The sequence below is a fragment of the Ovis canadensis genome, chromosome 11 (genome assembly GCF_042477335.2).
Source record: "Ovis canadensis isolate MfBH-ARS-UI-01 breed Bighorn chromosome 11, ARS-UI_OviCan_v2, whole genome shotgun sequence".
Classification (NCBI taxonomy): Eukaryota; Metazoa; Chordata; class Mammalia; order Artiodactyla; family Bovidae; genus Ovis; species Ovis canadensis.
This window is the reverse complement of record NC_091255.1, coordinates 50181733-50250621: the sequence shown is the minus strand read 5'-3', so window position 1 is coordinate 50250621 and position 68889 is coordinate 50181733. Positions and strand designations below refer to the sequence as shown.

The 68889-nt window shown below is 52.5% G+C and overlaps 3 protein-coding genes, 1 non-coding gene and 1 pseudogene across 4 annotated transcripts in view; all 5 read left to right on the top strand.

Moving 5' to 3' along the window:
- Nucleotides 1-415: 415 nt before the first annotated feature.
- LOC138415517 (U6 spliceosomal RNA) lies at nt 416-519 on the top strand. The gene has a single exon (XR_011247275.1). It is a non-coding gene; the product is annotated as a U6 spliceosomal RNA (small nuclear RNA).
- A 10433-nt stretch (nt 520-10952) lies between these two features.
- On the top strand, nt 10953-18235 carry LOC138414744 (keratin, type I cytoskeletal 42). The gene is made up of 8 exons (XM_069542530.1): nt 10953-11417; nt 13724-13806; nt 13932-14088; nt 15230-15391; nt 15971-16096; nt 16344-16564; nt 17751-17800; nt 17925-18235. Exons 1-8 carry the CDS (start codon nt 10953-10955, stop codon nt 18020-18022), a joined length of 1362 nt encoding a protein of 453 aa, XP_069398631.1. The 3' UTR covers nt 18023-18235.
- Nucleotides 18236-19847: 1612 nt separating this feature from the next.
- On the top strand, nt 19848-25678 carry LOC138415212 (keratin, type I cytoskeletal 17). The gene is made up of 8 exons (XM_069543472.1): nt 19848-20648; nt 21707-21789; nt 22381-22537; nt 23331-23492; nt 24112-24237; nt 24332-24552; nt 24643-24668; nt 25454-25678. Exons 1-8 carry the CDS (start codon nt 20193-20195, stop codon nt 25546-25548), a joined length of 1326 nt encoding a protein of 441 aa, XP_069399573.1. The 5' UTR covers nt 19848-20192; the 3' UTR covers nt 25549-25678.
- A 4546-nt stretch (nt 25679-30224) lies between these two features.
- Nucleotides 30225-35207, top strand: LOC138415213 (keratin, type I cytoskeletal 16-like; annotated as a pseudogene).
- Nucleotides 35208-65064: 29857 nt separating this feature from the next.
- Nucleotides 65065-68889, top strand: part of LOC138414743 (keratin, type I cytoskeletal 14) — a 4242-nt gene continuing 417 nt past the window's right edge. The window contains exons 1-7 of the mRNA XM_069542529.1: nt 65065-65634; nt 66872-66954; nt 67477-67633; nt 67784-67945; nt 68029-68154; nt 68254-68474; nt 68566-68612. Of these exons, the coding sequence (XP_069398630.1) occupies nt 65092-65634; nt 66872-66954; nt 67477-67633; nt 67784-67945; nt 68029-68154; nt 68254-68474; nt 68566-68612 (1339 nt within the window). The 5' untranslated portion in view covers nt 65065-65091. The remainder of the gene's footprint in view (nt 65635-66871; nt 66955-67476; nt 67634-67783; nt 67946-68028; nt 68155-68253; nt 68475-68565; nt 68613-68889) is intronic.

Genomic DNA, 68889 nt, shown 5'->3' with positions numbered 1-68889 from the left:
GTCATCTCCATGCCTCCCTGACTCAGCCCTATCTCCCTTTCAGCCACTGTGTCCCATCCTGCCCTCATCATCTCTCTCCCAGGACATCCTTTCAGCCTGGGGGCCGGCCTTTGGCCCCCTTCCAGCTTTCGCATCACCACCAAATTGAGCCCTTCTTCAAAATCCCTGATGCTCAGACTCATACGAGAAAAATTTTAGCAAATGTGACCTAAGGGAAATCATCTGTTTGGGGAAAAAACACTGTAAACAAGGTTGGAAGAACAATGGTCAACTGAGAAAAGACATTTGTAACTCATGTAGGAAAGGCCTTCTTCCCACATTGACCAAAGCTCACACCAGTCAGCAAGGACAAGATCCCACAGCGAGGAAAAAGGTAAAGAGCAGGAACACGTGGCTCATAAAAAACAGGAAGGGAGCTCTCTTTGGCAGTGCATATACTAAAACTGGAATAATATGGAGAAGATCAGCATGGCTCCTGTGCAAGGATGCATGCAAATCCGTGAAGTGTTACATATTTTTTAAAAAAATTATACAAATGAACTTTTTAGAAAACAGACTCACAAACTTTGAAAAGAAACTTACAGTTGCCAAAGGGAAAATATGGTAATAGGGGGAGTAAAATAGGAATGTGGGATGAACGTATACCCACTACTATGTACATGATAGATGGCCCACAAGGACCTGCTGTATAGGACTAGAAACTCTACTCAGTATTCTGTAACAACCTATATGGGAAAAGAATCTGAAAAAGAATGGATATGTGTATATGGATAAATGGATCACTCTGCTGTATGCCTGAACCTAACACAACATTGTAAATCAACTGTAGTCCAATATAAAATAAAAATTAAACAAAAAAACAAGAAAGAATGAAAAAATTTAGGGAAGGATGGTCAGTCTCACTCAAGATGAAAGAAATGGAAACTGAAGCAACAGAGAGGACTTTTTCAACCACTGAAAGGACAAAACTTGAAAAATAGCAACAGACAAACTTCAAAGTTCGATGAGACCTAGTGCCGATGGGCGTGTTGAGGGAAATATTCGGATTCATGGTTGGTGGAAGTGAAAATGTGTAGGACTTTTTAGGAAGACTTGGAGGTGAAGATCCATGATGTACAGAGCACTGGGCCTGCCTGGGGCCTTTTTTTAAAAAAAAAATTGCAAATTCAAATTTCAATTTCAAATATACATGAAAGTAGAGAAGATGGCAGAACAAACTCCCATATGCCCATCAGTTCAGTTCAGTTGCTCAGTCGTGTCTGACTCTTTGCGACCATGGACTACAGCACACGAGGCTTCCCTGTCCATCACCAACTCCCTGAGCTTGTTCAAACATCGAGTCGGTGATGCCATCCAACCATCTCATCCTCTGTCGTCCCCTTTTCCTCCCACCTTCAATCGTTCCCAGCATCAGGGTCTTTTCCAATGAGTCAGTTCTTCCATCAGGTGACCAAAGTATTGGAGCTTTCAGCTTAAGCATCAGTCCTTCCAGTGAATTTTAAGGAGTGAATATTCATATTCATAATATGCCCATCACTCAGCTTCAGTAATTGTCAACTTGCTGCCATTCCTTTTTTCTTTTTTCAATATTTAAAAATTGAAATATAATTGATTTATAATGTTGTGTTCATTTTTGCTGTATAGCAAAGGATTCAGTTATACGTGTATATACATTCTTTTTAAAATACTCTTTTCCATTATGGTTTATCATAGGATTTTTTTTTTTTTGGCTGAGCTGGGTCTTCCTTGCGGTTCATGGGCTTCTGTAACTGCAGCACCCAGGCTTAGTCGCCCTGTGACATGTGGAATGTTGGTTTCCCGATCAGGGACTGAACCCATGATCCCTACGTTGGAAGGGAGATTCTTAACCACTGGCCTGCCAGAGAAGTCCCTATCATAGGGTATTGAATATAGTTCTCTCTGTTATACAGTAGGACTTTGTTTATCCGATCCGTATATAAAAGCTTACATCTGTGAACCCCAGCCTCCTTCTTCATCCCTCCCCTAACCCACTCCTGCTTGGCAACCACCAGTCTATTTTCTGTGTCCACGAACATGCTGCCCTTCTTGTTCCTTCTCTCTCCTCCACCACCCTTTATTGGGGAGATTGGGGTATTTTAAAGCAAAGATATAATTTCATTCACCTTGAATAAAAATTTTGCAATAGCCATCAAAAGAAAAACATGGATTTATCCTTTCATCCAGTAATCCCACTGTCAAAATTCCCTTAAGGATATATTGGTAAAAGTTCACCAGGCTAGATGTTCAGGCAGGTTTATTATATCATTGTTCGTGAGAAGGAAAAAAATTCCTGGATGCCTGAGCGGAGGTTGGGAGGGACAGGAGTGAATGAATTATAGCTCACGGTCATGATGGATTAAAGAGAGTGAGGTGGCTCTCCAGGAGGTATTATTAACTGAAAGATTGTGGTATTATTAACTGGGAAATGGAGGCATTGAAGAGATTGATCATATCCCTTTGTATGATTAAAATCTCAATAAATAGACAAAAACAAAATGAAACATCATAGCAATGCTTGGATGACTCTCTTGCTGCAGAATCAAGTCCAAACTCTTCAGCACACCCTTCATGGTGGTCTCTCTTTCCAACCTTCGTTCTAGCCATTTCTCCCTCTAATAAGCCCTATGAGTTGGTCCACAGATTCCCATAATGGGTTCCAAGGAGCCCTACCTTCACCTGCTCCTCCTGGAAGGGGCTTCATGGGTGATTAAGTTTGGGGAATGCTATCTTCTCCTTGGAGAGTCACAGCACACATTAGCTTGTTGAAGGCTCTGGGAAGTTCACAGTCAAACAAACAAAAACTGCTTGACCAGGATGTACATGCCTTGCTCTGGTCCCCCCAGACTCTGGAGCACAGTTCTCAGTCCTGGCTTTCATCAGGGCTTCCTGGTGGCTCAGCTGGTAAAAGAATCTGCCTGCAATGCGGGAGACCTGGGTTTGATCCCTGGGTTGGGAAGATCCCCTGGAGAAGGGAACGGCTACCCAGTCCAGTATTCTGGCCTGGAGATTTCCATGGACAGAGGAGCCTGGAGGGCTACAGTCCTTGGGGTTGCAAAGAGTCAGACATGACTGAGCAATTTCACTTCACTTTACTTCGCCAGCTCTGTGAGTAAAGGAGGAGAACCACTACCCTGTGGGGGCCCCTGCCCTTTTCTGAGCTTACACAGTCCCACCTCTCCTCTGGTAACCACCCCCACCCCCCCAGCCATGCTAGCTCTTCTAGTTCCCTAAGAAAGGAGCATCTTAGTTCGGCCCCAGGGCCTTTCCACTAGCTATTACCTTGGCCTGGAACGCCTTTCCTTGCATGAGCTGGCTCCTTCCTTAATTTGGTTTCCCCTTAAATGTCACCTGGGAGAGGCCTTCCTGCCCTGGCCCCCGGAGCACTGTTTCCCTTTTCATGCTTCCGCGGAAAACATCTCATTTTCTGGTTTGTTTTCCGTCTTTCCCACTAGAGTGTCTGCTCCATGAAAGCAAAGACGTCTTTTGTGTTCATCACCCTATCCCCAGAGCCTAGGGATAGCTCAGCACACAGTAGACGCTCAACTAACAGTAGCCAATCGAATGTGTTTCCTTTGAGGTTTGCTCTCCTTGGCATTCCTTTTGCTCCCAGTGAACAGTGATCCAGCTGCGAGTCTCCTGGTCCCCACCCACCTCTGCTGGGATGTGTTCTCACCTCATCTCCTCTGCTTGGCAAAGCCCTGCCCTGGCTTCGAAACCCGGCTTTGTGGTCCCTCCCCGTGAAACCATCAGCAGCAGCCTGGTCTGAATGAGTCGCTCCCTCCTGCTCCTCCCAGGTGCCTGAACATACACCCCTTCATCACCGCACAATAACTTGGCCCCAGGGTGGACCGCATGTCCATTTCTTGCTCACCTGCCTGTGCTCATTAAGGGCAGGGCTCAGCTGACTCAGTGCTGAGTTCTTGGCACCCTGCCTAGTGATGGCCCCACCATGGATGCGATGAATGGTTGCTAAGGAAAAGCCCAGCATTGGGCACTTACTGTCTGCATCCAGCAAGCATCGACTGGGCACTTCCTGTGCATAAAGTGCCAAGTTGGACCTTAGAGTGGGTTCAGAGATGAACAGAAAGCTGTCTTTTGGCTGTGCGTGCACGCTCAGTCACTTCAGCTGTGTCTGACTCTTTGCAGCCCTATGGACAGTAGCCTTCCAGGTTCCTCTGTCCATGGGACTCTCCAAGCAGGAATACTGGAGTGGGTTGCCATGTTCTTCTCACGGGATCTTCTCCACTCAGGGATCAAACCCGAGTCTTCTGCGTCTTCTGCATTGCAGGCAGATTCTTTTACTGCTGAGCCACCGGGGAAGCCCTCATTTGGCTGTAAAGGATTGTAATTCTAGAAGGGGAGCAGATCCACCTCCAAATAATAATTCTAACATAAGTGACAGCGACTAGCACTCTGGCGCTAGAATAGGTGAGGGAGAGTGTATTAGTTTCCTATTGCTATTGGAAAAAATGACAGCTTCATTTTTTTAATGATTATTTGTTTTATTTTCAGCTGCACTGGTCTTGGCTGCCATGCCCGGGTTTTCTCTAGCTGTGGCGAGGAGGGGCTACTCTTCGTTGAGGTGCCTGGGCTTCTCATTGTGGTACCTTCTCTTGTTGTGAAACACGGGCTCTAGGGTGCTTGGGCTTCAGTGGTTATGGCGCATGCACTTAGTTGCCCTGCGACATGTAGAATCCTGGATCAGGGATCGAACCTGTGTCCCCTGCATTGGCAGGCAGATTCTCAACTGCTGGACCACCAGGGAAATCCCAAATGACAACATTAGGGGCTTAAAGCAACACTCACATTATCTGACAATTCTGGAAGTCTGAGGTCTGAAGGGCATCTTGCAAGGTTGAATCAAGCTGTCAGCAGGGCTGAGCCCCTTCTGGAGGCACTCGGGGAGAATTGTTCTTGCCTCTTCTGCTCCTAGAGTCTGCTTACCTTCCTTTGCTCGTGGCTTCTTCACTCTGACCTCCGCTTCTGTTGTCTCAGAGCTTTCTCCCCGCCCCCACCCCTATTTAAGGACTCTTCCCAGGTGGCGCTAGTGGTAAAGAACCCACCTGCCAATGCCGGAGATGTAAGACACGCGGGTTCGATCCCTGGGTCAGGGAAGACACCCTGAGGTAGGAAATGGTAACCCACTCTGGTATTCTTGCCTGGGAAATCCCATGGACAGAGGGGCCTGGCGGGCTATGGTCCATGGGATCACAAAGAGTTGGACATGACTGAAGTGACTTAGCACTCATGCACGTGATTATATTGGGCTCAACCAGGAAATCCAGAAAATTCCAGTTAAGGAATGCAAATTCCTTAACTTAATCACACCTGCAAAGTCTCTTTTGCCATATAAGGTACACAGTTCTGGAGGTTAGGACGGGCACATCTGCCTAGCAGAGGGAAGGGTTACCTCTTACCCTGGGAGCCTTCACCCAGCCAGCTTGGGAGTCGCTGATCCTTCCAAATCCCTAGTGTGCACAAGGCCTGAGGCCAGCCGCTGCCTCATGTCAGCCTCACGAAGAGTTTGTCATGGAAACCAAGTAGCCTCCTTTTGCAGGTGAGGCTGAGAGAAGGGTTGTGACTTGTCCACAGCAGAGTCTGCATCGATCCAGGCTCCTGGAGTTGGCCTCCCGAGTGAGCTCTTTCCATAAGGGGTGGAATAGTGATCATGGGGGTTGAGAAGATTAGGGGCTGTGATTCCTCTCCAACAAAACCTTACTGGAGAAAATGAATCACACCTGGAATGTTGAACAACAAGCCCAGGGCCTGGGTTTTGAGGCAGAGGCAGGACCAGGGGGCTGTGAAGCTGCCAGCTTGGGGCAGGTTTTAATGGGGAAGAGCAGTTGGGGGCCTCGTGTGGAACAGAGTAGTCCATGGGGCCCAGGCCTCTGCACAGCTGTGCTTCTCCCCTTTCTTGTTGGTAAGTCGTGTGCATCGTCTTGTGGTGGGCGGGGTGATCAGAGGAGGCCCAGTGGTAAAGAATCTGCCTGCCAAGGAACTAGAGGCAGGAGACCGGAGTTCGATCCCTGGGTTGGGAAGATCCCCTAGAGGTGGGGAGGTGGAAATGGCAACTCACGTCAGTATTCTTGCTTGGAGAATCCCATGAACAGAGGAGCCTGGTGGGCTGTAGTTCATGGGGTTGCAAAAAGTCGGATATGACTGAGCGACTGAGGATGCATGCGATATAGGTGATTGAAGAACCAAGAGACCCTCTTCCCGCCAGTGGTGTTAGCTGGGAGGAAGGAGACACCAAGCTCAGAGCATCACACGGGTGAGACTCAGTGCCCACCTGGAGCGAGCTCCCAGTCTGAGTGGGGAGACAGAACATTTACCCTAGGAAGCATCCACTCTGACGGGGGAGATGAAGCCTCTTTCTCAGGAAGCCTGGGCCACACATCCCCTGGAGGAAATCGCTTGAGAGTGTTGAAGAGCAGGGACCAGTGAGGGTGGATTAATCCAGGAGGAACCAGTCTCGCAGGGCATGGAGAGTTGAGTGGGCAGGTGGGGCAGGGCCTGGGGGCCTGGGAGGCTGGGGTCTTGAGGATGGGCAGTCTGGAGTTCCTTGGGATTTCTGAGTTGGTTCCCACAGGTCCTCAGGTCCCCTTCAGCCTTCAGGGCAAAGGGGAGAGGGGATGAGCCCTGGGCCTTAAAGGGGACCCCCCTGACCTGTTGCCTTCTCATCCTCCCCTCTAGCTACCTCAGGCCAAGGAAGGGGAAGGGTGGATAGGGGAAAGAAAGGGGGGGCAGAGGGGAGAAGCTGGTCCTCTCAAGCTGGACTCCTCCAGCCTCAGAAGCAGCAAGGGTTCCCACCTGTGCCCCTCTCTGGCTCCCCTTACTGGACCTCCTCCCCATCCGTTCCTGTTGGTTTGGGGCCTCCCTTGCCCTCTTCTCCTGTTCTGGGCACTGAGGCCTCTGGCCCTTGCTGGGACAGGGCTCTGGACAGCTGATGTGGCTTTGCCTGGAAAGACGCGGTATCCCAGGTGGCTGAGTCCCAACTTGGGTCTACCCTGGAAGCATGTTCCCTGGAAACCAGTTATGGGGGAAGGGAGCACCTGGGGACTTCTGGTATGTGTGGGGGCACTGGAGGAACCCCCTGCCTCTGACTCTCTTAATTGGATGCCTCCTGAGGGCCCAGATTGTCCGCATTTCCCCTGGCTGCCGGGGAGTCGGAGGGTGGGGCCTTCTCTGGAGCCAGACACAAATCATTAGCGGGTGGATCTGGGCAGGGCGGCCCTGGGGCCTCAGGAGAGAGGCTGAGGAAACAGAAAAGAAGAGGATTCCACCTGAGGGCAAGCATGGCGGGGCGAGGGTGCACTTCCTGGCCAGGGGTGGGGGTGCTCGGGGTGAGGTAAGGGGTAGGGCATCCTTGGTGACCCTGTGTAGCCCATCCTGGGCGAGGTCCCCGCAAGTGAGAGGGGCTCAGGGTCTGTGAGGAAGCAAGCTGACAGGCCCTGGTGGCCAGGCTCTGGGTGTAGGGTCTTTGAGAACCCTCAAGGATTTTGGGGTGTTCCCTTTATCAGTCAAGCCAAGGTGCCAGCTGGGAGCCCACCCCCACATCCTGGGCCTCTCACTTCCCCAACCTCACCCGATATGGACTCTTTCCTTGGAGAGAGTGTAGGTGGCCATGTAGTCCCTTCCTGGGTCCCTGTCTTCCACCCTCGTCATGGTCCAGAGTCCTCGTTCCTAACAATTCAGTGAACACTTACAGAGCTCCTGCTGCATACATGCTGTGTTCTGGGTTCTGGGTGGGGTGGGCACTGTCCTAGGAGGGTGACAGTTAATGCTTGGGGGGCCGGTAGGAGCCAAGGTCAGGTGGGCTGATGTGGCAAGATGTTTGTCACCATCAATGTGCATCGATTTTTTAATAAAAATATGTGTATTTTTAACATTTCTTCTTGGCTGTGCTGGGTCTTCATTGCTGTGCTCAGGTTTTCTCTAGTTGCGGCGAGTGGGGGCTACTCTCTAGTTGCGGTGCGTGGGTGTCTCATTGCGGTGGCTTCTCTTGTTGCAGAGCGCAGGCTCTAGAGCTCGAGCTCAGGAGCTGGGTCATGCCGTGGCATGGAGTCGGACACAACTCAGCAACTGAACAACAACATCAGTGTGGGGTCTTAGTTCCCAGACCAGGGATCGAACCTGCGTCCCCTGCATTGGCAGGCGGACCACTGGCCCACCAGTGAAGTCCTGATATGCATCTGTTGAACATCAACTGCATACGGGGCCCCCAGATCACCTTGCACCTTCCACCAACACCATAGGGTGGGTGTAGTCCCAGGGACCCTCCCCGCATACCCTAGTCCTGCTCGAGTCTGAGACAGGCCTGTGCTACTCATGCCGAGAATGCGTGGGCTCTTCAGCAACCTCTGGAGAGGAGACCCAGGGCCTGTAGGTTTGGTCAAGCCCGGGGCTGGCGTGGGGACCCTGGGGGGATTCAGCCGTCTCCCCGGGGTCTCTTCCTGCAGTCCCCTCTCTGCAGTTCTGGACTCCCAGCGGCCTCTGGGGCTGGACTGCCTCCTCCCTTTCCTCTCTTCTTCCTCCTCTGGGCCAAGCTGCTGACACCTGCGGGGGGTGTGGGCCTGGCGCTGCCCCTCTGGCTGCCAGGGGCCTCTCCCTGCTGGGGGTGGAGGACAGGCCCGGGCAGGAGGAGTCACGGATGAGAGGACCTCGGCTCCTGCCAGGCCTTCCTTCCTTGCCTGGCACGGAGAGTGGGCACTGCTCGGGCCTTGGCTTCAGGCCCTGCCTACTGCCTGCCGGCTGCTCAGAAACCCTGGGCCTCGGCTTCCTCATGGCGTCGTGGGGGAGATCCGGCAAGGGCTGTCCGGAGCCATGAAGGAAGCATGTCTGGGTCTTCTTAGGTCTTTCAAGGATGGCCACACTCTCCAGAGAGCCAGGGAGACCTTCCTGGGGTCTGTCTCTGCCCCTTCACCTGGGGAGAAGGGCTGAGCTGGGCCTGTCCTTCTGCAAGTGAGGCCTTTCTGGGCTGAGGTGGGCACAGAAGTGGAGGAGGGCTCCAACAGTGGCAGAGTCCCCAAAGGCCAGAGGCACAGGGCCTGGGAGTCACTGGTGTGGGGAAACCTAGGTCCTGCCCTTGGCGCACAGCCTGATGTCAGCAAGGGAAAGGGTAGAGTAATGGGGTGATTGTGGGGCCTTGGTGATTTTTGAGAAAAGAAGTTTAGGAAACTCTCTGTCCCTTCAAACTGGGCTTTAAGGCTAACGTCTGGGCACTTTGGAGGTGGGGTGCAGGCTCTGGAGAGGCAGAGGGTGGGTGGCTGGTGCCCTGTGGCCTGGCCCCTTCTCCAGGCTGCTAGCTCTGCTTCATATTCACTTCTCTGAGCTTAGGGAGGCCTGTCTAGACAGAGGAGGGCAGTCAGCTGCTGGGGGAGAGGGGTTCCTGGGAGGGTGGCTCCAGCGGGGAGGGGAAGCTCTTTCTCTGGGGGTGAGTGGCTGGTGCAAGGCTGGCCTCTGAGCCACTTAGGTGACCCCAGGTTCTGTTTGTTCCCTTCCCCAGCCTGTCTTGGAGTAGCAGGCAGTCCTCCCAGATATCGTGGAGAAGACCTGGTGTTCTGACCTTGCCCCCTATTCTTGACCTTGAGACCCTGCTCCCCACTTCCAGGAACGCTGGGAACCCCCAGACTTTACAGTCAGGGTGAGAGCAGAATCAACTCTGGTTGTCTCCTCTCGGCAGCCTGTGCAGTCCCCACTCTCCAACAAGTAGACACCCTTGCGTGCGAGGCCACCCACTTTCTAGGTAGGAAGTCCTTCCAGCAGTCTGACCTCAGCACACCAGCTCTGATCTAAATGGAACCCTGACTCCCTCCCTGTCCCCGTGTGTGTGGGCCCAGAGCCCAGGCCACCCACGTGCCTCCCTCCACCCCTGGAAGCTTCTCATTCAGACAGGCCCCGTGCAGACACAGACGCCAGGGTCCTGGCAGCGCCTAAATCATTAGCACCGCCGAGATTAGGCCACTAATCTCCTGGCTGGGAGCGGGCGGGTGCCAGCCGCCAGGATGTGGGCTTGTGCTTTTTCCTTGCAGGGGCCGCCCTTCCCCAGGGTGCGGCTGCCCGGCAGGTCCTACCTCTCCTGCGCTCAGCGCCTCCTCTGGGGGCCCTTTGGGGGCATCTTTCCGCAGGTACTGGTAGGGTGAGCAGGGGCGGTCACTCTAACCAATTCTCCGATTCCCTCTCTCCCTTGGCCTCCACTTGACTCATTCCCACAAAGACCCTGGGAAGCAGGAGTTACCCCATTTTGCAAATGAGGCAACCGGGGCAGTGAACTGACTTCCTGAAAGGCTTGAATCCAGGGTTCCCTCAGGTCAGCAGCTGTGACTGTTCCTCTCAGATAGGGCAGCCCCCTGGTGAGGGACTGAGTCTCCTGCTCAGGCTGGAAGTAATCCCAGGAGAGCTGGGGCTCCCCGAGGTCAGAGGCTGACTTGCTCCCACTGTAAGGGGTGGGGGAGGGTGTCCCCCTGGATCTCTCCACCCTCTCCCTGGGATCCAAGAATGCTGGGTGGGGGGCCAGAGCAGCCCCAGGCTCCGGGCCTGTGGAGCCTTGTCCCAGGCCCTTTCTGGCTCCCAGGGTTGGGTTCTCCGGACTCCCCCAAGAATGAGCTCAGCTGCCTAATTGCGGTTGAGGATGGAAGATCACCCTACCCCCGGGGCTGCGGCTCCAGCACTACCTTTGTTTCTAACAGACAATGGCGGCTAAGAGGCCATCGTGCCCAGGCCAGGCTTGGGCAGGGGAGGGGGCCGGGGGAGGCACTCGGGTGTCCAGCCTGAGCCCCAGGCCCTGGGCGGCTTGTACAGAAGCAAATTACATGGCTGGGGTTTTGGCTCCGACTTCAAGGGCCAGGGGCCCAGCCCCGCTTTAGCCCGGCTATAAAGGGCTGCCCGGGGTCTCTGTCCAGACCAGACCCTGCGCTCGACTTGTGGACGTCATGACTGCCACCGCCACCAGCATCCGCCAGATTTCCACCTCCGGCTCTGTCAAGGGCCTGTGTATGCCCAGCGGGGGCTTCTCTCGGATGTCTTCCATCCGTGTTGGGGGTGCTTGCCGGGCCCCCAGCCTCCTGGGAGTCGGCAGCTCTGGCAATATGTCCATGTCCTCATCCCGCTTCTCCATGGGCTTGGGGGGTGGCTATGGCGGGGGCTACACCTGCAACCTGGGCGGGGGCTTCGGCTCCAGCTTTGGTGTGGCCGACAACTTGCTGGGGGGCAGTGAGAAGGAGACCATGCAGAACCTCAATGACCGCCTGGCCTCCTACCTGGAGAAGGTGCGTGCCCTGGAGGAGGCCAACGCAGACCTGGAGGTGAAGATCCATGACTGGTACAAGAAGCAGGGACCCGGGCCCGCCCGCGACTACAGCCACTACTTCAAGACCATCGAGGAGCTTCGGAGCAAGGTGGGTACTCCCTGCCCTCTGTCCTCAGTATCTACTTCCGACTCATGCATCCCAACTCTGGACCTTTGCCAACATCTCTCCTCCAGCCTAGGTTTCCATCATTCATTCACTCACTCACTCACTCTCTCACTTGCCCCGGAACCCAGCTCTGGTCCCCAGGCCTGGAGGGCATCCCGTGAAGGGAGGTTGTGTGGAGTTCCTTCTTCCTGGGGGAGGGTATTTGGTGTGGGTGATGTAGGCATGGTCAGGGAAGTCTTCAGAACCTTGAGGGCAGCAGCAGATGTTCCAGGTATAGAGATCAGTGTGGACAAAGGCACAGAAGTGGGAACGAGTTTGGTGTGGCTGCTGGAAGGTGATGCTGGAAGTCTCCTTCTCACTAGTCCATTCTCCTCTGAGTTTGCTCCCCTGCTACCTGCCTCATCTCCTCCAGGCAGTCCTCCTGGATGGATGGCACTTGACTTTTGTCTTCAGACCTTGGGGTCCTTTCTATACGTTGAGGTTCAGTCTATACTGTGTTCATTGTGCTGACTTCACTGAGTCTGACATATTCTCACAGCTGTTTTTGCCCTGGGTCTTCCTCACTCCTTCCACGATGGTCACTCTGGGGTTTCCTAAGGGCAGATGCTGTCTCCCCTTGCAGAGTTTGCGGAGGAGGGCGGGGTGGTCCCTGAAAAAAGGAGCTGTGTCTTCCCACTCAGACTGGAAGCTCCCAAGGGGAGAAATTTCTCTAACTTAGTCTGATGGAAGAGGCAACACACACACACACACACACACACACACACACACACTATGATCTCTATGAACTCATGACCTTGGCATTCTGTGAACGTCGCACCTGGGTCTTTTGCACAAACCTTCTGGCTGGAAGGACCTAAAGGGCTGCAGTTTCCAGAGGTGGCAGAGAGGTCAAAGAGGTTCAAGAGCCAGGCTTGGGGAGAGCTAGGCTAGGGGCTGGCTGGCCTGGGCTCAGTCTGCTCAATTTCCTGGTGGAGAACCAGGCCTGTGGCCCTGTGAGGGGCTTTGCCTGCTCCTGCCAGGGACCCAGGCCAGAAAGGGAACTCCTGCAGTTGCCCCCTGGAAGCCACACCGATGGGAGTGCCAGATCAGATACCGGCCTTGGTCTGGGCAGCAGGGAACCCAGGGGAGCCCTGGTGAGTCAGTGTTCCCGAGCTCCGGGGTCAGCCAGCTCCTCACCCCAGACCCCAGCGCGATGCGCACCAGGCCGCTGAGCCACTGCCCCTCGGCGGTTTGCACCACCACCCCCTTGCTGGGCCCCATCAGCCTCCTGAGTGGGAGGTGGGAGGTGGGGCAGGTCTGCAGGCTGCAGACCGGCCCACTGAGGCCCTGGGGTGAGTTCAAACTGGCTCTTGGGTTCAGTCTGACCCAGGGAGCCTTTTCAGAACTTAGGGCCTCAAGTGGGCTCTGAGGTCCAGCCTGAGTTTCCTGGGGCTTCCCCCTCTTACAGCTTGTAAACGTCAACCCTCAGTCTTAAAAAACTTCAAAGTCTACCCAGCTCATCTGCCAAGACTTCCTCTCTGCTTCCTCTGGGCAGCGTGCAGGGGCCTCGCCCTCCCCCTCCCCCATGGCCCTTGACGGGAGCCTCTCTCCTGTGTTTCTCACAACAATAATGACAGCTCTGCTCCTTCCAGAGCCTCCCCCTTCCCCTGTGGTCGTTTGAACCTCCCAGATAACCCTGTGGGAAAAGAAAACCTTGTCCTAAGGTTTGATGTGGGACCCATCATAGCTTTATTAACTATTTCATTAATTGTTTAATTAAATTAATGTTTCCTGGGGGCTGACTCTGGGCCGGGCACTGTGCTGGGGATTCCAAACAGAATGAGACAGGGATGAGACAAGGCGACATTCCTCTGGAGCACAGAGACCAGTGGGAGAGAGCAAAAATACATATAAAGTCATGGAAAAAAATTGCACTTGTGAGAAGTACTGTGTAAGAGAGATGGGCCGAGGGGAGGAATGATGGGGAGGAAAGACTCAGGGAATGGAAGAGGGCTTCCTGGAGGAGGTGGCAACTAAGCCTAGAGGTGAGTTTAGTTGGGGAAGATGGAGTGAGGTCCAGGCAGCTTGGGCAGTGACTCCCATGGTGGGAGAGGATTGCATATGGGTCTTTCTACTGGCATCATGGTATCCATGTCTGGGTATCATGCCTTCTCTCCTTGTGAGGAGACCACAGGGGCCCTCACCTCACTCATTCCAGCCCACTATCCAAAGGGCTGTCAGAGGGGTGTTGCAAGGCCTTCCCAGGGCTGCCAAGCATGCTTGCTCACCAGCCCCACCATGTCCCCCAGATCCTGGCGGCCACCATTGACAATGCCAACTTGGTGCTTCAGATCGATAATGCACGCCTGGCAGCCGACGACTTCCGCACCAAGTGAGTCGGGGCCTCCCAGGCGGCTCAGGGGGCTGGTGCGGTCCGGCTCTGCACCCCACAGAGCTCTCTGTGCATATGAGGGTGTCCTCGCAGCACTCCATGGCTCATGCTTCTCCTTGCTCCAGGTACGAGACGGAGCTGAACCTGCGCATGAGCGTGGAGGCCGACATCAATGGCCTGCGCAGGGTGCTGGACGAGCTGACTCTGGCCAGAGCTGACCTGGAGATGCAGATCGAGAGCCTCAAGGAGGAGCTGGCCTACCTCCGGAAGAACCACGAGGAGGTGAGGCTGGCTCAGGGATGCAGGAAAGACTTGCCTGGGAACAGGCAAGGCTGGGCTCCCCACATCTTCCTAGGCCAAGGCCACGTTCTCCATCCAATTCCTGTCTCTGATGTTTTCCTGGCTCTGACCCTGGGAGACCCCCAGAGGGCCCTGGTTGAGGCCTGGAGGGCCCTCTCTCCGGAAAGATACTTCTCTATCCCTCGAGGCACAGCCTGCTATGTGGTGGCAGTTAACCATCTAATAGGCCAATGGGTCTAAGAACACGCCGGCTAATTATTATGGTTAATTGTAATAGTGATAGTCATAACAGCAAGGAACATCTGCCCAGCACATTCCAAGTGATTCACAGCAATTATCTCAGCTGATACTGACAGCGTCGCTGCGAGAAAGGAGCGTGTTCCTCCCTTTACCAGTGAGGAGACTGAGGCTCAGAGAGGTTAAGGAATTTATCCAAGGCTGCACAGGGGCGGGTCTTCCCTCAGGTCTGCCTGAGCCATTTCTGCACCAGCTCTGCCGCCACCACCCTGCCACTTCTCCCACCTCCTAGGGACCCCAAGGCTCACCCCCAGGGTAGGGATCCAAGACCCTGCAGGAGGGCTGATGAGCCCTGTGGCTTCCTTCTCACCAGAGCTCTGGGGTGGCCTGAGCTGAGAGAGCCGAATGCCCGAATAGCAGGAGTTCAAGTAGTTCTGCTTGACTTTGAGGCTGGCTTTGGGGATGCCTCCCTGAGCAGATCCACATTCCCTAATGAGGTCTGATGCCCCCAGGACCAGCAAGGGGCTGCTTTCCCTGTGCTTGTGCTGCGCGGTTGGTGGTAGGGGCCCGAGGTGAGGGGTCAGGGCAGGGAGTGAGGCTGTCCTTGCTCATCCCCCAGCATAACCAGGAGTTGCCTTCTCTCCTGCCCCAGCACGCACTGGGGCTGGGCGAAGTCCACTGTCCAAGCTTGTGTTGGGGGAGATTGTTGACATCTAAAGCCACGCGCGTTTGAGACACGACAACATCTATCTCCACCTTCAGGGTGAGGAGCTGTTGGCTTGTCTGTGTCTGTCCTCTGCAATCATCTCTCCCAGAATGAGAAGGCAGCCCCAGGGGCTCTCCCCAGGATGGCCCTGAGTGAGCTCCTGTACCCCTCTCTGCCCAGGAGATGAATGCCCTGCGAGGCCAGGTGGGAGGGGACGTCAACGTGGAGATGGACGCTGCCCCCGGCGTGGACCTGAGCCGCATCCTGAACGAGATGCGCGACCAGTACGAGAAGATGGCGGAGAAGAACCGCAAGGATGCCGAGGACTGGTTCTTCAGCAAGGTGGGTGGCCCGCGTGAGCAGGTGTGCACACGTGTGTATGCCTGTGCTTTGTGCTCAGCACTGACTGGAAAATTTGCAGATGTGGCTTCCCAGCTGGAAGGACCTTTGGAAACCAGTTGGGACCAAACGATCACGTTCAGGGGGAGACTATGAGGCTCAGAGAGGCCTCAAGCTCACATAGCCCTTCACGGGGGCAGAGGGAGCAGAGCCAGATCTCCTGACCCCACCAGACACTCCCCCAACCCCGGGAATTCATAGGCAGGTGTGTATTTGGATGCAGACTCCTATGCCCCCAGTAAGAACAACACACCGAGCAGTGGCAGCACCCAGACTGTGATGGGCACACAGAGAGCGAAGGCCAGGGCCTGCCCTTACGTGTGCCTGCAACCCAGTAAGGAAGAAGCAAAGGACCGCAGGACAAGATGAATCCTGCAAGCGCCAGTGTGTACCAGTGGGCCTGAGGCCCTCTAGGGCGGGGGAAGGGCAGGTCTGGGAGGTCAGGGCTCGGGTGTGGCCCCTGCCCTCTGCCTCACCTCTGCCAGCCTCCTCAAGCCCCAGGGGCCCCATCCTGCCTTCCAGACCGAGGAGCTGAACCGCGAGGTGGCCACCAACACTGAGGCCCTGCAGAGCAGCCGGACGGAGATCACAGAGCTGCGCCGCACGGTCCAGAACCTGGAGATTGAGCTGCAGTCCCAGCTCAGCATGGTAGGGCCGCTGTCCCCTCCCTGCCCTGTGCCCACTGCTCCAGGTTGGGCCCCGCCTCCTGGACCCCCGCTGGGAGAACCAGAGGCTCCCTGCCCTGCCCTGCCTCTTCACACTCTGTCCCACCTCCCACCCTGCCATGCTGGCAGCACCCACAGGCGGGCACCACCTGGGGACCCACTTCTGGGGGCTCCATCGTGGGGAAGGGCCCCAGCTCGGTTTCCCTAGTTACCTACACCTTGACCCCCAGAAAGCGTCGCTGGAGGGCAGCCTGGCGGAGACCGAGGCACGCTATGGAGCCCAGCTGGCCCAGCTTCAGGGGCTCATCAGCAGCATTGAGGCTCAGCTGAGCGAGCTCCGCTGTGACATGGAGCGGCAGAACCAGGAATACCAAGTGCTGCTGGACGTGAAGACGCGGCTGGAGCAGGAGATCGCCACCTACCGCCGCCTGTTGGAGGGCGAGGACGCCCAGTGAGTGGAGGGCAGCCCGCATGTGCTTGGTGGGCCGGGATAGCACCAGCTGAGGCAGGAGGAGGTGTGGAGGCTTGCAGGAGATGAAGCAGAGAACACTGGCTGGGGTCCCACTAGATGGTATAGGTTCTGGGGAGCCAACAGGGTGCTTTTGTGTAGAGAGAAGTATGGTTGTCAAGACATCTTAGAACAGTCACTCGGGCTACAGAGAGAGAAATGTGTCTGAGGGGACAGGGTGAGGTCAGGGAGACCTGTCAGGAGGCTGGAGCAGCGAGTAAGGCCAGGGAAGGTGTTAGTCGCTCAGTCATGTCCAGACTCTTTGTGACACCATGGACTATAGCCGTCCAGGCTCCTCTGGCCATGGAATTCTCCAGGCAAAAATCCTGGAGTGGGTGGCCATGCCCTCCTCTAGGGGATCTTCCTGACCCAGGGATTGAACCCGGGTTTCCTGCATTGCAGGCAGATTCTTTACCGTCTGAGTCACCGGGAAGGAAGACCTGCTGTAAGGCAGGCGGAGGACGGGGGAGGGGAGATCATGCACCCATAGGATGTGTTAGCTAAAAACAGCAGGGCTGGATGCCTGAAAGCGGGGCTGAGCGTGCCTTGTAGGCGGAACTCAATAAACGTTTGAGTAAGTGTGTGAAGGAATGGGTAACAATGGCACTGAGTTTCTGGTTCCAGTGACTGGTTGGTGATCCCATTGTCCAGGATGGGTGGCGCTCTGGTTTGGAGTTGGGAGGGTGCTCAGGCCCTGGTGTAAAGGGGCCATGGATATCCTGGAGTCTCCATGCTTAGTCACTCATTCCTGAGTTTTGCTCTGTGATGATGGCCAAGTCCATCTGCAGTCTAACCACAGTCTCTCCTGTTTTAATGAAGTTTATTTGTTGGGCTCTTCAGGATATGAAAAAAAAAAACACACCACTCACTCAGCTTCTCCTTATAAATCCCTGGTTGGCAGCAAAATGCCTCTGGGCCTCCTGTTGGGGTATCCGCTTTCCTTATTCCTGCCCACTGGGCCTGTCCCTCTGACCCTGTGGTTGCCATTCTCTGCCGAGTACCCCCCGCTGTGATTTCTCTCCGATTTCCTGGGGCTTCTCTCCCCTCGGCCTAGCCAGCTGCTCCTCCTCCCACGGGGCTGGACTCCCCACTGGGACCCCTGGGCTGACAGCTCCCCTTCTTCCTGCAGCCTGTCCACCCAGTACTCCTCGTCCCTGGTCTCACAGCCCACCCGGGAAGGTAAGAGCCTGCCCCGTCCTGCCCGGGGCGGGTGGGGAGAGGCTGAGGCCCCTTCTGTGCGGGGGGGCTCAGGGAGGGCCTCCAGCCTGAGGTTCTGTGTGTGTTCCTCCCCCTCCGCCCACAGGCACGGTGACCACCCGCCAGGTGCGGACCATCATGGAGGAAGTCCAGGATGGCAAGGTGGTCTCCTCCCGCGAGCAGGTCCATCGCTCCACCCACTGAGGCCGCTTTCCACCTGCAACAGCCCAGCCTCCAGGGCCCAGGGGCAGCCATCGCCTCCAGCTCCCAGCACGCTACTGCCGCGCCCCGAGAGCCCGTCTGGGCCACCACCCAAGAGCTGTTGTGTTTCTCTGTCTGCTTCCTGCCTCCCCTCGCTGAGGGGGGCCTCCTGACTTTGCCCCAGTGACTGCAATTAAAGCTTTGCTTGAAGTTCAATGTCTCCTGTGATTCAGTCTGGTCATTGGTTTGGGCAGTGTGGGCTAGCGACGGAGGGGTGATGAGAGTTTGTTAAATGTTTGGGGCTGCTTGTCACCTGCCAATCTGTTCTCCCAACCCATCTGGGCCTGGGGCTCAAAGGAGGGAGGCAGGATGCTTGAGGATGGAGGGATGGGACAGTCCACCAGGTTGGGGAAGTTTTTGAGAATCAGTCCCTGGGTCCCCCATTATTGGTGGCTGGCCCCTGGGAGGGCCCCATAGACTTTCCAGGAGCCACACCTGTTATAGAGAGCGCCCTGCCTCAGCCTGGGGCAGGTACAAGGTCAAGATCAGAGGGAGAGGGGCCGGGCAGGGGGTTTCCTGGAGAAGTGGTCCAGGGCACTGAAGGGTATGAGTGTGGCAGGGGTATGGCCAGCCCAGGGAACCAGACGGGCTCTGTTGGGCTTGGGGGTGTATGGGGCGTGGTGGCCGCTCTGCGTGTGAGCGTGGGGGGGCGTCCTGTTTGCTTTGGTGGCTTGGCAGCTGCTGGGCTATTGGGGAATCTCTCTCAGCTGCTGGTGGGGGCTGTCTGGGCCTGTCTGGGAAGTGGAAGCCATCAGCAGTCTGAGACACGACCACATTCCGCCCAGCAGGCCTGCCGGGACCCTGGGACTGAGGGTGGTGGGCAGGGCAGGGTGGGGCTGTGGGGCGGGCACTCAGCCCATTCTGAGGGGCTAGCTCAGAGGATGGGGTGGGGCCTCTGGGGGTGGCTGCAGGGGACCTCTCCCAACTGGCGGGGGTTGAGGGTTCCCAGGAAGACCGTCTTCTTGGGCAGTGTCCTTTAGATTTCCAGCCAGCTGGGATCTGAAGCCACATACCCCCCATCCAAGGGTTCTTGGGGCACAGGAAGGGTAGGGAGGCTGGAAGGGGCAGTTCTTCCTGTTCCCCTTATCTTGATGCCCCCTCCCAACCTGCCACTTCCCCAGCCTGCAGCTAAGCTCCTCTTTGCCCGCTCCAGCCCAGAACTCCCCACCTGAGAAAGAGAAAATGGGGAAAGGTCAAGAAAGGATGCTAGGGTCCCAGGGGGTTCCAGGGTGAGAGATAGGTGCAGAAAACTAGCCAGATGGGGGTTCCAGGGTGAGAGACAGGAGCAGAAAACTAGCCAGATGGAATCATAGCCCCTACATGCTCCCCTGGCATCAGGGCTCTGCAGAAGGTGGGGCCAGTGTGTCAGGGGCCCCCAGGGAGGCGGAAGGGTGCTGTGGCTGAGTGCAGTGAAGGATGAAGGATGAAAGCCTGCCAGCCGGGTTCTGAGTCAGGTCGGGCAGAGGGACACCCTTCCCGTATAAGCCCCAGTTTCCTTTTCTGTAAACGGGGTGGTAATCAACCTTGACCCAGCTGCTGCCTGCTGAGCTCAGTGGGTTTGGGTCCAAGGCAAGATGGGGTCTCGGCGCTTGCTGCCCCCCCTGCTGCCCAGGGGGAGCACCAGCTGTGGCATGGTGTATGGCTGGGAGCAGCCTGGGTTCCAAGCCCATTTGCCCACCAGACACAGGGTCCAAGCAGGTGTGGCTGGGGTGGCAGCTGCCTGGGAGGGCCCGTGACGGTGACGTCCTTCTTATTCCTCTTCTCCGTATTAGGTCATGGGAAAGCGTAGCTGGAGGGCCCGCCTGAATCACAGGTGACGGGCCTGAGACCAGAGACACACACGCAGACGCCCAGCGTGAGGGTTCAGAGAAATGATGCAAAGACCTGACGGTGGGAGGGGAGGGGGCCCACAGCCACCTGGGAGCTGGCGGGCAGCCAGCAGTGATGAAAGCCCAGGGGAATGGAAACAGAGGAGTGAGCCTGTTGTAATCGCTACGCCCACTTGTCAGGGCCTATAAAGGAGGCTGGTGAGCCCTGGCAGTAACAGCATCTTGGGCTTCTCTCCTCTCCAGCCTTCTCGCTCCGTGTCTGCCCGCCACCTGCTGCCACCACCATGACCACCACCATCCGCCACTTCTCCTCCGGCTCCATCAAGGGCTCCTCCGGCCTGGGGGGCAGCTCATCCCGCTCCTGCCGCGTGTCTGGCAGCCTGGGTGGTGGCTCCTGCAGGCTGGGGTCTGCCGGTGGCCTGGGCAGTGTCCTTGGAGGCAGCAGCTACTCTAGCTGCTACAGCTTTGGCTCTGGTGGCGGCTATGGCAGTGGTGGCTTTGTCGGCGGTGGCTTTGGAGGTGGCTTTGGAGGTGTCGACGGGCTGCTGGTGGGAGGCGAGAAAGCCACCATGCAGAACCTCAATGACCGCCTGGCCTCCTACCTGGACAAGGTGCGTGCCCTGGAGGAGGCCAACACGGAGCTGGAGCTGAAGATTCGTGATTGGTACCAGAAGCAGGCCCCGGGGCCGGCTCCTGACTACAGCTCCTACTTCAAGACCATCGAGGACCTGCGGAACAAGGTAGGAGCTGTGATGGGAGGGGTCCTGGGTGGGGCACAGCTTCTCCTCCCCTACCATCTGTCCTTGATCAAGGCCTGGAGCCCAGCCTGGGGGCTGCCACAGGGTCTCGGGGAGCCAAGGACAGCTTGGCTCCAGCTTGGCCTCTGGGAGCCCACCTTGGGGCCACTATGTGGCTTACGAGTTCTTTTTCAGGACAGTAGCCTGGGCTAGGGACAAGTAGGTCTTGTGGGGCTCCCTGGAGCCTGTTTCCCATCATGGAGCTTTTTACCACCATGTGTGGTTGTAGGATAAGAAGGATGGAGGCAGGAGGAGGGCTGGGCTCCTGGGGCTGCCGGATACTCAGACATGGCTTTCCTTGGAACAAGAGGGGGATTTAGGGCTAAGGTGGTGTCAGGGGTCTGGTGATCTCCTGCTGGCACCTGCTGGGAGGAGGAGGCAGGAGAGAGTGGGTGGGACCTCAGGAGGCCACTTCTATGCCTTATTTGGGGATTTTTCTGGCTTCTCCATCTCTCCTGCTGCACCCTCAAGACGGGCTCAGTAAACTTGGAGCAGGGCTGCCTCCTGGAGCCTGGGGTCAGGGCTTAGCCGGGGTCATGACTTCTGATTAGGAAGTACATTTTGGTGAGGGCTCCTTTAGTTTTCCTCTTGCGGGAAGCCTCTCAGGGGCACTGTATCCCGAATTGTAATAGGAGGGAGTTTCTCACATCCATCCTCTTTCCAGGATTAGGGAAGAGCTGCCTGGGGCATCCTCCTATTCTTTTCTGGCTCTCCTGCATTCCAAGCCTGGCACTCCCAGCTCGCTGTCTGCTTTGGTTTAAGGCAGAGTCTGGCAAGGGGGTTCTGTGGGGGGAGGAGGGGAGTATCAGCCATCAGACTCCTGCTGGCCCTGCCTCTGTCACCAACTGTAGAGCAGTAAAGCAGGGAGACAGGGTGGGAAGGGAGCCTTCCTGGAGAAGGTAGCCACATCCTGGCCCCCAGATGGACAGTCTCATCTCAGAATCCTGGTCTGGGTTGAGTTATTCCAACCCAGGGACCTGATCACTCTCCCATCTTCCCAGATCCTCACGGCCACCGTGGACAATGCCAACATCCTGCTTCAGATCGACAATGCCCGCCTGGCTGCTGATGACTTCCGCACCAAGTGAGCCCTGGCCAGGGTCTGGGGAGAAGCTGGGGGCAGCCCTCCCTACTGAGGAGCCCAGGCCTCCTCGGTTGCTGATGGCAAGGTCCAGAATCTGAGGGTTAAGGAGTTCACCTCTTAGCCCAGGATGCTGCAAAAGCAGCAAATTCTGAAGATCACTGGGCTTAGTCAGGTGATGGAAGAGAGAGAGGGGAGGCAGGAGGCAGAGAGGAGAGGAGTCAGGAAGCCAGGTGGGGTGGGGCCTTGCCCTGCGTTCCCAGGGTCCCAGGGCTGGGAATGGCTTCCACTCCACCCTGTCATTGGAAGAGACTCTGATGCTGGGAAAGATTTGAGGGCTGGAGAAGAAGGGGGCGACTGAGGATGAGATGGTTGGAAGGTGTCACTGACTCAACGGACATGAGTTTGAGGAAACTCTGGGAGATGGTGAAGGACATGGAAGCCTGGCATGCTGCAGTCCATGGGGTGGCAAAGAGTTGGACATGGCTTAGCAACTGAACAAACACCCCCTCATCATTCAAGGGAAGGGTGCTGGTCAGAACCTGCACCGGCCAGTCCAAGCATCTTGACAGAACTCTCTGGTTCCCTTTGCAGGTTTGAGACAGAGCAGGCCTTGCGTGTGAGTGTGGAGGCCGACACCAACGGCCTGCGCAGGGTGCTGGACGAGCTGACCCTGGCCAGAGCTGACCTGGAGATGCAGATCGAGAACCTCAAGGAGGAGCTGGCCTACCTCCGCAAGAACCACGAGGAGGTGAGGCAGCTGGGGCAGTAGGTCAAAGAGATGTGAGGGGGTGGCAAGGCTCCATTGCTGTGCCAAGGCTGTGCCATTGCTGTGACTGGGACGAGCACTCCTACTGTGCAGCAGATTCTGAAGGTCCCTGGGCTTAGTTAGGGGAGGCAGGAGGCAGAGAGGAGAGGAGTCAGGAAGATGGGCAGGGGTGGGGCCTTGCCCTTCGTGGTCTCCGGGCCCCAGGACTGGGATTGGCTTTCACTCCACCCTGCTCAGCATTTGAAGGCAGGGTGCTGCCCAGGTGTCCAGCTGGTTAGCTTAGAGTGTTGCCCTGTCTGCAGAGCCCAGTTCCCCATGCAGGGCAGCCTTCTCCATGTACCACCTTACTTCCCTGCATCTGGGGAGTCTCCCAGGGGCCCACAGAAGCCTCTTATGCCCATCCTGGCCTCCCTCACCAGACAGGAGATAATTGAGGAGGATTCCCAGCTCAAACCCTCCAATATGGACCCTAGGTAGAAGTTGGAAGTTAGATGGGAGGTTTTGGGGGCTCAGGCCTAAGAATTAAGATTTTATTTTCAGAGAGTCTTCAGTCTAGTGAGGGAGCACAAGATTTATCCTGGGGAACCCCTAGTCTGATATTGGAGGCAAAGCCCACACAGACCAGGTGAACAAAAGTCATTTGGAGGGTCAGAGGGTAGAAGGTGAGCAGAACAAAGGGGGCGTTGTGGGAGGGGTCTGGAGAGCTTGCCTGGGAAGGTTGGGAGTGAGAGGTCAGAGCGGGGGATACCCACACCCACCACCCCCTCCTCCACAGGAGATGAAAGCCCTTCGAGGCCAGGTGGGTGGCGAGATCAACGTGGAGATGGACGCCGCCCCCGGCGTGGACCTGAGCCGCATCCTGAACGAGATGCGCGACCAGTATGAGAAGATGGCAGAGAAGAACCGCAAGGATGCCGAGGACTGGTTCTTCAGCAAGGTGAGGGCTGCTGCAGACCAGAGGTCTCTCCCGGGGCATGGGGCGCAGGGCCTGAGTCCCCACAGCAAGCCCAGACCCTGGCACCTTGGGTGCCTTAACCCCGGTGAGCTGCACGGACCCCAGGTGTCAAGGTTGCCTGTTGCACTCACAGGCCTTCAGCTTGCCTGAAACTGGGATCTGAGGGGGTCAGGGGGAGTCCTCCTCAGGAATAAAGCCAGAGAATCAAGACCCCAGGAGCTTCCATCTGTCCCTCAAGAAGTTAGGAACCAGTACCACGGGTCTGGCTACTGTCCTGGCTGGTCCTCAAATTTCCTACTCTTGTACCTTCTTCTTGAAGGCATTAGAGGTAAAATTTAACAGCCTCTCAAAGTCTTCTGGGTTTGGGGAGGTGGGAGGCTAATGAGAAGGCGTTGCTCCCGCAGTCAGGTTTGGAAGGAGGCCTGAGAGGCCTAGGCAGGTCAGGAAGGCAGCCATGGTGAGGGGAGTTGCGGGGAGTGGGTGCTCCAGGTGTCTGTCTGGGTCCAGAGTGGGCCCTGGGCTGAGCATATGGAGACCATGGGGGTCGCCTTGGAAAAGGGAAGCCAGGCTCATGCTGCCCTGTCCTGTGTCCTGTCTGCAGACGGAGGAACTGAACCGCGAGGTGGCCACCAACAGCGAGCTGGTGCAGAGCGGCAAGAGCGAGATCTCGGAGCTCCGGCGCACCTTGCAGGCCCTGGAGATCGAGCTGCAGTCACAGCTCAGCATGGTAGGGGTGCTGCCGGGCCTGGTGGGGAGGTGCCCAGGGCTCTGGAGGGGGCCCTGCACACCCTCGCTGATCTGGTCTCTCCTGCTCCCCGCAGAAAGCGTCCCTGGAGGGTAGCCTGGCCGAGACAGAGAACCGCTACTGCGTGCAGCTGTCGCAGATCCAGGGGCTGATCAGCAGCGTGGAGGAGCAGCTGGCCCAGCTACGCTGTGAGATGGAGCAGCAGAACCAGGAGTACAAGATCCTGCTGGACGTGAAGACGCGGCTGGAGCAGGAGATCGCCACCTACCGCCGCCTGCTGGAGGGCGAGGACGCCCAGTGAGTGGGGGAGCCGGGCCAGGGGTGGGGGCCTGGGGCAGAGCTGAGTCTCAGACCCACATCTAATCTTTGTTTTTTTTTTTTTTGCAGCCTGACCCAGTACAAGACCAAAGAACGTAAGCATTTTGGTAACCGAGGGCAGGGCTTCATGGGGCAGGCAACCCACCTGCACCTTACTGGGGGAGTGTCCCTAGGAGCTCCAGGAAATGATGGCTGATCCTCAGCAGGGGTGGGGGAAGAGACCTGGGTCCTAATTAGATGAGGGAGACACTGTCTGGTTCCATGGGGGCGGGGCAGGAAAAGGCCCTTACCTTGGAGATCCTAGGCTGAGAAAAGAGATGTGGTCCCAGCCCTGAGACTCTCATTGATAGGCACATGGTCTCACTCTCTTTGCTCCTGGGACCTTACGGATGAGTAAAAGCAGTCTCATGTCTGGAGTCTTTTGTCTGGTGGCAGAAAGGGACTTGATCCTTGTCCTCCAGATCCCAGTCTGATGAGGAAGATAAGGTCCCAGCCCTGGGGTCTCTAGTCTAAGGGAGGTGATGGCGACCAGGGTCTTGTCTTGGAGATCCTTGTCTGAAGGGGGCAAATCCACGTCCTGGAGACTGCAGAGAAATGGAATCAGACTCCATTTCAGACTAGCATCTGATCTGCGCAGTCTTCCTCTTGCAGAGGGTCAGAATCAAACCATTTGGGAGGAGGGACTCACCCAGGGGCACCAGCAAGGAACAGGGTGGGAAGGAGGGAGGGGTAGGGTCAGAGGGGGCACGTGTCTGGGTGTGATGTTGAGGGGCCAGCAGAGGCGTGGACACAGGTAGCCGTGGTGGGAAGAGCTGGCTCTGCTCAGGGGGCTGGGGCTGGGGCTGGGCCCCCACTCACCCCGGCTGTCTGTCTCCTGCAGCCGTGACCACCCGCCAGGTGCGCACCATTGTGGAGGAGGTGCAGGATGGCAGGGTCATCTCCAGCCGCGAGCAGGTCCACCAGACCACCCACTGAGGACTCTCCCCCACCAGCCCCCTGGGGCTCCCCATTGGCTGTGCAGCCTCCAGCCTCCCCAGCCTCAGCCCCCCAGCTTCAGTCCCTTTCCTATTCTCACTCCCTGACCAATAAAGCTTGTCGACTGAAACACAGGATGCTTCCTATTTGTGGCCAGTGAGGACCCTGGTGAGGAAGGGGTGAAGGGTATGGGGGAAATGGGGGCGGGGGGAGCTGTCCGTGGATACCTACTGTTGTCGACTTGGAGGACAAGGGTCGTCTTAGAACAGGGGTGAAGACTAGATCTGGGCAGAGCTTGGGGGGGGTTGCTTTGTGCCTCCCAAGTGCTGATGACCCCAGGGAGGGTGGTCCAGGCAGTGACCCCAGGGAGGGTGGTCCAGGCAGCACCAGACCCAGAGTGAGGTCAGCGTGTCAGGAGGATGTCTTAGGTGTCCTCTTCTTGCCCCATAATTGGGTCCATGACCTTAAGCAGTGCCTTCCCCTCATGGAGACTCATTTTCTCCTCCCTAAATGGACAAGAAGATCTCAGGAGCCAGAGGCCCAAGGGGTGACACGTCCAGCCAGTGGGCTGTGTCCTCCTCTTAGAGGGGACTAGGTGGCGGGGGAGGTTGGGGAAGAGAGGCAGGCCAGGACAGGAATCAGGATCCTCCTGAGAGAGGCACCAGGACTGAAGGTGGGTGGGTGGAACCAAGCTTCCGTTGCCTCAACTCCAGGAATCTGAGACCTGCGCTTCCAGAAAAGGCAGGTGTGGGAGAGAGGGCGGGGCCTCTTCCAGGAATGTCTCCTCAAACAGTCAGCTGAGGAAGGGGCGTTCAGGGGAGGTGGTACCCTAGGAGCAGCACCGCCCTCCCTGCCCTTTGTCCCCTCCTGGTTCCAGCAGCTTGGAGGTCAGGGGAAGCTGCCTCCTGGGGAAGGGGGAGGGGCCGTCCTGCCCATCTGCTCTAACACCCTCCAGCCCAGCCCTTCTCGCTCAGCCAGCAGGGGAGGAGCCCCGGAAGTCTTCCTTTGAGTAAATCTGAAAACCACTGGGCAGGGTGGGTCTGATTTCCCGGTATTCTTAAGAAGTCGGGGTGGGTGGAAGGATTAATGAGAGGAGGGATGCCCCCATCCTAGTTCACAGACAGGCCTGGACTCTCTGCTGCTGCAGAGTCACACAGACCCCTCCAAACACCTGCTCTCCCGGATGCCTGGAGACTGAGGCAGGGAGCGGGCAGGAGCAGCCAGAGCCCCCAGTGGTGGGGGTTTGGTACCAGAGGGAGAGGGGGCGGGAGGAGTAGGCGGGGCAGTGGCACGGGAGCGATCTATGAAGTGGGCAGCGGGGTGTGAGGACTTGGAGCAGATCCCAGGCACTCTCTGGATCTCGGAAGTAGCAGTGAAGAAGGGGCTAGATGAGTCCCTGGCCCGCGGCCCTTCCTGTCCTGACCCCACGGACACGGAGGACAGTGAGTTCCCTTCCACGGGCTGGTGTCCAGGGCATGCGTCTGCAGAGGCAACTGCAGGACTCCAGCAGGCTTGGAGTGTGGGCTGGCGTCTGTCCGTTGCCTGGGCAGCAGTCCCGGTAGGGATGAGGGCGGGAGGGAGGAGGCGCTGAACCCACCTGGCCCCCAACCATACATCCGGCTGCAACCAGAAGAACCAGCCCTGGGCCGGATGGCTCATCGCGAGGTGATCTCATTTACCTGGACAACAGTCTCAGGAAGCGCGAAGAGGCGCCCCATTGAGTGGATGGAGACACTGAGGTTCTGAGGAGCAGTGACTCAGCCCCTGTCCGGAGCCTGGTGTGTCAGGGGTGGAGCGGGGCGCAGGAGGGGCGGGGCTGTGCTGGGAAGGTCGGCCAGAGCCCCACCCCCTGCCCAACCCCAGGCTCTTGGGCGGGGCCCGTCTCCCCGCAAACTCTGGAGGTCCACTCTTACTGATGGGCCGAGTGAGGAGGGGTCAGAGTGTGGGGCGGGTCAGAGTGTGGGGTTGGCCAGAGGCAGACCCCGACTTCACCCTTCTGCGGGGGAAGAAGCCCCTGCCCACACAGTGAGTGGGTGGGTGGGTGGTCGGGAGGCCACAGTGGGGGAGCGGCCAGATGTTCCCGGCTGCCCCAGGAAGGCAGTGGCTGCAGTGCTGGGGTTGGGGGTCCTTGGGACAGAGTGCTGGGCCCAGAGAGGAAATGCTGGCCCTTTCCAGGAATGCTCAGCCCAGGCCTGGGCAGGAGGGGGCAGCAGGGAGGAGTGACTGGGGGTGAGGGCCCGTGGTCCTGGGGACACTGTTTGGCTTTGTCCAGGCACGCCACGCTGACCTAGGCTGCTGGGGCGTGTGCAGGCAGCGGGATCGGGGGACTCACAGTCTGTCCACAGCCACACTCCTGCCCACTGCTGCACGGAATGTTTCAGTGAGCCGGGCTGTACCTACCCTTGGTGCCGCCTCACCTACTTCTCTATGATGTCCACATGCACGGGATTCCCAGGATGGGGCAGGGCCGGTGGTGGCCAGTCCCTGTGACTCTGCCTTCACACACCCACACCTGGAAGGGTGCCCTGGCAGCACTTCTGCTGAGAAATGACACGGCAGTCACACGGTCCGCAGCGCACTGTGTTGCTCTGTGCCCGGGTCTGCACTGGGCGCAGGGGAAGGAAGAGACCCAGGCCCTGGCCTGGGAGGACCCTGAGCGACCTGGAGGGAGCCCAGTCTATGGGTGGTGAGCCGGGCACAGCGGCCGGCCTGACACTTCCCTCAGCCCTTGGGAACTGCTGTCTTCTGCACCGCCCAGGCTGTCGGGGGCTGAGGGGAACAGAGGGACAGAGCCAGGACAGTTCTGCCTCTTGGCAGAGCGCAGGCGGTCACCCAGCCTGATCCAGCCACAGGCTCCCCTGAGGGCCTCTTGGTTTTGCAGCCATCCTGAGGGGCTGTGAGAACAATCCCTGGGGAAGGGGGCCATGAAACATGGGGGGAGGACCACAAAAGGCAAATCAGTTGCTCACAGACTTACCCAGATCCTGGGACCAGTCATGGGGCCGGAGCCTGCATCCAGGCTATTTGTTCCCTCCCAGAGAGCCGCCCCCTCCCTGCAGGCCCCCTGCACCCCGTCATGGCCTGAACACTTAGTGTTAGCATCACCTCTAGCTTCTCCAGATGTCCTGCTTTGAGGGCCTCTCTGTCTCGTTCTTGGCATCTGAGTGTCCACACAGTGTGTGGCACATAGTATGTGTTTTATAAATACCTGTGGGTAAATGCAGTGATAGCCACCACTCTGTGCAAGCTTCTTTATTGATTTCACCGCTATGTGCCTGTGAAGTAGTGCTGCTATTCCCGTTTCCCAGAGAAGGAAACTGAGGCTCAGAGGGGAGGAGTGACTTGCCCAGTATCTGGCCCCTCCTTGCCCAGCTCCAGCCTGCTCTGTCCTGGCTTGTTTGGGCTCCTCTCTTTCTTCATTCTGACCTGAAGCCTGTGGCTCTGGCTGCCAGCAGGGGCTGGGAGCTCTCTTCCTCCCCCCACCGCCGAATCTCATCCCCCCCCCCCCCACCCAGAATCTCATTCCCCCCTCCCCCCCAATCTCATTCCCCCCCTCCCCCCCACCCGGAATCTCATTTCCCCCCTCCCCCAGCTGCCTCTTGCTCCCCAGCCTGGCTGGAATCCCCTGGGACCTTGTAAAAAACGTCCTCATCATCAGGTTTATCCAGCCCAGTGCTGATGAAGTGGGTCATAGCAGGGCCCAGGAATCTGTATGGAGACTCTCATGACCAGTCAGGTTTGGGAATCACTGTAAGCTGAGTCGTGGCATTGTGTGCTAAGTTACTTCAATCCGTTTCTGACTCTTTGTGACACATTGGACTATAGCTCGCCTGGTTCCTCTGTCCATGGGATTCTCCAGGCACGGATATTGGAGTGGGTTGTCATGCCCTCCTCCTGGGGAATCTTCCCGACCCAGGGACTGAACCTGTGTCTCTAACGTCTCCTGCATTGGCAGGCGGGTTCTTTACCACTAACGCCACCTGTGAAGCATGGCATTGGCCAGTGATATTCCCTGACCAAGTCAGGTGTGTGTTGCTACCTGCGATGGGGCTGGACCGAGGAGACAGGAAAGAGACCCGGGTGGAGGAGGGGATGGCAGTCTGTGCTCTGCGCCGACCAGGCCTGGCGATTCTGGCTCTTGCCAACCTTGGGGCAGGTATGCCTCACTGGCACCAAGGAAATGCCAGCTGCATGCTACAGGCCCAGCGTCCCACGTTTCTTGCTGTACCGGGTTGTATTCCCTACCTTAATTTTTCTTTCCAGGGTCAAATGATAAGTTTGACCAGTTCAGAGACCATGACGACGTCACTCTCCTCCCCTCCGCACCCCAAATGCATGGTGGGTACTCGGTCTGAGGTGTTGACTGAAGTGGTCTGATGGGTTGGTTGGCAGCTTCCTGAAGCTTCTCAGCCCACGCAGGTCCCCGATCTCCAGGGCAGGACCTGGTGTGTAATCCCATCCCCCCGACTCATCCAGGATGGGGGTGGGGAGGTAAGGGGTGTGGGGGTGGAGGGGAGGGCTGGTAATCTGGTGAGAAGGGAGGTGGAGGGCATGCGGGGCAGGTGGGGGGGGCAGAGAAGAAGAGACCCCTGGGAGAGTCAGTGTGGGCCTGGGTCAGGGTGCCGAACCTTGGTCCAGTCTCTGCTTCTCTGCTCTTTCTGGTTGGCGCTTGGTGGTCTTTGGTGACCTCGAATGCTGTTTCCAGTTCTGAAGGTGATGAGTCTGATTGGACCTGAACTCCAGGCCCATGCTGATGCCGGCAATGGTAAGATATCTGTCCAAGATTCCAAAGTCCCTTTTGCCCATTTTGGGGGTTGGGGGAATGGAACAGTAAGTTCCCTCTCCCAGGCCTGGCCCTGAAGGCATGTGTTGGGTACCAGCTCTGCTCATCTCTCTGGGCCTTGTGCCTACAGGTGAGGGGAGTGATGCGGCAGAAGCAAAGCCCTGTTTACGCTGAGACAGACTTTCCTGCCCCAAGGTTCAAGGTGGTATCGCTCAGGGCTCAGGCTGAGACAAGCCCTCTCTGCCTCTTCTCACCTCCACAGAGGCACTTCAGAGCAAGGACAGTGGCCACCCCCCAGGGCACCTCAGGGGGGCCTCTGTGTTGGAGTCCAGACCCCCCCCAGTCTTGTCTTTAGCCCCCAGGCCAAGGTCATGCCCACTGGGCAGAGCTCATTCCAGGCACCTTGGGGAGGCAGATGGTAATGGACACACCTGATCCCCACTTGCAGGGCATTTGTGGGAATGTGGAGACATTCCAAGCACCAGGGTCTCATCCTGGCTGTGCAGCTCAGTGACTTTGGGCAAATCACCATTTCTCTGGCTCTCCCTCTCTCCTCCTCACTTCACAGAGTTGACTCAAGACAATGGTGTTTATTGGAGGGGCATAGAGAGAGTGGTTTAGGATGGTGGAAAGGGTTTGGGCTGGGCGAGCAGACAGACAGGGTTTTGAGCCCTAGGTCTTGAAAAGTCCACTTCCCCTTCCAGGTCCATCATCTGTGAACTGGTGGCAGGAACAGGGCTCCTCACAGGACCGTGTGGCATACGTTACATATGATATCTCCATACGATGCCCGAGCCCTGGTCAGTGTGGCAGGTGACCAGAGATCCACCTTCCCTGTCTCCTTTGACTGAGCGAATGGAGTTGCCAAGTTAAACCTAGAATCTGTGGGCGGTCCAGAGAAAATTGTTCAAATCTGAGCTGCAGATGTAATGTCGGGGCTTAGAAGCCTGTGGTGGGGGTCGGGGTCATAGGCGGTACCAGCAGCAGAGTGGGGACTCCTTCCCAATGGAGTTTTTGGTGGGTACCCATGATTAAGTGAAGCAAGGCATTGGTGGAGGGGTGCTGCTCAAAGGGTGGGAGTGCAAGGGGGCAGAGGGGAGGGCCAGGGGGAGGGAGGGAGGTACCAGAGGATGGAGGTAGGTGAGAAAGGGCAGGTGAGGGGTAGCTGGGCTGGAAAGGAAGGAAGGGGAGACGGGAGGGGAGCAGGGGTGGCCACTGAGGAGGGGCCAGCTGGGTCTTTCATGCATGTTCCTTTGTGGCTAGTGGTATGTCCTCCCCTTTCACAGATGAGAAAACTGAGGCCCCGAGGCTCATAGACCAAAGGATTGCCTATGCCATGTAGCTTGTCAGGGCAGGGATTCAAGCTGCCATGTACTGGTTTCATGGTACACACCACTTCCAGGAGGTCCTGGGGACTCATAAGCAGCCCCTGTAACTGAAATTGAATCCAGTAAGGGAAAGAGGCATAGAATTTTTAGAATTAGAAAGAACTTTGAGATTGCCCAGTCCAGCCTTGTCACTTTACTGAGGGCAAACAACAGCTCATAGAAGGAATTTGGTCACACAGCGAGCACAGCAGAGCAGGGCCATGAACCCAGCTCTCCTGTCCACAGCCAGGATGCCACAGCTGTCTTCTGAGACAGCCCCTGGACAGTGTCACTGAGGCCGTTCATCCAAGGCTGTCACCATGGGGCAGGGAGTCCTTCCATGGCCTGACTCACTACCTGGGGATGCAGTCACCACAGAGTCGCCTGTGCCAGGGCACTGCTGGCCCCTCAGGCTCTAGGAACGGGAACCAGATTCTTCTCGCCTAGCCTGAGTCACCACCGACTCGAGTTGGTGTGTCTTCTCTTGGCTCCACCCCCCACGCCCCCCCCCCCAAAAAAAGCTGGGTGGGAACTCAGCGCAGAACAGAGTGAAGTGCATCGACCCTGGGCTGAATAATCCGGAGAGGGGTGTTGGATGGGACCCGGAGCGATGAGATCTGGAGGGGAGCCCCGCCTTCCTCACGTGCATGTAAATGTTCCTGTTGGTTGAGGCCTCAGCGTCCTCTCGGCCTCCCTGAGCGCCTCGCTCTTCTCACTCCTCGCCATGACCACCTGCAGCCGCCAGCTCACCTCCTTCAGCTCCGTGAAGGCCTCCAGCCACGTCGGTGGTGGCTCCAGGTCCTGTCCGGAAGCTTCTGCCGGGCCTCCAGCGCCTATGGGGGCCTGTCCGTATCCTGCTCCCCTCGCTGCTCCTCCGGGGGTGTCTGCGGGCTGGGGGGCGGCTATGGCGGTGGCTTCGGCAGCAGCAGCAGCCTTGGAGGGGCTCTGTGTGGCAGCTTGGTTGGAGGATATGGGGGTGGCCTTGGTGTAGGCTACAGTGGTGGTGATGGTAGCCTCCTCCCTGGCAATGAGAAGATCACCATGCAGAACCTGAATGGCCGTCTGGCCTCCTACCTGGACAAATTGCACGCCCTGGAGGAGGCCAACAGGGAGCTGGAGACAAAGACCCATGACTGGTACCAGAGTCAGGGGCCCAGGCCCGCCCGTGACTCTAGCCCCTATTTCAAGACCATTGAGGATCTGAGGAACAAGGTGGGTTGGCCAGGTGGGTGGCTCTGGTGGTGGAGTGTAGATAGAGATCATGGCTGCAGTGGCCCTTAGAAGAACGCTTGCTAGTGTCTCCATTTTACAAAGAGGGAGACTGAAGCCTGCTTTTGAGGAGTGACTACAGGCCACTTAGAATTGGTGGCAGAGGGTCCTTTTTCAGCATCAGGGTGTCTGAGCTGGGCTGGTACCCCGAGTCTCTTACTCCATGCAAGCATTTCTTTGGATTCAGCTTCTCTCAGGCTTGGGCCCAGGATGCGGTGGGGGATATGTGGTTGTATCACCCCCGCACACTGTGCTCAGTGGGGAAGGCACCTGAGGCTGACTGGGGGTGTAAAGCCTGACCTACCAGCTAGACAGCTCTCAAGATTGGGGAGGCTGCTGTTCACTTCTGAACAGTGGGGCTTTGGCTAACTAGCCCTGTCCTTCACCCCCTCTGCAGACTATCGAGGCCACCATAGCGAATGCACATCCCCTTCTGCAGATGACAACGCCAGGCTGGCAGTGGATGACTTCAGGACCAAGTGAGCAGAGGGCGAGCAGTGGGGTTGTCCAGACAGGAGGATCAGCAGGTCTTGAGCCTCAGAAGCCTCATGATGGACCTTGAGGCCTTGACCTTTGTCTTGCCAGGTATGAGCATGAGCTGACCCTGCGCCAGAGAGTGGAGGCCGACATCAGTGGCCTGCGCAGGGTGCTGGACGAGCTGACTCTGGCCAGGACTGACCTGGAGATGCAGATCGAAGGCCTGAAGGAGGAGCTGGCCTACCTGAAGAAGAACCACAAGGAGGTAAGGTTGCTGCTGGTGGAGGGAGGCAGGTCCAGTGGGGTTGCAAATGCACCTGGGGCCAGGGAAGGGGTAAGCTGAGCACCTCCTCGCATCCCTTCTTAGGAGATGCTTGCCTTGTGGAATCAGGCTGGTGGGGATGTCAGCATGGAGATGGACGCCACCCCCAATGTGGACCTGAGCCGCATCCTGAATGAGATGCGTGACCAGTATGAGCAGATAGCAGACAGGAACCGCAGGGATGCCGAGGCCTGGTTCCTGAGCAAGGTGGGACATGGGTCCTCGGCCCTCCTGCTGGACTTCCCAGCCAGGGGTCCTCCGGAGCACTCTACACCTTCTGTTCTTTCCTGTCTCAGTCTGAGGAGCTGAACAAAGAAGCGGCCTTTAACAGTGAGCTGATGCAGAAGAGCCTCAATGAGCTGAATGAGCTCCGGCTGGTGCTCCAGGGCCTGGAAGTTGAGCTGCATACCCAGCTCTGCATGGTGAGAAGGACCAGGAGGGCACAGCCCCAGCCTCCAAATCGCCAGCAATGGCGCCACCCCCTGTAATGGAACCTTACCACCGCACGGTTCCTCCTCTTTTCCCAGGAGTGGGTTGGAGGGATCACTGCACCCATTATATAGACAGAGAAATTAAAGCCCAGAATAAATTTTCTCCACGTTGTCTGGCTCATCAGCAGCCCAGCTGAAGTAAAAATCCGTGCACCTCTCAGGACATGTGCCCAGAGACCTAGGGGGTCAGCAATGATCACCTCTGTTGACTCTCTCCCTCCCGTTCACAGAAAGCATCCCTGGAGAAAAGCCTGGAGGAGACCCAAAGCCGCTACTGCCTGCAGCTGGCTCAGATCCAGGAGCGGATCTGCAGCGTGGAGGAGCAGCTGGCCCAGCTGTGCTGCAAGATGGAGCCGCAGAACCAGGAGTACAAGATCCTGCTGGACGTGAAGGCGTGGCTGGAGCAGGAGATCGCCATCTACCGCCGCCTGCTGGAGGGCGAGGACACCCAGTGAGTGCCTGGAACCCTGTCCTGCCCCCAGACCCTTCAGCCCCACCCCTGCTGCTCCCAGCACACCTGACTGCTCTGCCTTTTCTCCCGCACAGCCTCTCCTCCCAGAAACCATCCGGCCAAAACTATGCTTCCTGAGAAGGTAAGGCTCCTGAGGGTCCCGGCCACCCTTGAGCCCCTGGCCCTCCCAGCGCCCTTCTCACTTCCTCTCCTCTCTCCCACAATCTTCACCTCCTCCTTCCCGTCCTCCTCTGGTCGGCTGACCCAGTCCATCCTCAAGGAGGAGGGCTCGTCCGGCTTCTGCCCTGGCCAGAGCTCCAAGCCCTGAGCAGCTTCTCCAGGAGCCTCCTGCCTGCCCTCCCACCTGCCCACCCACCAGCTTCACTGCCCAAAGGCCCGAGTCTGGCCCCTGCTCCCCCGCTATGCGGCTCCCAGCTGTCGTCCCTTCCTCTCTGCTGGTGGTGGGCTAATAAAGCTGAATTTCTAGTTGATGCAACAATTCTGTGTGGTCTCCATTCTTGAAGGGGGGCTGGAGGGGGTTGGAGGTGCCTCCAAGGAATCTTCTGGGGCCTGACAGCCTGAGGGAGGAAGGAAAGAGCCAAGTGAAAGAGCTTGCACGTTGTTCCTAGACGCCCTCTGGGCTGTTGTGGGGTGGGAGTAGGAGTTGGGACGCAGGCCGGGGGCTGGCTCGCTCATGTTGCTGGGTGCTGAGTGAGGGTTTTACAGCAGCCCTTTCCTTCCACTGTCTCCCAGCAACTCGGTGAGCTGGCTGTAGTCAGGCCCATCTTGGAGAGTAAAGTCACACAGACACCAAGTGGCATGACTGTGGCTCAAGTCTGCTCGACTGCAAAGACCATCTTTCTTTTATATGGCTCTATCTTTTTAGGTATTTTAACCCAAAGACTCCCACATTTGAGCTCCTAACTCTACCCCTTGGCTCCTCACCTTTGCGTCCCAGGATCTTGGTGTTGGATGGTAGAGGGTGAGACTTCTGTCTTGGGGGGTGGTGTCCATGGTTAAGACTGAATTTTTCTTCTTCCAATCTGCTTCCCCTCATCACTCCTATTAACTCTTTTCTCTTCCTCATTCCCCTCAGCTAGTGAACTGAGTGCCGATGAGTCCCCTAGAAGTATCTGTCACCCATGCCCTCCCATTCATCCCCACAACCACCGCCACCTTCCTTTCTCCCTGGAACTAGGCCTCTTGCTGTTCATCTCTCCCACCCTCATTTCTACCTAAGGACCTTTCATTCATTTTTTTTTTTAAAGTATTTATTTATTTGGGCTTCCCTGGTGGTTCAGATGGTAAAGATCTGCTTGCAGTGCAGGGGACCTGAGTTCGATCCCTGGGTTGGGAAGATCCCCTGGAGAAGGGAATGGCTACCCACTCCGGTATTCCTGCCTGGAGAATTCCATGGACTGAGGAGTCTGCTGGGTCACAGTCTGTGGGGTCGCAGAGAGTGGGACATGACTGATCGATGAACACTTTCACTTTCATTTATTTGGCTTTGTCGGGTCTTAGCTATGCATGGGCTCACTTGCTCCTTGTTTTGTGAGATCTTAGTTCCCTGTCCAGGGATTAAAGCCACATACCCCACACTGTAAGGCAGATTTCCAACCACTGGACCACCAGGGAAGTCCCCCCAGTGACCATTCTAATGAGAATGTGGGCAGGATAAAAAATGAGGATGTGATCAGGACCCCTCTTTTCAACCATTCTTGATGTTCCCTCTCCCCTGGGACACTTGGCCGTCCTGTCTCAACCCACCAAGGTGTCTCCCTCACCCCCTACACTTTACCCCTTAAATCCACCCTACCTGGCTGTTGAGGTGTACAATCCTCTCACTTGCCATGATGCCTCTCATATTTTAAAATTTTAATGAAAAAAAATCAAACACGGGAATTCCCTGGTGGTACAGTGGTTAGCACTCAGTACTTTCACTGCTGGGGCGTGGGCCTTCGATCCCTGGCTGGGGAGCTAAGATCCCACAGGCCATGAGATGTGGCCAAAAATAACCCCAAAATGAACCTAAAAATCAAAGTTATGTCTGCATATCATCATTAGATTTTTATGAAAAGAGCGGTCCCCAGGCTGACATCCCCAGGTGTCACACACCTCTTTTCCCACCTCCCACTTTCAAGTTTTAGCTCTTAATTATTTGCCTCCTTATTTCTGAATACCAGGTGATACCACATCCTGATCTCTTTGATCATCCTTGATCTCTTTGGTCATCCCTGATCTCCTTGATCTCTTTCAGTTTTAGATTTCTTTTTTAAAAATTGAAGTATAGTTGATTTACAATGTTGTGTTAGTTTCTGGTGTACAGTAAAAAGATTCATATCTATATATCCATATATGTATTGATATATTCTTTTCATACTCTTTTCCATTATGGCTTAGTACAGGCTATTGAATACAGTTCCCTGAGCTGTAAGAACGACCTTGTTTATCTATTTTACAGGTAGTGGTTTGTATTTACTAATTTCATACTCCTCTGCCCTGTTCCCCTGTGGTAGCCATAAGTTTGTTCCCTATGTCTGTGAGTCTGTTTCTGTTTTGTAAATAAGTTCATTTGTGTCGTCTATTTAGCATCCACGTTATAAGTGATATCATGCGGTACTAGTCTTTATTTATCTGACTTACTTCACTTAGTATGCTAATCTCTATGTCCATCCATCTTTTTGCAAATAGCATTATTTCATTCTTTTTTATGGCTGAGTAGCATTCCATCATATATATGCACCAAATGATGATATTTCATTCATCTGTTGATGAACATTTAGGTTGCTTCCCCGTCTTGGCTATTGTGAATAGTGCTGCTATGAACATAGAGGTGCATGTATCTTTTTGAATTCCAGTTTTCTCTGGATATATGCCCAGGAATGGGATTGCTGATCATATAACAATTCTATTTTTTTGTTTTTTAAGAAACATCCATACTATTTTCCATAGTGGCTGCACCAATTTGCACTCCCAACAACATTGTGTGGGGGTTCCTCTTTCTGCACACTTTCTCCAGCATTTATTATTTGTAGACTTTAAATGATGGCCATTCTGACTGGTGTGAGGTGATACCTCAATGTAGTTTTGATCTGCATTTCTCTAAGAATTAGTAATGTTGAGCATCTACTTCTATGTCTGCTGGCCATCTGTATGTTTTCTTTAGAAAATTATATATGTAGGTCTTCTGCCCATATTTTGATTGGTTTGTTTTTTTTTGATATTGAATTGTATGAGCTGTTTATATATTTTAGAAATTAAGCCCTTGTTAGTCACATCATTTGTAAATGTTTTCTCCCATTCCATAGGTTGTTTTTTTCATTTTGTTTGTGGTTTCCTTTGCTGTGCAAAGCTTACAAGTTTGATTAGGTCCCATTTGTTTATTTTTGTTTTTATTTCTATTGCCTAAGAAAACATTGATATCATATATGTCAGAGAACGTTTTTGTTTATGCTCTGTTCTAGGGATTTTATGTTTTGTCTTAATTTAAGTCTTCAAGCCTTTTGTGTTTATTTTTGTGTGTGATGTGAGCGAGTTTTCTAACTTCATTGATTTACACATGGTTGTCCACTTGCAGAAGAGACTGTCTTTTCTCCATTGTATATTGTTTCCTCTTTTGTCGAAGATTAATTGATGGTAGATGTGTGGGTTTATTACTGGGCTCTCTATTCTGTTCCATGGATCCATATGTCTGTTTTTGTGCCAATACCACACTAATTTTTAAAATAAATTAATTTATTTTACTTGAAGGCTAATTACTTTACAATATTGTAGTGGTTTTTGTCATCCATTGACATGAATCAGCTATGGGTGTACATGTGTCCCCCATCCTGAACCCCCTCCCACCTCTCTCCCCATCTCATCCCTCAGGGTTGTCCCGGTACAATTACCATCGCTTTGTAACATTGTCTGAGGTTTGGGAGGGCTATGCCTCCAGTTTTATTCTTTTCCCTCAGGATTGCCTTGGAAATTCTGGATCTTTCGTATTCAGTCACTCAGTCATGTTTGACTCTTTCCAGGTCTTTGTTACTTCCATATAAATTTTAGGATTATTTGTTCTTTTTTTTGTGTGTGTATGTTCCAATAAAACGTTATTTGTTGACACTGAAACCTGATTATTTGTTCTAATTCTGTGGAAAATGTCACAGGTAATTTGATAGGGATCCTATTAAATCTGTGGATTGCTTTGGGTAGTATGGCCGTTTCTGAAATTTAGTTTTTTTTTAAATGTTTATTTGGCTCTGCCAGGTCTTAGTTGCAGCGTGCAGGATCTTCAGCCATTGTTGCGGCATTCAGGATCTTTAGTTGCAACGCGCAAACACATATTTGCAGCATGTAGGATCTAGTTCCTTAACCAGGAACCAGTTCCCAAATCCAGGGCCCCTCCATTGGGAGTACGGAGTCTTAACCACTGGACCAGGAAAGTCCCTCAAGTTTAGTTTTTATTGCTGCTATAAAGGAAGGGGATTCAGCTTTCTATACAGCACTTTCTCTCCACACTCTTGTACCCTCTCAATAAATTGTAACTAGATAAATGTTTAATGCTTACGTTATTCATAGTCAAATCATGTTGTATACCATATTAAATTTCCTCAGAATAAATATGTTTTTCAGTTTGCTTAAGTTTTCTTTGTACCTGTGACTAATTCATTGCCAAAACTATGAAAGTGAAAAAGGTGGAAATGTTAGTCACTCAGTCATGTCTGATTCTTTGTGACCACCGTACCTCTGGGAGGTATATATACACACAAACATAGCTACGATCATACCAAATACATTTTAATGCTGTCTCCTTTTTTTTTTTTGAGTTGTTTACTCTTCAAAATTTTCCTTTAGAGTTAATTTATTTTAATTTTGGCTGTGCTGGGCCTTCTCTGGTTGTGGTGAGTGGAGGCTTCTCACCGCAGGGGCTGTTTTGTTGCAGAGCACAGACTCTAGGCTCCTGGGCTTCAGCAGTTGTGGCTCACCGGTTCTGGAGCTCAGGCTCAGCAGTTGTGGCACACGGGCTTAGTTGCCCTGCAGCTTGTGTTTCCACTTTTCCTTCTGGTTGCCATTTAATATAATGCAGCAATGAATATCTTTCTGCATAAATCTTTGCTTTCCTATATATTTTTTGCAGTATTTCTTTAGGCTAGATTCCCAGAAGTATAATTACTAGGTGAGAAGGTAGTGAATATTTTAAGGGTCTGTCACTTTTAAAGCTGTTGCTATGGAAGGAGTCTGACACAGAGATGTAGTCCTGGCCTGGGTTGTTAAAAACGGAGCTGGAACACACGGTCACGAGTTGTTCAGTAATGAGATGTCGGAACAGAGTGTGCAGAACACCCTCTACTTGGGTGTGGGGAGCAATTTTAGCAAAGCTGTTTGTGCTGGTGTCTTCAGAATGAATACCACACATCTGTGGACCCTTGGGAGGCTCCCTGAGAAAGTCTTCCATTTGACAGATGGGAAAACTGAGATTTCAACTAACCAAGGGGGGTGGGGTGGGAAACTTGCTTAGGATCTCCTGCGCTGCTGCTGCTGCTGTTAAGTCGCTTCAGTCGTGTCCGATTCTGTGCGACCCCATAGACGGCAGCCTACCAGGCTCCCCATCCCTGGGATTCTCCAGGCAAGAACACTGGACTGGGTTGCCATTTCCTTCTCCAATGCATGAAAGTGAAAAGTGAAAGGGAAGTCGCTCAGTCGTGTCTGACTCTTCGCAGCCCCATGGACTGCAGCCTACCAGGCTCCTTTTCCAGGCAAGAGTACTGGAGTGGAGTGCCATTGCCTTCTCCTAGCTAGTTAGTAAAACTGCCTAAGAGCAGGAGCGATGTGTCTCCTGTTCACTTTTGTGTCCAGTGTAAACAAAATGTGAGCCCCTGTTTTAATTTATATTTTTATTTCATTGAGGTATAATGGACTTTCAACATTATATCAGTTTTAGGTGTACAACATGGTGATTAAATATTTTTATAGATACACTCCATTTGAAGTTATAAAATATTGGCTATATTCCTTGTGCTGTACAATATGTCCCTGTGGCCTATTTGTTTTATACATAGTAGTTTGTACCTCTTTAATACATTTTCATGTATTTATTTCTTTTATTTTCAGCTTGCTGCTGCCTGCAGGCTTTCTCTAGCTGCAGTGAGTGGGGGCTACTCTCTAGCTGCAATGCATGCGCTTCTCATTGCAGTGCCTTCTCTCATTGTAGAGAATAGTACAGGCTCAGTAGTTGTGGGGCACTGGCTTAACTGCCCTGAGGCATGTGAGATCCCCCCAGACCAGGCATTGAACTCGTGTCCCCTGCGTTGGTAATCAGATTCTTTACCACTGGATCACCCCAGGGAAGTCCTAGTTTGTACCTCTTAATCCCCTACCCCTATCTTGCCCTTTCTCCCTTCCCTCTCTCCCCTGCCCCGTAACCACTCTATATCTGTGAGTCTATTTCTGTTTTGTTATATTCATCATGAGCCCCTTTTACAGAAAGACATCATCAAAGCAGAAATGTGAATTTCCCCTAAAGGAAGCAGCTTTTCCACCTGGAAATGCCTGGGTTTCTCAAGCCAAGAGTCAAGTCCCAAATTGGACTGCATTTTCTATTTTATAAAATTTTGTTGTAGTATAGTTGATTTACAACCTGATAATTTCTGCTGTACAGCAAAGTGACTCAGTTACACACATACATGGGGCTTCCGTGGTGGTTCAGATGGTAAAAAATCTGTCTGCAATGTGGAAGAGAAGATCCCCTGGAGAAGGGAATGACCACCTACTTCAGTATTCTTGCCTGGAGAATTCCTGGAACAGAGGAATCTGGCCGGCTACTGTTGCAAAGAGTCAGACATGCCTGAGTGAATAACATACCGCTCCTTATGCACATATATTCTTTTTCATGTTATTTTCCATTATGGTTTATCATAGGACATTGAATATAGTTCCTTGTGCTGTACAGTAGGTCCTTGTTGTTTATCCATCTTAAATACACTAGTTTGCATCTGCTAACCCCAAACTCCTGATCCTTCCCTCCCGCTCCGCTCCTCCCGCTTTGCAACCACCAGTCTGCTCTCTATGTCAAGTGAAGTGGAATAAAAAGTGAGAATCGCTCAGTCGTGTCCAACTCTTTGCGACCCCATGGACTAAGCAGTCCATGGAATTCTCCAGGCCAGAATACCGGTGTGGATAGCCTTTCCCTTCTCCAGGGGATCCTCCCAACCCAGGGATCGAACCCAGGTCTCCTGCATCACAGACGGATTCTTTATCAGCTGAGCCATGAGGGAAGCCGAAGAATACTGGAGTGGGTAGCCTATCCCTTCTCCAGCGGATCTTCCCGACCCAGGAATCAACCCGGGGTCTCCTGATTGCAGGCGGATTCTTCACCAGCTGAGCTAACAGGGAAGCCCTCTCTATGTCAAATCAGACTGCATTTTGGTCTTGCCTGCTCTTCCTGCTTCCTAAGATCCTGGCACCTGAGGTGAGGAGGTTGAGCGCTCTTGAATGTTCCTTGTAACCTGTCTATGTTGAACACATCCTCAGATTCTCTTTTTATCTTTTATTAAAACTTCTTATTTTACATTGGAGTATAGCCTATTAACAATGTTGTGATAGTTTCAGGTGAACAACAAAGAGACTCAGCCACACACATACATAAGTCCATTCTCCCTCAAACTCCCCTCCCATCCAGGCTGCCACATAACATTGAACAGAGTCTTTGTGCTATACAGTAAATCCTTGTTGGTTATCCATTTTAAATATAGCAGTATGTACCTGTCCATTCCAAACTCCATAACTACCCCTTCCCCCCATCCTTCCCCTTTGGCAACTGTAAATCCCTTCTGTAAGTCTGTGAATCTGTTTCTATTTTGCAAATAAGTTCATTTGTATCATTTCTTTTGAGATTTCACATTTAATGGATGTCATATATTTTTCCTCACACCCTCAGATTCTTAATGCTTGAGTTAGAGTCAAAGTTGGTGAAATATTGTTTTAGGTAATTGTACAAAGTGTTAAAAACAATGACTGGTGTGAGAATTAATGATAGCCCATAAAGTGTATCTGCTGATGTCAATGGCTTAGTGGTAAGCTCGTAAGGGTTTGCTTTCTTTGGGCCCATTGTTTCTGAGAGCGGTTAAAAGCTCTGCGTCACTCCTGATATCTGAGATAAGTGATTTCTTCTGTTTGCCTTCCCATTGCTGTAGCTTGCTGTTTTAAGATCTGGCAGCTTTCTGAAACATAAACACCAATGAAGCTTTTGGTTTTGCCCATGCCCTATAAACTTCGATCGCACCTAGCTTGTAAGGGACACTCAAGATTTGTGGAGTTGAGCTGGGGGTTTAGTGTACAAGCCTCTGCCCTCTCTGGTCTCCATGGAACCTTCTCAGAGGCAAATTTCTTGGGCACCGGCTCTTCCAGACTCCACATGCCTTTCATCACGTTGGTCCAAGGCTGTCACAGAAGACAAAGCAAGTATCTTTTTGAGTCATGGAGAGGTGGAGTTAGGTCTGTGAGAGCTGGGGCCGCAAGCAAGCGCAGCTTTTTATGTCGCCTCTCTCTGACATGCTGCCCCTTCCCGTGATGTGCTGTGTGGTCACTGCCAAGGGCAGACACAACTCTGTCCCCCTTTCTCCAACTGTCCAGGACTCTGGAAAGGATTTGAGCAGATCAAGGTGTGTTAAAGAATAAAGAGCTGTTTAGAAGGAGAGTCCATTTCTGACTCGGTTCCCTGTTATCTTGTTGCTGGGGCCCAAAGGTCCCTTTCTTTCCTACAATTATAGGATTTTTACACATAAATCAGATATGTTCGTTTCCTTCCAATTGTAACTGAGCAAGACCCTAACAGGGCCTTCTTGGGAGAGACTCCCCCTTCATCTCCTCTGCTGTAGCTTCTCTCTGAAGTATCCACATAATAGTATCTCATGCATATTTCCCGAGTTTTTCTTTAAAAATGCTTTGCTGAAGCCCATCAGAGTTTGGGTTTCTTTTGGGCATGAGCCACCCATTCTCCTGCAACGAACCTTTTTCTGCTCCAAAACTCAGTGTTTCGGTGTGTTTTGTCTTCGCTTTGCGTAGGGCAAGTGAACTTGTGTTCAGTAACACAGTTTTTATCTGCCCTGTGAATAATGTGACAACATAAATGGAAATATGAAAAAGTGAAACATTTGCCCATCGTTCTGTTCCCAGGATTTTTATTCTCCTGGGTGCCTTTCTGGCCTCCTTAGGTATGTGTGTGTGTTTGTGTTTAATCACTTAGTTGTGTCCAATTCTCACAACCCCATAGACTGTAGCTTGCCAGGTTCCTCTGTCCATGGGATTCTCCAGGCAAGAATACTGGTGTAGGTTGCCATTTCCTTCTCTAGGGGATCTTCCTGATCCATGAATCGAACCCGGGTCTCCTGCATTGCAGGCAGACTCTTTACCAACCAAGCTTTGGGGGAAGCCCTTATATGTGACTACGTGGCAAAGATGATTTTCAAATATTTTAGGGTTTTCATTATTAAGTGAATAAGTTAATAGAAATAAAAGTATAAAAGGACATATGTGCAAGGTATTTATTGCTGCATTATTTACAGTGACTGAAAATGGAAAACCAACTGGCGGACACTGGTAGTGTACAGTCAAGGAGATAGTGACTGACCAAGCAGGACCTTATGGGGCCTTCCTGGGACAGACCGCCTCCCCCGCATCCTCTTGTTCTTGTTCAGTCGCTAAGTCATACCTGATTCTTCATGACGCCATGGACTGCAGCACACCAGGCTTCCCTGTCCTTCACTAACATCCTCTTTAGCTCCTCTCTTGAAGTAGCAGTAGATAGATAGGAGATGCACATTTCCTGTATTGTCTTATGGATATGAAAACCCCCACCAAGTGGAAGAAATTAACTCCTTGATGATCAGGAGCACCTACTGGAGCCTAGTGTCAGTCACTCAATCTTGTCTGACTCTTTGTGACCCCCTGGACTGCAACCTGCTACGCTCCTCTGTCCATGGGATTCTTCAGGCCAGAATACTGGAGTGAGTAGCCATGCCCTTCTCAAGGGGATCTTCCCAATCCAGGGATCGAATCTGGGTGTCCTGTACTGCAGGCAGATTCTTCACCATCTGAGCCACTGGGGACGCCCCACCGGAGCCTAAGAATTGATGATTTTAGCTCCAGTGACACCACTCTGCTACTTCACCAACCAGTCAGAGAACTGTGCACTAGATCACATACCCTGAGACTCCCTCCCCTCACCTGGTCTTTAAAAATGTTTTGCTGAAAACTGTTGGGGAGTTCAGGCTTTTTGAGCATTAGCTAGGCGTCCCAGACGCCTTGTATGGTGCCCTGCAATGAATGCTGTGCTTTGCTTCACCAAAGCCTGGGGTCAGTAGCTTGACCCTACTGTGCACAGGGGATCAGAGCCAAGCCTGGTTCCATAACAGTGCTCCACTCACACTATAGAGTATTCAGCAGCCATCACGATCGATAAGTTGGAGCTATGTCAGATGGCAGGGGTGCATGCGTGCTCAGGCGCTTCAGTTGTGTCTGACTCTTTGTGACCCCATGGACTGTAGCCTGCCAGGCTCCTCTCTCCGTGGAATTCTCCAGGCAAGAATATGGGCGTGGGTTGCCATTTCCATCTCCAGGGGATCTTCCCAACCCAGGGATCGAACTTACATCTTTTTACGTCTCCCACCTTGGCAGGTGGGTTCAGATGTTAGATAGCAAGGGAGATTCCTCAAATGTAGAAAAGCATATATAGGATATTAATCTCACTTGCGTGAATAAACCAAAGCCAGTCCCCCATTTATTTAATACACACTTGTGTGCGTGTGTTTATGTACAATTATATGAGCACCAAAAATATTTGAACAGGAACATATTCTGTGATTAACATGTTTATCCTGGGGGTAGGGTGGGAGGCTGATGTGGGTGGAGGAGAAGAGTAGAAGGGAAAAGGGGATCTAAGAAAAACAAGAAAGGAGAAAAAGAGTACAAATATTTATCTATCTATATATCTATATACACACTCACATAAAATTGTGTATGTGTGCTTATTAACAAAGAAAATAAACAGAATTTTAAAAACCAAAAAAAAATCAATTAATTTGTTGAATACCACATCACATTCCTTGGGTTTCTCTGCTGGCCTAGACAGTAAAGAATCTTCCAGCAATGCAGGAGACCCAGGTTTATGTCTTGGAAAGATCCCCTGGAGAAGGTAATGGATACTCACTCCGGTATTCTTGTCTGGATAATTCCGTGGTTAGAAGAGCCTGGTGGACTACAGTCCGTGGGATCACAAACAATTGGACATGACTGAGCAACTGACACTTTCACATCAAATTCCAATTAAAAAACAGATTGCACACACGAATATCCTGGACTGTCATTTTTATGTTGCTATATGAAAGTTTTTTGTTATTTTATTGAAGTATAGTTGATCTGCTGCTGCTAAGTCACTTCAGTCATGTCCGACTCTGTGCGACCCCATAGACGGCAGCCCACCAGGCTCCCCCGTCCCTGGGATTCTCCAGGCAAGAACACTGGAGTGGGTTGCCATTTCCTTCTCCAATGCATGAAAGTGAAAAGGGAAAGTGACTACAATGTGAGGTTAATTTCTACTGTATAACAAAGTGATTCAGTTATAAATATGCATATACATTTTATTTCGAATTCTTTCCTATTATGGTTTATCACAGGATATTGAGTATCGTTCCCTGTGCTATACAGTAGGAACTTGTTGTCTATCCAAAGCATCTGCGAATCCCAAACTCTCAATCTATCCCTCTCCCTCTTCCCCTCCACCTCAGCAATCACAAGGCTGTTCTATATTTCTCTATTTTTTTCAGTTTCATTTTGTCATATTTTAGATTCCACATGTAAGTGATATCATCTGTCATCTTTCTCTTTCTGAATCACTTCACTTAATATGATAATCTCTAAGTCCAACCATTTTGCTGCAAATGGCGTTGTTTCATTCTCTTTTAATGGCTGAGTAGTATTCCATTATATTTATACCATATCCTCTTTATCCATTCATCTGTTGATGGACATTTAGGTTGTTTCCATGTCTTGGCTATTGTTCATAGTTATGCTCTGAACATAAGGGTGCATATAGCTATATGATAGATTTAAAAAACCCTCTTAAATGTTGCAGTGGTGTTCAGTAATGTGAAATACATTTACATTGTTGAGCAAGAACTTCACGTTGCAACACTGGCACTCTGTACCTACAGAACACAAGTTCTTTCTCATCCTGCCTCCCAGGCCTTGGTAACCAGCTTTCTACTTCTGTTTTTATGATGCTGACTATTACAAGTACTTCATATGAATGGAATCACACAGTATTTGTCCTTTCTGGGTCTGGCTTATTTTACTTAGCATGATGTCCTCCAGGTTCATCCATGTTTTGGCATGTGAAACCATATAATAGATTTTAAAATTCATTTTATATTTAGATAACAATATGGCTATACAAATCAAAGGTGATAACCAAAAAGAAAAAAATAAAGCAAGCCTAAAGTAAGATCATAGTCCCTTGCAGAAGGTAGTGTGGAATAGTGGAAGGAAGCAGGAAGACAACATGGATTGAAATTTGATCATGACATTGAGCTGATCTCTTCATCTCTCTGAATTTCAGTTTCCTCTTCTATAAATCTAGGATATCCACCTGAAGGGATTCATGAAAGGAATCAAGGAGATAAAAGGTGGACAAAGTACACAGTAGGTACCCAATAAGTGTTTGCTTGCTCCTTCCCTCTCTCTTGGGCTTCCCTGGTGGCTCAGACAGTAATGTGTCTGCCTGCAATGCAGGAGACCCAGGTTCGATCCATGGGTCGGGAAGATCCCCTGGAGAAGGAAATGGCAACCCACTCCAGTACTCTTGCCAGGGAAATTCCATGGGCAGAGGAGACTGGCAGGCTACAGTCCATGGGGTTGCAAAGAGTTGGACACGACTGAGCAACTAACACATTCCCTCTCTCTTGAGCTTCCTAAGTGGCGCTACAGGTAAAGAACCCTCCTGCCAATGCAGGAAACATGAGATGTGGGTTTAATCCCTGGGTCAGGAAGATCCCCTGGAGAAGAACATGGCAACCCACTCCAATATTCTTGCCTGGAGAATCCCATGGACAGAAAAGCATGGGGGTGCTACAGTCCATAGGGTCGCAAAGAGTCAGACACAACTGAAGAGACTTAGTGTGCACCTCCCTCTCTCTTGCTCAGTTTTCAAAGCATTCTTAACCTGCTGTTACCTTCTTCTATTCTTTTCTTTTAATTTATTTTTTAATTGGAGGAAAACTGCTTTACAAGGTTGTGTTGTTTTCTGTCTTGCAGGCTTGCACGTTCGGTCACTTCAGTCGTGTCCGATTCTTTGCTATCCCACGGACTGTAGCTCGCCAGGCTCTTCCGTCCATGGAATTCTGCAGGCAAGAATGCTGGAGTGGGTTGTCATGCCCTCCTCCAGGGGATCTTTCTGACCCAGGGACTGAACCAGCATTTCTTATGTCTCCTGCATTGACAGGCAGGATCTTTACCACTAGCACCGCCTGGGAAGCCCGGTTTCTGCTCTACTGTGCCGCAGATCAGCCGTAATTATACATGCATGCCCTCCCTCATGATCCTCCCTCCCCTCTCCTATCTCACCCCTCTAGGTCGTCACTGAGCACCGGGCTGAGCTCCCTGTGTTACACAGCAGATTCCCACTAGCTGTCTATTTTACACGTGACAGGCTATATATGTTGATGCTACTTTCTCCATTCATCCCACTCTCACCTTCCACTGTGTCCACAAGTCTATCTCCTTTGATTTTTGCAGCAAGGCTGGGGCAGGCACTGTGTTCTGACTTCTAACGCTGACCTGGAGCAAACGCCTCCTCCCTGCCTGCTCTCTGCCAGGGTTCCTCTTTATCTCCCTGTGTGGCATTCATTCCATCTTTCAGACGAGGAAACTGAGGCTCAAGGAGGCTGAGCAACTTGCTGAGGGGCATGTGACTGGTAGGTGGGATGTCAGGATGGGGTCCCCTCATTTAACCTTGAGGTAGGCCTTCCAGACAAGTGGACCCCTGGTCTTGTTTGACTTGATCAGGTTGGCAGAGGAAGTGAGTTCCCACAGGAGGAGCCCAGTGAATTCATCCTATGTCCACTTAGAGGCTGCTCTGGTGTGCTGGGCTGAGAGTGGGTGCAGGGTCAGGGCTGTGGTGATCAATCAGGAGTGGTCCTGGCCTGAAAGGCGATGCTGACTTACAGCTCCTATGCGGGGAATGGCACTCCTTGTCCTTCTCCGAGAGGTGCCTCTGGTGTGTGCAGGGGGCGTGGATCCCTGTTCTCCCCATCCCCCATGTTACTCGCCTCACCAGTGTGGTCAAGTGCCTCTAGGCAGGCTGGCCTTGGCTGATGCCTTCCCTCTTCCTCTCCTCCTCTAGGTAAGGTGATGAGGCATTTACACCTTGCAAATGGCCCATGCTACAAACTGGGTCTTGATTTGTTGTGTTTTAGTGATTGCAAAGACTTAGGGAAGTATAGGCTTTAACATTGCAAGAAAAAAAAAAAGTTAAAATGCAGATTAATCTGAAAAGTGTGTCATGTCTGTAGTTATTGCCTGTGAATAGCAAAAAATAGAAGAAAATATCTTTTCAGTATTTGAAATCTGCTATTAATATTTCACTTAGCAGAGTCATTCACATCACATCAGTGCTGAATGATTGAAGTTAGAGTTTAGGTCTTTGTTATTTCACTTTTATCATATCCCCTGATGTAAGCATTCATGTCAGAACAACACTTGCTTATCAGGAGCAACTATAGATTGCAAGAATTTGGCAAAATGGATGAAAGCATTCTGTGGGAATCATTTGACTCTGAGGAACTACAGTTTAAGAGTTTGTCTTATTATTTGTAAATTGTGGGTTGAAAAGTGAAAGTGAAAGCCATTCAGTTGTGTCGACTCTTTGGAGTTTTGCAGGCCAGAATACTGAAGTGAGTAGCCGTTCTCTTCTCCAGGGGATGTTCCCTTCTTCAGGGGATATTCCCTTCTTCAGGGGATCTTCCCAACCCCGGGATGGAACCCAAGTCTCCCTCATTGCAGGCAGATTCTTTACCAGCTGAGCCACCAGGGAAGCCCCCAAATTGTGTGCTCAGTTCAGATCAGTCTCTCAGTTGTGTCAGACTCTTTGCGACCCCATGAACCGCAGCACGCCAGGCCTCCCTGTCCATCACCAACTCCCGGAGTTCACTCAGACTCACGTCCATCGAGTCCGTGATGCCATCCAGCCATCTCATCCTCTGTCATCCCCTTCTCCTCCTGCCCCCAATCCTTCCCAGCATCAAAGTCTTTTCCAATGAGTCAACTGTTCGCATGAGGTGGCCAAAGTACTGGAGTTTCGGCTTTAACATCATTCCTTCCAAAGAAATCCCAGGGCTGATCTCCTTCAGAATGGACTGGTTGGATCTCCTTGCAGTCCAAGGGACTCTCAAGAGTCTTCTCCAACACCGCAGTTCAAAAGCATCAATTCTTTGGTGCTCAGCCTTCCTCACAGTCCAACTCTCACATCCATACATGACCACTGGAAAAACCATAGCCTTGACTAGACGGACCTTAGTCAGCAAAGTAATGTCTCTGCTTTTGAATATACTATCTAGGTTGGTCACAACTTTTCTTCCAAGGAGTAAATGTCTTTTAATTTCATGGCTGCAATCACCACCTGCAGTGATTTTGAAGCTCAAAAAAATAAAGTCTGACACTGTTTCCCCATCTATTTCCCATGAAGGGATGGGACCGGATGCCATGATCTTCGTTTTCTGAATGTTTAAGCCAACTTTTTCGCTTTCCTCTTTCACTTTCATCAAGAGGCTTTTTAGTTCCTCTTCACTTTCTGCCATAAGGGTGGTGTCATCTGCATATCTGAGGTTGTTGATATTTCTCCCAGCAATCTTGATTCCAGCTTGTGTTTCTTCCAGTCCAGTGTTTCTCATGATGTACTCCACATATAAGTTAATGTAATATGTAATTAATATAATACTATCTAATGTCTAACATACATGGCTATATAATAACATTATGTGCGCATGTGTGCTAAGTTGCTTCAGTTGTGCCTGACTCTTTGAGGCCCCATGGACTGTAGCCTGCCAGGCTCCTCTGTCCGTAGGATTTCCCAGGAAAGAATATTGAAGTGGATTGCCATTTCCTTTGCCAGGGGATCTTCCCGAACCAGGGATTGAACCTGTGTCTCCTACATTGCAGGTGGCATCGCAGGCAGATTCTTTACCACTGAGCCACTAGGGAATCCTGTTATATTTTATGTTATGAAATTATGTATTTATTCAATCTAATTTGTAACATATTACATATTATATAATACATTTGCTGTTGTTTAGTTGCTCAGTCATGTCTGACTCTTTGCTATCCCATGGATTGCAGTATGCCAGGTTCCTCTGTCCTCTACTATCTCCTGGAGTTTGCTCAAATTTATGTCTGTTGAGTCAGTGACGCTACTATATGATGCTAATGTATGCTCTATGCATTATATAATGGTCTTCCCTGGTATCTCAGTGGTAAGAATCTGTCTGCAATGCAGGAGACACAGGCGATGTGGTTCAATCCCTTGGTCAGGAAGATCTTCTTGGAGAGGGTATCTTCCTCTGCAGGGCAACCGAATCCAGTATTCTTGCCTGGAGAACCCCATGTACAGAGGAGCCTGGCAGACTACAGTCCATGGGGTCCAAAGAGTCAGACATGACTGAACAACTGGGTGTGCATACACGCATTATATATGCTATATTATTTAATACATAGATATAGGTTTGGAGAAGGCGATGGCACCCCACTCCAGTACTCTTGCCTGGAAAATCCCATGGATGCAGGAGCCTGGTGGGCTGCAGTCCGTGGGGTTGCTAAGAGTCGGACACGACTGAGCGGCTTCACTTTCACTCTTTACTTTCATGCATTGGAGAAGGAAATGGCAACCCACTCCAGTGTTCTTGCCTGGAGAATCCCAGGGACAGGGGAGCCTGGTGGGCTGCTGTCTATGGGGTCGCACAGAGTCGGACACAACTGAAGCGACTTAGCAGCAGCATTCATAGGTTTCCCAGGTGACTTAAGTGGTAAAGAATTGCTTGCCAATGCAGGAGATGCAGGAGACACGGGTTCAATCCCTGGGGCAGGAAGATCCCCTGGAGGAGGAAATGACAACCCACTCTAGTATTGTTGCCTAGAGAATCCCATGGACAGGGGAGCTTGGTGGACTAGAGTCCATGGGGTTGCAAAGAGTTGGACCCAACAGCACACATGTGTTTTACAATATATTGTGAAGTTATATAATTACATATTAGTAAAATGATATTATATATATCATACAAAATAATATATACACAAATTATACAACATTTTATACAAATAATATAAATATTTCCCCTCTCCCCTGGATATCTGGTGGGTGAACATTTAACAGCACACCGCTGGCTTGTATAGTTAAAACTCAAAAACCCAGGTGACTCAGTTTGGGTTTTAGAAGCAGACCCTTAGACAAAAATTTCAGAGGCAAGAAGAATTTGGGGTGATGTCTCATGAAACATTGTTAGGAAGTGGGAAGTGAGACAGGGAGGGGATGGAAGCTAATAAGGAGGCTGTTATCAAGCATGTGACCACTGAAGACAACTGGAGCTTAACCCCACCAGGGAACTCCCACTGAACGCCTCCTTCTTCCCAAAGGACAAGGGAGCTCAGGTATTTAATACCCCATTCTATTGGCTTCCCTTGTGGCTCAGCTGGTAAAGAATCTGCTCGCAATGAGGGAGACCTGGGTTCGATTCCTGATTTGGGAAGATTCCCTGGAGAAGGAAAGGCTACTCATTCCAGTATTCTGGCCTGGAGAATTCCATGGACTATATAGTCCATGGGGTCACAAAGAGTCGGACACGACTGAGCCACTTTCATTTTCCAACAGTCTCAGGTTGAGGGTGCGCTCAGGCAGGGGGAATTTGTTAATTCCCTAGCACGTTGGCCTGCTCTGTGTGCTGGCAGAATGGGCTCTTGTGCCCAGAGAAGGCCCTCAGGCTAAAGCCTCTGAGGCTCAGAATGCCACTAGGCTGATACCTTGATCTTGGACCTCCCAGCCTTCAGAAGTGAGAAATAAATTTCTGCTGTTCATAAGCTACCTAGTCTGTGGAATTTTGTCATAGCAACTGAACTGAACTAAGACACATACCTATTTATTTTCTTGAGCCTTTTTGCTGGAATAGCTCAGAATTTTAAAGGTCTTTAAACCACTATAGTGGTGGTGGTTTAGTCGCTAAGTAGTGTCCGACTCTTGCGACCTCATGGAGTGTAGCCTGCCAGGCTCCTCTGTCCGTGGGATTCTCCAGGCAAGAATATTGGAGTGGGTTGCCATTTCCTTCTCTACTAAATGGGGCTTAATGGCATCAACCTCACTGGGCCGTAAACCACATATAGGTACATACATTTGACTTTTGCAGGATGAATATAAAGAAAGATTTCTTTTGGGAATTCCTCGGTGGTCCAGTGGTGGACTCCGTGCCTCAAAAGCAGGGAGTATGGTTTGATCCCTGGTCAGGGAACTAGGATCCCACGTGCCGAGTGGTGTGGCCAAAAAATAAAAAAGTAAAAATAAAAAAAGGGAAAGACTTCTTTTGGGGAGGTAAAATATGAAAAGATTTAACCATCAAAAAGAAATCTCCAGTGTTGACAAATCTGGCCACTGAATGCCTAGGAGAAGCGGTGGGGGCTTGGTGGCAGCAGGAGGTAGGCTGTGATGCTGCCAAGGTTTGCCTTTATGGAGCGTCTTGGCACCTTTCGGACACCTGCAAGTTCATCGGCAGCTGGGAGGGGCTCAGTGCCTGGGGACTGAGGCCTAGGGGCACTTCCTTGCCTTCCCTCCTCACAATCTGTAACACGGACACAGCAATGCCTTCCCCAAGGGGGTTAGGATTAAGCGAGGACGTTGGTGGTGGTGCATAGCACAGGGCTCAGTAGAGGAAAGCTCTTCGTGCCTTCCAGATTCCGTGAAGAGAGATTCTTCTTAGACCTCAGGAGTGATTCTTTCTCTTTACAGTCAGATGTGCCTCCTGCTCAGCGAGACTTCCATATTTCATCGTGTTTCCCTTTTTGTCTCGTCTGCTGGGAAACCTAGCACTAGACGTTGGGTACAGCAGCCTCTTGCCTTCAGTTACCACCACTTCCCTTTTGCAGTAGACGCAAACTGGGTGGCTGCTCAGATCGTAAAGTTGGGACCAAACCTGTGTCCCTTAATTCTTCTGATCCTAAATCTTTACTCCTTGAGGGGTGAGGCAGTGGGGCAAACAGGCCTACTGGGTTGGTCATGTAGGATTCTGGCTACTGGTCACATCAGGCCATGCAGATGGCCTTCCCTTGTTTTTTTCTCCCCCCAAATTTGAGTTGATCCTCTCTAGCCAAGAGGCTGAAGGATGAATTTAGCAGTGGTTCCAGCCTTGTGTGTGTATGAGTGTGTGTGTGTGTGTGTGTGTGTAGGAAAGAGAGAGAATGAGGAATCAATGAATTGTCTCTTTTGAAACTAATTCAAATTGATTTTCTGTCTTTTGCAATCAAAACACATTCATCAATATACTGTATTATCTGATTCTTGGTTTCCTTTTCTTTGATGAACATTTTAAGCTTTATTATACATGACTATTTTTTGTGAAGAGGTAAGTTTTCTGTTATAGGCTTTTTCTTTTTTAAATTAAACTATAGTTGATTTATAATATTTAGATATACAGCAGAGTAGATGCCGTTATATATGTATGTATATGTACATATATATCTATTTCAGATTCATTTCTGTTATAAGTTATTCCAAGATACTGAATATAGTTCCCTGTGCTATATTAATCCTTATTGCTTATTTATTTTATATATAGTAGTGTGTATGTTATGTTAATCCCATACTCCTAACTTATCCTTCCACCTCCCCTTTCCCTTTCGTAGTGAAAAGAAAGTGTTAGTCGCTCAGTCTAACAGAGTCTCAGAGTGACTCTTTGTGACCCCATGGACTGTAGCCTGCAGGCTCCTCTGTTCATAGAATTCTGCAGACAAGAATACTGGAGTGGGTAGTCATTCCCTTCTCCAGGGGGTCTTCCCAACCCAGGGATCAGACCCAGGTCTCCTGCATTGCAGGCGGATTCTTTACTGCTGGAGCCACCGGGGAAACCCTTCTTTGGTAACTGTAGGTTTGTTTTCTACGCCTGGGAATATGTTTCTTTTTTGTAAATAAGTTCATTTGTATCATATTTTAGATTCCACATGTAAGAGACATATGATATTTGTCTTTCCCTGCCTGATTCATTTCACTTAATATGTGAAGTCCCCGCCATGTTGCTGCAAATAGCATTACTTCATTCTTTTTTATGACTGAGTCGTGTTCATTGCATACATAGACACCGCATCTTTTTAACCCATTCCTCTGTTGATGGACTCTCAGGTTGCTTCCGTGTCTTGTCTATTGTAAATGATGCTGCTGTGAACATTGGGGTGCATGTATCTTTTCAAATTACCGTTTTTGTCTTTCTGGATACATGCCCAGGACTAGGATTGCTGGATTATGTGCAGCATAATTATGCATTATTGGAGAAGACTCTTGAGAGCCCCTTGGACTGCAAGGAGATCCAACCAGTCCATTCTGAAGGAGATCAACCCTGGGATTTTTTTGGAAGGAATGATGCTAAAGCTGAAGCTCCAGTACTTTGGCCACCTCATGCAAAAGGTTGACTCATTGGAAAAGACTCTGATGCTGGGAGGGATTGGGGGCAGGAGGAGAAGGGGATGACAGAGGATGAGATGGCTGGATGGCATCACGGACTCGATGGACGTGAGTCTGAGTGAACTCCGGGAGTTGGTGATGGACAGGGAGGCCTGGCGTGCTGCGATTCATGGGGTCGCAAAGAGTCAGACACGACTGAGCGACTGAACTGAACTGAAACTATTTTTAGTTTTTAAAGGAACTTCCATACTATTTTCTATAGTGGCTGCATTAATTTACATTCCCATTAACCGTGTAGGAGGGTTCCCTTTTCTCCACAGCCTTTCCAGTATTTACTATTTGTAGACTTTAAAAATAATTATTTATTTTTTATTGAAGGATAATTGCTTTACAGAATTTTGCTGTTTTCTATCAAATCTCAACATAAATCAACCACGGGTATACATATATTCCCTCCCCTTTGAACCTCCCTCCCATCTCCCTCCCCATCCCACCCCTCTAGGTTGATCCAGAGCCCCTGTTTGAGTTTCCTTAGCCATACAGCAAATTCCCATTGGCTATCTATTTTACATCTGGTAATGTAAGTTTCCATGGTACTTTTTCCATGCATCTCACCCTCTCTTCCCCTCTCCCCATGTCCCTATGTCTGTTCTCTATGTCTGTTTCTCCATTGTTGCCCTGTAAATAAATTCTTAAATACCATTTTCTAGATTCCGTATATATGCATTAGAATATGGTATTTATGTTTCTCTTTCTGACTCACTTCGCTCTGTATAATAGGTTCTAGGTTCATCCACCTCATTAGAGCTGACTCAAATGCATTCCTTTTTCATTTGTAGACTTTTTGATGATGGCCATTCTGACTGGTGTGAGTTGACACCTCAGTGTAGTTTTGATTTACATTTCTCTAAGAATGAGTGACATTGAGCTCCTTCCATATGCTTATTGGCCATCTGCATGTCCTTTTTGGAGAAGTTTCTATTTAGATCTTCTGCCCATGTTTTGATTTTTCTTTTCTTTTTTTAAAAATATTGAGCTGTATGACCTGTCTGTATATTTTAGAAATGAACCCCTTGTCAGTTGCACTATTGGCAAATGTTTTCTCCCAGCCCGTGGGCTATCTGTCCATTTGGTTTATGATTTCCTTTATATTTTGCGTATGGTTTCTGCCTCAATGGACACAAATTTGAGCAAACTCCTGGAGACGGTGAAGGACAGAGACGCCTGGTGTGCTGCAGTCCTTGGGGTCACAAAGAGTTGAATATGATTTGGTGACTAAGCAACAACCACCACAAATGGTTTCCTTTGCTGTGTTATACATGTGTCTTTTCTCATAAGTTGCCCATTCTCTCTTTTGGAAGTGAGTGACACAGAAATAGGTGTGTGTGAGTGTGTGTGTGTGTGTGTGGCCGTGCAGCCTGATATTGCCCTCATTGCACCAACAGCTGGGATTGGGAGGAGATCCAGATCCTGGTGATGTCAAGTGACTGGTGGGACTTCCTTGGTCTTGGGGCCTCACTGGAACCCCTGAGCTGTTGCTTCCCTGCTCCCCTCACTCCTGGACTGGGGTAGGGGATGTCACGGGGAGGCGGGAGATGCTGTTGGGCCTCTAGTGTCAGAATGTGGGCCTTGCCTTCTCCCCTCACACCCAAACCATCCTGCTGACTCTTCCTCAGCAGGGTGTCTGGGTCTGCCGGTTCCTAGAGACTCCACCCTGGCCAGGCCCTCACAGACTCACCAGCTCATCATCCCTGCCCGCTGGCCTCAGCATCTCTCCTGAGGCCTCTCTCTTTCTGTCACTGCGATGCCCTAGCTCTATCTTGGACTCCTCTTTGTTCTTTGCTCTGCCTTTGCCTGAATTTTGATACCCGTTTTCCATCTGTGCTCACCTCCTGCCCACCGCTGATTAACCTCTGTGGGCTGTGTTCATTCGCTCAGTTGTGTCTGACTCTTTGCGACCCCATGGACTGTAGCCCGCCAGGCTCCTCTGTCCACGAGACTTTTCGGGCAAGAATACTGGAGCTGGTTGCCATTTCCTACTCCAGGGGAATCTTCCTGATCCGGGGATCAAACCCGAGTCTCTTGCGTCTCCTGCATTGGCAGGCGGATTCTGTGCCATTGAGCCCCCTGGGAAGCCCCTGGTCAACCTCTAGGGCTTAATTTAAGAGAAGTTTTTAAGCTAAACATGTTCACTGGGCCAAATGCCATGCTGGCTACTCGCCCTGAATTGTCAGCTCCTCTCAATAAGTCTGCGTGGGAGGTTATTAAACCCATTTGCTAGGAAGCAGGCGCAGACGGCTGCAGTGACTTGACCAAGGTCACATGGCTGGTCAGTGGGGGATCCTAGGCTGGAACCCCAGGTCTGACTAGCCTGGGAGGACCTGCTCCCTCCCTGACCCCTTGGTGTCTCAGCCTAGGTGTGGGCGGCATGGCATTGAATCTGGTCCCCCAGTTCTTACTGATGGAAACTGCTTCTTCCTTCCACCCTCCAGGCCGGAACTGCTCAGGACCCCTTCCTTTCTTGCCCTTTTCCTTACTCTCTCCCAGCTTGTTGCTCAAGGCTCCTGACACAGCTATTGTGATTCCCAGGTGCTGACTTTGCTGGCACTGGAGCTCCCACAGCCACGCCCCTGCCTGGGAATGCCGTCTCCCACTCCACCCATTCAGGGATCTTCCTTCTTTCAAACCTGAGTCAAACCTTTCCAAGAAGGTTTCCATGTGCTACCCACCCCCCCTGGTGGCTCCTCAGCTTTGGGCTCCCCTCAGCCTAGGAAGCAGAGTAAGCTCTAAGCTCCATCAGAACTAGATCCTCCATCAGATTGGGTGTCCCCGAGGGCAATGGCTGTGTCTCCCCTGGCAGACTAGAGTAATTAATAGTAAATTAACACACTGAACACTGCTATGGGAGAGAGACAACGTGTGGCCCCCTAAGGCACTGTAGGAAGCTGCAAGGGCGGGTGCACAGATTATAGACACATTGGGAGGGCTGAGAAAGGGGAAAGCCAGGTGATCCCAGGTGATGAGTGAGACTTCCTGGGAGAGGAGGGGTCCGCCAACCCGTCTTTTACCTGGATAAGGGTGAGGGGCATCTTCCTTCCCCCTTTGTCCTTTGCTGCCCCCTCGCCCAAAGCGGGTCTTGCGCGGATGCCAGAGGGGCCCTTGAAAACACACCTGCCGGTGTCACTGCCTTGCTTAGGGCACTTCAGTGCCTTCAGAGTGGTCAGAGTACCTCAGCACAGCCTTTGTCCCTCAGCCTCTGTTCTTAGTTCCCTCAGGCAGACCCAGCCTTCAGCGGTGGGCCCCAGCAGTGCTTAGGAGCTTGCATTCTCCAGCAGAACCATGTCCCATGCCTCTATGTCTTTGCTCAGGTGCTTCCCTGAGCAAACAGGCTTCTTTAGCATCTATTCATTGTCAAGGTACAGCTAAGTTAAGAATTCCTCTAGGATGCTTACCCATCCTGGGATGGGTGGGATGACTTCCCTTTCTTTGTGTTCCATCAACCCTTCATCCCTGTGACCTTCCCACTCACCATTTCATCCACCTTACTCTATTTATCCATCCGTTATTTTCCGTATATCCATCTACCCACTCCCCTGCCAATCCATCCATCCATCCATCCATCATTTCCTTACCATCTTCCCTTTCCTCTCTTCCTTCCTTCCTTGTTCTCCCCTCTCTTTTACCTCCCTTTCACTGAACATTTGTTTTATGGTCCACAGTTTATAGAAATCATATCTTAAGTTTGCCTGTCGGATTGAGGCTTGGCCTTAAGAAGGCAATGAGGGCTTTGGGCAGAAAGAAGACAGAAGCAGAAATTCAGGCAGAGCCTGGGAGATGGGTGTGAATGTAAGGGTCTGGGAGGCAACTGGGCTGTTGGGGTGGAGCTCTGTTTGCACTGGGCATCACGGGTAATTGACTAGAGAATGTAAGCCTTGTTTTTTTGGAACAAGGAGCTAATAGAAGGTTAGTGAATCCTTCTGTTGTCCTTTGACCACCTAAACATTCATGTTCTTAACAACCTGAATGTGATTCTGGGGTGCAGACACAGCTCTTTTCACCCCACACATTCTCACCCTGCCTGGCTCAGATTCCTGGGTAACAGTTGTTAAACACTTGGCACTTTCAAAGCAGGTTCTGCTGTGTGACTTTGGACCCGACCTTTCCCCTCTCTGGACTTCAGTTTCGCCATCTGTAAAGTTAAGCGACTAGATGACACCTGAGGCCCTTTCCATCTCAGACTCTCTGGCAGGAGGGGACTTGTCTTTGAAAAGTGAAACTTACAGTCCAGGCAAGCTGAGATTGAATCTTGGCTGAGCAGCTTCCTTGCTGTGAACCCTTGAGAATTTCCTCAACCTCTGAAACTTCTGCATCTATAACGTGGGATGGTCAGTCTCAGATTTATTAACTCTTGCAGCTGGCAGGCTCAGGCAGGCCTGCAGACACAGAGACACTTGAATCAGCCCATTGGTAGTGTCAGCCTAGCTTCTCCCAGGACGCTTGGCCTAGATGGGCAGGCTAGCCTGGGAAACCAGCGGGTGGCAGAGCTTTCAAGGGGAAAGGGGAGCCAGGTGCTCCAGGCTCCTGATTGCCTCCTGTGCCTGCAATCCTGCCTGCCAGCCTGCCTGCTTCTGGCCCCTGTGCCAGCCCTGCCTTTCTGGTGACAGATGCTGAGGTCTAGATCAGTTCAGGTTCCAGCTTGTCATTCCTAGAAGTGGCAGCCCTCAGCTCTAGTAGATATGACCCTTGCTGTACACAGGCAGCTGGGAATTGGTGAGGAGAGGGAGCAGGCAAAGTGAAGGAGCCTAGGCAGGGGATGGTGTGGAGAGATGGGGAAGGAAAGAAGGGGGCCTGGACTCTGCCAGGAGGAGAGGAGAAGCCCAGCTCTGGGCAGACCCTCCGGGTGGGAGGTGATCTGAGAATCACAAGGAGGGCTCCAACTGGTCACTTGACTGTGAGCTTCTCTGGACCTCAGACTTCCTACCTGGGACATGAGGAGGACTCTACCTGTCCCTTTCTTTCCCCCATGGCTGGTGGAGGGGGGTGAGGCTAAGAAAAGACTGTCAGTAATGCCTAACGTGGCTCCGGACATCAGTGATTAGGGAAAGACTTGGTATCGCTTCCAAGGAAGAGGTATGGGAATGCCTTAGGGCACAGAGGGTTTGAAGGGCCCAGGTTAGCTATGGGGCTAGACAAGAGAGGAGGAAAGAGTTTTTTCTTAGGCCTGGACAACCCTCCAAGTGTCTCCTAAAAGCCACAGTCCCTCAAGTCTGGATAAATGAGGCTCTTGAGCCAGTGCGTGTCAAAAGCTCTTTCCCTCTGTTGATGGATTCAAAAACCAGTGGGTGAAAGTTTAAAAAGAAACAGGATAAATTGCATAGTCTCAAAGTATCTTCCTCCAAGTAGTTATTAGTTTCAGTGAGAAAAACAATACTACAGTGGAGAAGCCTAACAAACCCACTTCAGCCAGTGAGCAAGGTTAATGTCATCAGCCCTAAGACACATCAACACATGTCTTGGATGCCGGAGATCATGCACCGAGAAGGTCATAATGTCACATCTGTGGTCTTGTCAAAATGCATAGCCTCAATCTGATGTTGAGAAATTATCAGAAGAACCCAAACTGAGGGATGTTTTATAAAAATAACTGACCGGTACTCTTTAAAAGCGTTACGGTCTTAAAAGACAAACAACGACAGAAGGGGCTGTCACAAACCGCAGGACACGTGACAACTAGTGAGCGGAATCCTGGACTGGATCCTGCAACAAAAAAGGGTCATTGCTGGAGAAACTGGCGAAATGCAAGAAAAGTCCATGGTTAATTAACATGATTGGGTCGATGTTAATGTACTGGTTTTGATCACTGTATAATGTTTATGTCATCTGTTCATGTTAGGGGAAGCTGGGTGAAGGGGACACATAGATTCTGTAAAATTTTTGCAACTTTTAATGAACAGTTCAAGATAATCTCAAAATAAAAAGTCATAAAACACCTCTGTCTCAGAGGAGTTGTCTATTTGTGAAGGAGTCAGAGAAACTGGGTGATGGGAAGTGTGGATGAGAGACCTGAGAATTCGGTACTTCCCTGATGCTCACTGCCTGGCACCTTTACATGTTGTTAAAGCTGCTCCCAGAAGCCTTCCTGATTGGCCCTGCCCACATCTTATCATAACCATCTCTCCAAAAGTTTTCACCACTGCCTCTGCAACATGGATAGTTCTGGGTCTGTTACATAGGTAGTGGGTAGAATAGTGTCCCCCTGAACTTTGTGTGCACCTGGAGCCTCAGAATGTGAACTGATTTGGAAATAAGCTCTTTGCAGATGTAAGAACTGAGAGACGATCATACTGGATTAGTGAGAGTGTTGGTTGCTCAGTCATGTCCAACTGTTCTGGGACCCCAGGGACTACAGCCTACCAGGCTCCTCTGCCCATGGAATTCTCCAGGCAAGAATACTGGAGCAGGTTACTATTTCCTTCTCCAGAGGATCTTCCAGACCCAGGGTTCAAACTCGGGTCTCCTGCATTGCAGGCAGCCTCTTAACCTTCTGAGCCACCAGGAAGCCTAGGGTGGGTACTAAATCCAATGAGTGTCCTAAGATAGAAAAGGGCACACAGACACAGAGAGATGATGGCTACGTGAAGACAGGGCAGAGATTGGAGTTGCATTGCCATAAAGCAAGGAGTGCAAGAAGTGGACAGAAACTGGAAGAGGCAAGGCAGGATCCCCCTCAGCACTTGCACACGGACTGTGGCACCTTAATTTTAGACTTCCGTACTCCAGAACTGTGAGAGAAGACTGTTGGTTGTTTTTAACCACGAGGTTTGTGATAATGTGTTACTGCAGCCCCAGGAAACGAATGCACATGAACTGCACTGTTCTGATATTTATTCGTAGCTTCAGTGATTCGGGGGTGTGTCCTCTCTTCCCTCTCAGGCTGGGGGTTTCCAAAGAGCAGAGACTGTCTCTTCAATGAGACTGGGGCTCTGAGGACAAGGGTTGTGTCTCCTTCCTCAGACTGGGCTGTCCCGAGATCTCCTCCTTCCTTGGGAGCAGCCGGGTCCTCAGCACACAATGCTGGTTCTGTGGGGGGCTGCCTGGCCCTGCCCCTTCACCAGTTTGGATTGGCATCGGTCTCCCCTCAACCGGCTGGTGCTGGGAGACTCACCAACCACAAGAGGCACCGCCCTCCTTTACCGCAACCTCCTCTTCCCCGGGGGGAGGCTGGAGGAGGGTCAGGGAATGGCCACATGCCACACAAAACCAGCCCGGGAGTCCAGAGGTGGGGGGTACTCCAGTTCCAACAGATGATGCCGCCCCCTAACCCATCATATTAACCCCTGCTGCTCCAGAAAGCTGCCCCTCTTCAAAATGTCAGGAACACCAGGCCAGGCTATTTGCACCTAGATCCCTGTCTACAGGGGGAAGAGGGCTGGCCTTAGAATCTGAGCCAGGGTCTAGTCCTGGGTGGGGGAGACAGTCAGAACTGTTTCTGATGCTGGGATTCCAGGGTCCCTGGAGGTTGGGAGCGGGCTGGCAAAGATCTCTTCCTGGATTGTGTGCGTGAATGTATGCATCATGGGTTCCCCACCCACTTTGTCTTTTGGACTCTCCTTTGGCGAGGGGCAAGGAGGGAGCCTCTTGTGGTTTCCACTGAATCAAGTGAGAGGGAAGAAGAGCTCTTCCTGTGTCCCATGCTCCAGGGATTCTGTCCGTGGTTCCTGGCGGTGGAAAGAGACGGGGTGGTGGGCACCACAGAGGAAGCGGGTGCTGGGCTCTGCACTCACTGGTGCTCGTTGGATCCCTCTGAATGCTGCATGTTTCTCTGCAGAGCACCCCAACCCCTCCACCGCACAACCAACAGCAAAGTCTTCTAACAAAGGCATCTCCTCCTTCAGCCCAAATCCCTGCTGCCTCTCACTGAGGAAATTGTAGGGCTGGGCCGGGGTGGGGGACCATTCTCTGGAAGGAGATTAGGAGTGTCTGTCAGGGGAGGTTGGGGTGGGGCGGGGCCCTCGCTTACTCACATCCTCGAGCGTCCTCAGCATGGCAGATCTGGGGAGCCCACAGCCTCAAGTGTTTGTCTCAGCATTGTCTTCTAAGCCCCAGTGGCGGCGGGTAGGGGTGGGGAGGGCGGCTCCCCGACTTCTGCTTTGGCGGCAGTTGGGGAGGGGGCAGAGGGAGGCTCTGCTTCCATTCCAGGAGCAGTTGATCCAGGAGGAGTCCTGGAGCCTCCAGCAGGGGCTGTTGGGGCCTGTCTGGGGAGATGGGACGTGTCAGGCAGCCCCAGACACGACTGCATTCCTCTCAACATGCCTGCCGGGGTCTGTGGGGCTGAGGGGTGGTGGGAGGGCGGGGTGAGGCCTCAGGGGTGCCTTTGGAGGTTGTCTGGGAGACCTGAGATGGCTGAGGTCCTGATATACAGACATATGAGGCAGAGCTTGAAGGACCCCTGGAAATGTCCCCTGACCCTCAGGGCCTCAGGGGTTGGGGATGCTTGACTCCACTTTCTGATGCCTGCCCTCCTCCACCCACTAAAACCCTACAAGGGGCTCAGACAATGGTGCCTGAGCCAAACCCTCCCATGGGGCTGCCCTGGTGGTCTGAGTGCCCTGGTGCCCCTCATTGCTGTGCCAGGGGTGTTGCTCCACCCCCTCTGGGGCCCAGATTGGGCTACAACAATGCTACCCAGACTCTGCCCCACTCGACTTACGAAACCCCCTCACATTCATTGTCATGCTGTCTTCTCGAGCTGACTGCAGTAGGCAGAGTGGCCACCGAGAATCCATGGCCAGACTGAGCAGGTGGTATTTACGCCCACTTTACAGATGAGCAAACCGAGACTGGAGGAAGCATCAGGGCCTAGGTCACACAGGAGTAAACAGCAGAGTCAGGACTCCACCTGACTGCATGCTCTTTCCCAATGTCTTCTGGACTCCCACCTGCCCTTGGCCAGAGTAAGCAGCCAGTGCCATGGGCATGTCCACAGGTGTGTGGAGGACCTTAGGGTCGGTGCTAAGGGCTGAGGAGAGCTGCCTGGATTTCTCTGTACTTGGGGCATTGGGGTGGAAGCCTGAGCCACTTGACTACTGGCAGGGCATGTTTCAGGAGTGTGACAGGCCCCTTGGCACAGCCCAGAAGGTCAGACCTTGGAGGGTCCCAAAGCCTCATCTCATTTTATAGATGGTAATGCTGAGCAGCATCTCTGTGCCCCATGTGACCTTGCCATGCTATTGCTCCTCCAGCCAGGTGCCACCTGGAGTGGTGGGCTTCCCCCCAAGTGGATGGCAGAGGCCCACTAAATTAATGAGAAACTAACAAGTCACCAGGTTTATGGTGCACACAGGCCCTACTCCCACCATCTTGCTGAGCCCAGCACGTGTGCTCCCAGGGTCTGAAGGGAAAGTGTAGCCTGCAGGCCCACACCTCCTCCTGTGAATCACATCTGGCGGGACAAGAAACCCCAAACACCCTGAACAATGAGTTTCCAGTAAAATATGACAGACATGATGAGGTGGATGAGAGGAGGGATCTGCCTGGGAGTTGGCACTGGCCTCTGGGTGATGAAAGCCAAGGGGAATGGAAAATGCCAGGCCCGCCCCTACCCAGGAGTATAAAACCAGGCATCCTTCTAACTCACCTCAGCACCTTTCTCTTCCCTGCCGACTCGCTCACTTGCTCATTCACCTCTCTCCTTGGCACCATGACCACCTGCAGCCGCCAGTACACCTCCTCCAGCTCCATCAAGAGCTCCGGGGGCATCGGTGGTGGCTCTAGCCGCATATCTTCCGTCCTGGCTGGAGGCTCCTGCCGGGCCCCCAGTGCCTATGGAGGCCTGTCTGTCTCCTCCACCCGCTACTCCTCCGGGGGTGCCTGCGGGCTGGGGGGCGGCTATGGCGGTGGTTTCAGCAGCAGCAGCAGCTTTGGCGGGGCCCTGGGCAGCGGCTTTGGTGGAGGATATGGCGGTGGCCTTGGTGCCGGCTTCGGTGGTGGCTTTGGTGGTGGCGTGGGCGGTGGCTTTGGCGGTGGCTTTGGCGGTGGTGATGGGCTCCTGGTGGGCAGTGAGAAGGTGACCATGCAGAACCTGAATGACCGCCTGGCCTCCTACCTGGACAAAGTGCGCGCCCTGGAGGAGGCCAACGCCGACCTGGAGGTGAAGATCCGCGACTGGTACCAGAGGCAGCGGCCTGCTGAGACCAAGGACTACAGCCCCTACTTCAAGACCATCGAGGACCTGCGGAACAAGGTGCGTGGGCCAGGCGGCAGGAGGCGCCGTTCGAGCCACCTCACTCAGGAGCAGTGGAGGCCTCAGAGCACTGATTGCTTTGAATTCTTAGACAGGCTAGCCTCCAGCCCCTTCTTCTGGCTCTAGATGCCCCCAACAGAGCTAGTCTATGAGAAGATGGTCGCCTTTTCCCCACCTGGCTCATACCTCTCTGGACTCGAGACCCATGAGACACCGGGGGTTCCTACACTTACAAGTTACAGAAGAAGCTGAAGCTTTGGGCTGTCTGCCCAAGGTCACGTAGCAAATTAATGGCAGAGCCAAAGCTACAGCCCTTGTGCCCCACCTGCCAGCTTGGGAGGCAGCAACCTGTTCTCCAGCCCAGGGGAGGAGTGAGGCTGTAACGGGACCAGGCTAGACATCCAAACCGCTCATTAGCTCATTAGTCTGGGCTGTGGTGGCTGCCTGCATGAGTCTTGGCACAGGCAGCCCCTCCCCACAGCCAACAGGGCATGGAAAACCCACAGAGACAATCAGTGGTGGCCCACCTCACGTGCCCCGCACAGGAGGGGAGCTGGGGGGACTTGTGTCATCTGACTCTTGTTCCTTGCTCCCATATCACACCAGGAGTCTGCTGATCTTGGTGTCTGGCTCTGATGCTTTGAGAGGATTAGGGAAATCAGATGATGAGGGAGGGAACTCTAGCCAATCCAGAGTTCAGTCTGTCCCCACCAACCCTCCCCTCACCCCTATTTGCTTCTTCTGGTTTGAATCCTCTGTGCCAGCTGGACCTCAGTTTGTGGGAAAGCCCCTCTTAAGATCCTGTGCTCCGAGGGCTTGAGAAGGAGTGCATGTGCCTACAGAGTCCTGGCACGCCTGGCGTGTGCAGAGAGAGGGGAATTCAGGTCAGGAAGGGGGTCTGGAGAGCCTGGTCATTCTCCTCAGTGGCAGGGAACTTGAGGCTCTGAGACCCACCTCAGGTTTTGCAACAAGTCAGTGGTAGAAGCAGGACCCAAACTCAAGGGCTAGTTATTTTAAAGCCAAGGCTCTTTCTACCCATTCTGATGCCCATGAGCCAACAAAGTCCTGGGTCAAGGCTGGACCAACGGGGACTATCCTTTAGGCTGCCATGGCAAAGGCTTGTGGGGAGTAACGGGGATTCAAGCGGAGCATGAAGGTGAAGGCCTGATGCCGGCTGAAGTCAGGTCTGGCTAGCACTGTCCTCTCCACCAGTGACCTATACCCTTTGCATCTGCAGATCCTCACAGCCACTGTGGACAATGCTAATGTTGTGCTGCAGATTGACAATGCCCGTCTGGCCGCTGATGACTTCCGCACCAAGTGAGTTTGCAGTGGTGGTTCAGAGCACCCAGTCTTCCCTGGGTGGGGCGTTTTGGGAGCAGTGTTCCCTGAACAGAGTGTGCCAGTGTCAGGATGGCTGTGTGCAACCCCCTTGGGGCGCTTGTAAAAATACAAGACTCTTGGGCCCCACCCTTGGGATTCTGATTCAGTTATTTTTAATAGGCTACTTGGGTGATTTTGATCCACAGTCAGATTAGGGAGCCTCTGCTTCAAGGAGAGGCACTCCCCATTTCCCAACTTGCCCCTGAAGTGCCAGAGGTAGTCATATTGGTTGGCATCTCCCCTCCATGAATTCTACAGCACAAGGAACTACTTACTCCTGTCATTGTCCCCCTCCCCAGATGTTCCTATCTGAGGAATAATGAGCATTATGTCCATCCATGCCAATCAAGACTGGCTCCATAAACCACCCAAGAAGGCCAACTATGGACAGGAGGGGGAAGAGAACAGAAACACCAGTGTGACTGGGGTGGGTGTCTCATTTCTCTTGGGTCATTCCAGGTATGAGACGGAGCTGAACCTGCGCTTGAGTGTGGAGGCCGACATCAACGGCCTGCGCAGGGTGCTGGACGAGCTGACCCTGGCCAGAGCCGACCTGGAGATGCAGATCGAGAGCCTCAAGGAGGAGCTGGCCTACCTCCGGAAGAACCACGAGGAGGTGAGAGCTAAATGGAAAAGCCCGCTTAGAGAGTTAGCTGGGAGGGAAGAGATGCAATTCAGATGCCTGAAGACAACGTTCAGTCCAGGAACACCTCCGACTGGGAAATTTTAATCGGCCACCATAATGGATTGTTCATTGGTTGTGTAGGAAATGAACTCCCTGAGAGGCCAGGTGGGCGGAGACGTCAACGTGGAGATGGACGCCGCCCCTGGCGTGGACCTGAGCCGAATCCTGAACGAGATGCGCGACCAGTACGAGAAGATGGCGGAGAAGAACCGCAAGGATGCCGAGGACTGGTTCTTCAGCAAGGTGGGTGGCGTTTGGAGTGGAAGGGACCCAGGAACCCCTTTTCCCTGGAACTTCCTGTGCAAACAGTGCTTTCCTTTCTGCAGACAGAGGAACTGAACCGCGAGGTGGCTACCAACAGCGAGCTGGTGCAGAGCGGCAAGAGCGAGATCTCGGAGCTCCGGCGCACCATGCAAAACCTGGAGATCGAGCTGCAGTCCCAGCTCAGCATGGTAGGCGCGTGGCCGGGCCTGGGGGTATGCGCGCGCGGGTCTTGCTGGGAGGGAATGACCACCCTCCCTGATTCCTGATCTTCTTTCCTTCCCTCACAGAAAGCATCTCTGGAGAACAGCCTGGAAGAGACCAAAGGTCGCTACTGCATGCAGCTGGCCCAGATCCAGGAGCTGATCAGCAGCGTGGAGGAGCAGCTGGCCCAGCTGCGCTGCGAGATGGAGCAGCAGAACCAGGAGTACAAGATCCTGCTGGACGTGAAGACGCGGCTGGAGCAGGAGATCGCCACCTACCGCCGCCTGCTGGAGGGCGAGGACGCCCAGTGAGTGCCTGGCCCCCCTGTCCTGCCCCCAGTGTTCACTCACTGCTCCACCGCGGTGTCTAATGACCTTTGCCCCTTTCTGTCTTCACAGCCTCTCCTCTTCCCAGTTCTCCTCTGGCTCTCAGTCATCCAGAGATGGTAAGGCCTTCCTCCTCATCCAGCCTGAACTCGGGACCACCGCCTGTCTCCCAGCAGCTCTAGGATGTTAGGGGCTTCTGGAGGAGTTGAGCTAGGGTCCCATAGTTAGCACCATGGACAGAGCCCCACATGGTCTTCCCACCAAGCCCGGTCCATTTGGGCGGATCTGGACAGAACCATTTTGATCTCAGTTATTAGGATGCTCCAGTCTGAGGACACAGACTCCCTGACCTTAGGGAGCTCTAGTCTGAAAGAAATGTGTTGATAATATCAGTGC

What these genes read in the sequence shown, in the direction of transcription:
- LOC138414744 (XM_069542530.1), top strand. Translation starts at nt 10,953, where the DNA reads ATGACTGCCACCGCCACCAGCATCCGCCAGATTTCCACCTCCGGCTCT. An exon ending in GCCGACGACTTCCGCACCAA is followed by an intron (nt 13,807 to 13,931) that starts GTGAGTCGGGGC and finishes TCCTTGCTCCAG; the next exon opens with GTACGAGACGGAGCTGAACC. An exon ending in AGGACTGGTTCTTCAGCAAG is followed by an intron (nt 15,392 to 15,970) that starts GTGGGTGGCCCG and finishes CCTGCCTTCCAG; the next exon opens with ACCGAGGAGCTGAACCGCGA.
- LOC138415212 (XM_069543472.1), top strand. Translation starts at nt 20,193, where the DNA reads ATGACCACCACCATCCGCCACTTCTCCTCCGGCTCCATCAAGGGCTCC. An exon ending in TCGAGGACCTGCGGAACAAG is followed by an intron (nt 20,649 to 21,706) that starts GTAGGAGCTGTG and finishes CCATCTTCCCAG; the next exon opens with ATCCTCACGGCCACCGTGGA. An exon ending in TCCGCAAGAACCACGAGGAG is followed by an intron (nt 22,538 to 23,330) that starts GTGAGGCAGCTG and finishes CCTCCTCCACAG; the next exon opens with GAGATGAAAGCCCTTCGAGG.